Genomic DNA, 72,089 nt, shown 5'->3' with positions numbered 1-72,089 from the left:
AAATATTAGCTATGTATTATTTTGTTTACAAATTAAATGTCACTGGTCAAGGAGACGACTATATTGACTTTTGGCTAAGATCAAATACAAATCACAGATATACATACCATACCCATTGATACCATACAGTAAACAATTCAAATTCAATACAACTAACACCGGTTTAAGGTAGATATCAACCGGCTAACAGGTTTAACATGTATAGCTTTAATTTATTGGCCCAGGTCTTCCTATTGTGTAACTACTATAAATAACTACACACTATTTAAACCTGAGCATTTCATTATAAATCTCTTAAACAAATGACTGGTAGATTCCAGTGCCACGTGAACTAATGCTAACCAATTAAAGGCTAGTTCCAAAGCTTGATAAAATCGTAGAGGCTGATTTTCAGGTCGACTCTCATTACATTACTCAGTACCTCAAGACATTCAGCTACTGTATTGGCCATCGTCTTTACATATATTTTAGAAGATCTGTTGCATTAATAGCAATATAGTTTTGTATGCTTTAATGCTACAACTTAGATGATGTGTTTCATTCAATGTTTATTGTTCACACTCCTTGTTGTTGGCAGCCAGTCACAAATGACCCAAGCATCTGGTACAAGTGACTGTCCAAGATTCGATTACGAGTACAAATTGTTAGAGAGACTTCTAAGAGCTGAATTTTCTCAGAGAGAAACGGATTCTATCCTCATACAACTTCAAGAAAAGGTAAAAGCTCTTGAAACAGATGTAAAGGAGAAACATTTCGAAATTCAGCGACTTACAGAAAATAAATCAAATGGTAAGTGTCTTTTATTATTCTTCTTTGTGCTGATCCCTGTACAAATTTAAATTGCTTAATAATGTGTTCTTTATTACTTTGCTGTAAGTGATTGCAATATTCAATCAAGCTAACCGACTGTTACTTTCGACATCTGTAACTAAGATGTTAACTGGATTTTTTATTAAATAACCATATTTCCTTCCGTTCTGTAATTCATTTTATGAAATGAATAATTTAGCGTATTACATTGAAAATTTCTGGGAAATGGTCTTTTGCGGTACATCAACGTATCCTCTCAGCAAAGGCCAATAAATTGCAGCAGGTGAACTCATTTGTTTTGCAGTGATAATTGTGCTTATAGGCGACTAGATTTACTTCTTTAAAGGATATTTGTTACTACTCTTATCTCAAGGGCTTGGGTCGACATACGTGAGATGGGGAAGGAACACATGTCCAGAAAACGGAACAGACCTAGTATACAAAGGTACGACAAACTGTATCTTATTATGTCGATAACTGTTAAACAATTGTCTAACAAACTCTCTCTCTCTCTCTCTCTCTCTCTCTCTCTCTCTCTCAGATTCCTAACAGATAAGATGGCACATAAAAATAGCATGGTTATGACTGTTCTGTTTATCGTAAAGAAAACAAATGTTGCAAACAAAATGTAAATCGAAACTTTCACATGCTCAGGTTGTATATCGCTATGAAAATATTTTGCTTTTACTAGGGTAATATGTGCGTGGGTGAAGTTAGAGTGGAACATGATTTGCCTTATCGCAACATAACAAGGCGCTGTTTTATACCGAATATGAGTAGGGAAACACAGTCACGTGAGGTAGATAAGATCGTCTGAGGCACGATCATGTAAGACACACGGTGTGTTGTTCCATGACTAGTTTTACTTTGCTCCAATCATTGACATTTGCATGAATTCGTGAACACCGTTGAAATTTTAATCGTCCCAGGCTGTATGAACAAGTGCAGATTAGTGTCATTTTTCGCGTCAAGGCTTCGCAAGATAAATAAGTTATTTAGTCCATTTCATGTCAGTAAAATGTCTTTCACATCTACACAGCACAATAGTTGACCCTGGCAGGTCCGACGGTAGAATTCGAACACGTTAACCACTGAGCCACCGCGGCTGTACGTGCCACTTCTAATTGATTCATAGCGAAGGGTTATAATAAATCTCCAGCGAACCATCCTATTTATAGAACAGTCTGAATTTGCTTACATAAATATTTACATCTGAGAAGAACCCTATTTTGTATCAAATCTATATTTACCAACAGAAGATCTGACTGATCAGGTGGTAAATGTAGATGTAACAAATATTTTTGTTTGAGGGATGGAACGATGTAAATAGGTGCTACACATAGCTATGCTGGATAGTATACGGACTGGATAACCTGCTTCGCATATGTATGCAAATTAATCGCATTATTTTAGTGATGATCAACAAACATATTTAAATTAACAAGCAATGAATTTAGTTTTTTTGTCAAGTTAGGGTTTATTTTGAGAAAGAGAGCCATACCTTCAAAGACTATTTTTAAGACATCGATCAACAAACGTTAAAGTCATCGATAAAAAAACTTGATCAATCTGCATAATTGTCGGTGTCATTCGTTGTTCAATGTTTCAGTAAGTGAGGAAGATCCATGTAATTAAATAATGGCTTTTGTTCAAAACTCTACAAAAGCATTCTCATCAAACCACAGCCTTAGCATGTGATATTTCGAGGATTTTTCTACTTCAAAATATAAATCAAATGAGCTTAATAACATTATTAACGAAGTAAAATTGGACAAATGCCTGTTATGTGAGGTTTTTATATGGATGTCATAGTTTTCATTCTCATAGCTAACATAAATATAAAAATAATTATTCATGTACATGTTTATATATGTTTAAAAAGATATCCTTTAGAATATGCACTGTTAAATAGATGGAAGATCGGCTGCCTTTACTCTAAGTGAGGTTTTTGTTGTAATTCTAGGACATAATGATCAACGACATTACTGTCTCTTTGTGACAATATACTAAATATAAACCGATTATATCAGCATAAGCCCAACATAACTTTGAGGCATCAAGCGTCAAAGAAGTTGTTGTTACTAGCGAGACAATACTCGTAAAGTTTTTACCACAACCAATGAGAGATCGTTTCGCGTAATGTAATATTTGCATATCATTTACTAAATTTTACTTTCAATGGCTCCGTTGCGTTATCGTACAATATCTTACCATTTTCCAACGCAACTTTGTTTATACTGTATTTTTACCCTCTGTGACCGTTTCCAACAATCTCACTGCAACTGAAAGGATGTTGCAATGCTCCTTGTTGTTTTATTATTGTACGGTTATTTCTGTCTACCGTTTCTGAACTTTTACTCCAAGCACCCAACAAATACCATTTTATTGTATCGCTTTTCGTGTTTCAAAAACCGTTCAGATGCTCAAAAATTGAAGTTGCTTCGGTTGAAGAAGTATGAAACACATTCCTTAATGATTATTAGTTTTGAGTTATTTAATATGCACTGCCAATAATTTACTACTTTACCCCCTAGGATTTGCTGGTGGTTCATTCTGGACTCACACTGGAAGTGCTGCTGACTTTCTTTGCTTGCCAGAGAATCCTACATGGGGGGCGAATGTTGGAAATACCGATTTTAGTGGACTTATCTACGGTGCTAGAACGAATTGCTACCCAGGGTGGAACATGGAATACACAGGGTATCTGATGTCTGAGTATTATAATCACGCTGGAGCGACAAACTACGTTTGCGTGGATGCAAACCCAGAGTCAACACCTGGAAGCATTGTTAATAAAGAAGGGCATCTGATGTACATAGTTCAGGCCAAATGTGGATCTCTACCGTGTCCACCATACGTTGAAAATCGAGTTATAGCCTGCGTTCTTTGTTCAAAATGAAACCTGTTGTATCGTCGTTGTACTCGGTTTTATAAAGTGTTCATTAGACCAGTATCTTTATCTTGTACACGTAGATGCGATGTATCTCCTAATGGCCGCCATGACAAGTACGTTTAATAAAAGTTGTCACAATCATGACTCTTGTTACGTTTAATGACATAGGACTTTTACAATACCAAACATTTTCTATCCGTCATTGCAAAGCTATATGAAGGAATTATTATTCAAAACATAGCATTGCAGTAAGAACATGTTTTAAAAGCTAATTATGCGCTTTAAACTAGAACATATGTCAATGCGCGATTAAGTTTTTAAAAATAAGTCACAATCTTGACACTATGTGAAGGTACCGAAATCCTTTTCTTTATCGATGACTGAACCTAGCATGGACTACAGCTATGCTTTATCTTCAGAAGATAGATAGATAGATAGATAGAGAGAGAGAGAGAGATAGACAGACAGACAGATATATACTATTATTGTGCAAGTTAGACACCTTTCAAGTGTCCACCACTAGGAATCTAACTCGGGTTTATCAGTGATACTGCGCTAAAAACGTTTCCTGCACGCACTAATTCTCTAACCCTCTCTACGAAGTGCACAATCTAAAATAATAGGATGTTAACTTTGCCATATGCATAAACGTTCGAGAGTAGTAGACTTTCTCGGATGGCGACCCAGCTATTGATTGCCAATTATTATGTTTTCATTGTCAATCTGTACATGAAAAAGAATATTACAAGATACAATTTGTTTAGAACACATTTCCTGTAATGGAGATGCTCGTGGTGGAATTTGTTTTTTAATTTTCGTTTCAGTCACGTTTCTGATTAACATATTTCTTAACCTCCTTGTAGGTTTGAGTACAAAGACTAAATTGTTTTAACCATCAGATCATATAATGGGTCATTTACAAGTTATCGTAGCTATCAAAATTATGTTTCTTTAAAGCGATTAATCTTTTATTCTGTCATATGAGTCCAAATTCGACTTTAGGACGCCTTTATTGATCAGAATATCAATATTGACATGAATAAATGTTATTGTATAAAATATTCCAGCACAAAAATCAAATGGGCAAAATGTTTGGAAAGCAAATGATCGATTCAGTTTATGGTCACATCGGGTGTCATTGACACATATGATGAGAAATTAAAATAGAGATTATGAAACAAGCGCGCACTAGCTCAGGAATAATGATATGGCACTCAAAGGAAGGTTTTATACAATGTTTAATGAATTTGGCTATCACTGAGAATGCTTGTTTCTCACAATTAATACTCGAAGTTACTGTTCAATGTCATTATGTTTATATAATTCAACCAGAGAAAAAAACCAGCACTTTTATATGTATCAAACTAAAGATATCAAAGAATATGTTTAGTACTTTATATTATTTTTAATTTAACTTTTACTCAGCCTTAGATTTTGGGTGTGCATCATTGTTATTAATGTTCATCAGATAATGCTCTAAAATGCAAGCTGACAATTGGCAGAGCTAAAAGTCAAGTTTAAAGTTTAATATAATTTCTATCCCGGAACGGAATCTTTCTCTTTCCAACGACATCAGCCTCTTTAAAATAAATTCTTCAGCAAATACGGAATTTATTTAATCACCCATTCCTTTTTGAGACGATTAATCCTAAACGGATGCTGCGTCACAGGTGTTGAATCTATAATTTTAGCATTCTGGTAGATTTTATTTGTTGCTGTTAGAACATCTGGAAACGTGTCGTCATGTTCAAATAATAGCTGTTTTAGTTTATTCATTTCTTGCAGCTGCTGATGTAGCTGTTTCTGGTCATGATCCTGCAATATTTCTGAATTCCGAAGATCAGTTACTCCAGAGTAAAAAACAGTCCTATTTCGTTCCAACCTTTAAATCCTCACAGCTTGGGACAGGTATAATTACATTGACTGAATGATAAACAGTGCTAGCTTTGTCAACATACCCCTCTAACATATGTATATGCGAGAGATGTTTTTGCTTTCGCCTCCCAGGATTGTTAATGATATAAAGTAACTTACATTCTTTTAACTTCATGAGGACCATAATACTTAGCTCGAAGAGGAATTTCAGGTATGAACAAGAGAACCAGAACTTTATTAGCCGGCTTGGCACACCATTCCTTTGTATTTCTGTCATATCTTACTTTCATTTTTATTTAGTCTTGCGTAAAAAACCGACACAATCTAGCATTTTGTTGCTAAATGGTTTGTAAATCCAGATTTTGGTTGCAGATGTGCCTTATTTATCTTTTTTTAGTTTTCTAAACATTCGACAAAGTGTGACACAATCTACAGTAAATCAGAAGCATTACTTTAACTTTTTGGCCAATAAAATGATTCAAAATCATGTGATAAATAATAATGGCGCCTAAATAATCAAGTAAAGATTTTTCATGGGCTAGACTAAGAACTTGCTGTCAGTACGAACTAGAAACAACAATTTGATACATCAATAACCACTGATCACTAGCGAGTATCTCAGGTGGTCTCCATTTTCTCGTAAGGACCCCATTTTAACGAAATCACAAACGATCCGTGTGTGATTTCAATTTCGCTAATAGCCTTCTGAAACAAACGGTATCTCAGAAACATGTTCATGTTCGACGACGAGTAATTGTCGTTTGTCTCCTGATTAGGATAAAGAGAATGACTAGTTAAACGAAGTTCATTGTGATCAATCCCTTTTAATTGAACAATACCAGAAGCAAATATAACCTCATCAAAAATCCTGTCCAATCCATATGTCGCTAAAACGAATGATTTCCTGATCAACATTATTCTCAAGAACTTTCGTTGTCATGGCTCTAATCACTACACAAGCTGGGTATAAATCAGGCTTTGCATTTTCAATTAGTTTGACTTTATGATCCAAACAATGTTGTTAGTTACGAATGGATTAACTACAACCTTATTTCTAGCTGGGTTTTTTCCTAGTAATAAATGAAAGCACTTGATGAGTATAGAAGTCACAGTTCCGACCGTCACAAGGTCTAAGACTATGTCTGATCACCAATTTACACAATTGAGATTAACTTTAACAAAGCCGCACTCTACTTCTTGAATAAGAACAATTTCATTAAAAGACTTCTCAGAAAATGCAAAATACCTGATAATAAAAGAATCTGAGAAATTACTGTATCTCTTAGAATACTAATAGTGACTGACTGGCTATAATCACCAATATGTGATATAGAAGCATTCCACATAAATGGTTCATAAGTTTCTATACTACAATCAGACTGGGTCTTGTTTGATTCATCAAACATATTACTTCCAATACATCACCCTGACCTTGATCTGGAAGAACTAAGAGCGTTAATGATTATGTTGCTAACGTTTCAGTCTGCACCAAATAGAAAGAACATGCCATTTCTACTTGCAATAGCTTCACGTGGGAAAAGATAAGGGTTTCTGATCAGTCTTAACAGAACTTGATTCCTAAATGACGTGCTGGATTGAGATTCGAAACTGCTCTATACGGAGACATCTTGACAAAAGAAACTGTCAGTCAACTAATAATCGGCAACTGCATAAACAGCATTTTTTAAATGTTGACCTTTTCCGCATCAAGGTAGATTATAAGATCACTCTGGATGCAATCTTTGATCTTGACATTATCATAGTCTTAACATAGTTCCTGGCCGGGTACCAAGTATCAAATCAATTATTAACTGAACACAACAATAAGGCTGATTCTGCTTCTAATTGTAAAGCAGGAATGAGTAAATTTTCATGCAAACAATATTGATATAAAAAGTTTAAACACGATAATGCAGCCCGGATAAAAACCAGTATCCTCTCAAAAACATTCAAATATGTTTTCCTCCATAGATAATGATCTGATTATTTCATATATTGTCGTTCAGAAATATTAGCTATGTATTATTTTGTTTACAAATTAAATGTCACTGGTCAAGGAGACGACTATATTGACTTTTGGCTAAGATCAAATACAAATCACAGATATACATACCATACCCATTGATACCATACAGTAAACAATTCAAATTCAATACAACTAACACCGGTTTAAGGTAGATATCAACCGGCTAACAGGTTTAACATGTATAGCTTTAATTTATTGGCCCAGGTCTTCCTATTGTGTAACTACTATAAATAACTACACACTATTTAAACCTGAGCATTTCATTATAAATCTCTTAAACAAATGACTGGTAGATTCCAGTGCCACGTGAACTAATGCTAACCAATTAAAGGCTAGTTCCAAAGCTTGATAAAATCGTAGAGGCTGATTTTCAGGTCGACTCTCATTACATTACTCAGTACCTCAAGACATTCAGCTACTGTATTGGCCATCGTCTTTACATATATTTTAGAAGATCTGTTGCATTAATAGCAATATAGTTTTGTATGCTTTAATGCTACAACTTAGATGATGTGTTTCATTCAATGTTTATTGTTCACACTCCTTGTTGTTGGCAGCCAGTCACAAATGACCCAAGCATCTGGTACAAGTGACTGTCCAAGATTCGATTACGAGTACAAATTGTTAGAGAGACTTCTAAGAGCTGAATTTTCTCAGAGAGAAACGGATTCTATCCTCATACAACTTCAAGAAAAGGTAAAAGCTCTTGAAACAGATGTAAAGGAGAAACATTTCGAAATTCAGCGACTTACAGAAAATAAATCAAATGGTAAGTGTCTTTTATTATTCTTCTTTGTGCTGATCCCTGTACAAATTTAAATTGCTTAATAATGTGTTCTTTATTACTTTGCTGTAAGTGATTGCAATATTCAATCAAGCTAACCAACTGTTACTTTCGACATCTGTAACTAAGATGTTAACTGGATTTTTTATTAAATAACCATATTTCCTTCCGTTCTGTAATTCATTTTATGAAATGAATAATTTAGCGTATTACATTGAAAATTTCTGGGAAATGGTCTTTTGCGGTACATCAACGTATCCTCTCAGCAAAGGCCAATAAATTGCAGCAGGTGAACTCATTTGTTTTGCAATGATAATTGTGCTTATAGGCGACTAGATTTACTTCTTTAAAGGATATTTGTTACTACTCTTATCTCAAGGGCTTGGGTCGACATACGTGAGATGGGGAAGGAACACATGTCCAGAAAACGGAACAGACCTAGTATACAAAGGTACGACAAACTGTATCTTATTATGTCGATAACTGTTAAACAATTGTCTAACAAACTCTCTCTCTCTCTCTCTCTCTCTCTCTCTCTCTCTCTCTCTCTCTCTCTCTCTCTCTCTCTCTCTCAGATTCCTAACAGATAAGATGGCACATAAAAATAGCATGGTTATGACTGTTCTGTTTATCGTAAAGAAAACAAATGTTGCAAACAAAATGTAAATCGAAACTTTCACATGCTCAGGTTGTATATCGCTATGAAAATATTTTGCTTTTATTAGGGTAATATGTGCTTGGGTGAAGTTAGAGTGGAACATGATTTGCCTTATCGCAACATAACAAGGCGCTGTTTTATACCGAATATGAGTAGGGAAACACAGTCACGTGAGGTAGATAAGATCGTCTGAGGCACGATCATGTAAGACACACGGTGTGTTGTTCCATGACTAGTTTTACTTTGCTCCAATCATTGACATTTGCATGAATTCGTGAACACCGTTGAAATTTTAATCGTCCCAGGCTGTATGAACAAGTGCAGATTAGTGTCATTTTTCGCGTCAAGGCTTCGCAAGATAAATAAGTTATTTAGTCCATTTCATGTCAGTAAAATGTCTTTCACATCTACACAGCACAATAGTTGACCCTGGCAGGTCCGACGGTAGAATTCGAACACGTTAACCACTGAGCCACCGCGGCTGTACGTGCCACTTCTAATTGATTCATAGCGAAGGGTTATAATAAATCTCCAGCGAACCATCCTATTTATAGAACAGTCTGAATTTGCTTACATAAATATTTACATCTGAGAAGAACCCTATTTTGTATCAAATCTATATTTACCAACAGAAGATCTGACTGATCAGGTGGTAAATGTAGATGTAACAAATATTTTTGTTTGAGGGATGGAACGATGTAAATAGGTGCTACACATAGCTATGCTGGATAGTATACGGACTGGATAACCTGCTTCGCATATGTATGCAAATTAATCGCATTATTTTAGTGATGATCAACAAACATATTTAAATTAACAAGCAATGAAATTAGTTTTTTTGTCAAGTTAGGGTTTATTTTGAGAAAGAGAGCCATACCTTCAAAGACTGTTTTTAAGACATCGATCAACAAACGTTAAAGTCATCGATAAAAAAACTTGATCAATCTGCATAATTGTCGGTGTCATTCGTTGTTCAATGTTTCAGTAAGTGAGGAAGATCCATGTAATTAAATAATGGCTTTTGTTCAAAACTCTACAAAAGCATTCTCATCAAACCACAGCCTTAGCATGTGATATTTCGAGGATTTTTCTACTTCAAAATATAAATCAAATGAGCTTAATAACATTATTAACGAAGTAAAATTGGACAAATGCCTGTTATGTGAGGTTTTTATATGGATGTCATAGTTTTCATTCTCATAGCTAACATAAATATAAAAATAATTATTCATGTACATGTTTATATATGTTTAAAAAGATATCCTTTAGAATATGCACTGTTAAATAGATGGAAGATCGGCTGCCTTTACTCTAAGTGAGGTTTTTGTTGTAATTCTAGGACATAATGATCAACGACATTACTGTCTCTTTGTGACAATATACTAAATGTAAACCGATTATATCAACATAAGCCCAACATAACTTTGAGGCATCAAGCGTCAAAGAAGTTGTTGTTACTAGCGAGACAATACTCGTAAAGTTTTTACCACAACCAATGAGAGATCGTTTCGCGTAATGTAATATTTGCATATCATTTGCTAAATTTTACTTTCAATGGCTCCGTTGCGTTATCGTACAATATCTTACCATTTTCCAACGCAACTTTGTTTATACTGTATTTTTACCCTCTGTGACCGTTTCCAACAATCTCACTGCAACTGAAAGGATGTTGCAATGCTCCTTGTTGTTTTATTATTGTACGGTTATTTCTGTCTACCGTTTCTGAACTTTTACTCCAAGCACCCAACAAATACCATTTTATTGTATCGCTTTTCGTGTTTCAAAAACCGTTCAGATGCTCAAAAATTGAAGTTGCTTCGGTTGAAGAAGTATGAAACACATTCCTTAATGATTATTAGTTTTGAGTTATTTAATATGCACTGCCAATAATTTACTACTTTACCCCCTAGGATTTGCTGGTGGTTCATTCTGGACTCACACTGGAAGTGCTGCTGACTTTCTTTGCTTGCCAGAGAATCCTACATGGGGGGCGAATGTTGGAAATACCGATTTTAGTGGACTTATCTACGGTGCTAGAACGAATTGCTACCCAGGGTGGAACATGGAATACACAGGGTATCTGATGTCTGAGTATTATAATCACGCTGGAGCGACAAACTACGTTTGCGTGGATGCAAACCCAGAGTCAACACCTGGAAGCATTGTTAATAAAGAAGGGCATCTGATGTACATAGTTCAGGCCAAATGTGGATCTCTACCGTGTCCACCATACGTTGAAAATCGAGTTATAGCCTGCGTTCTTTGTTCAAAATGAAACCTGTTGTATCGTCGTTGTACTCGGTTTTATAAAGTGTTCATTAGACCAGTATCTTTATCTTGTACACGTAGATGCGATGTATCTCCTAATGGCCGCCATGACAAGTACGTTTAATAAAAGTTGTCACAATCATGACTCTTGTTACGTTTAATGACATAGGACTTTTACAATACCAAACATTTTCTATCCGTCATTGCAAAGCTATATGAAGGAATTATTATTCAAAACATAGCATTGCAGTAAGAACATGTTTTAAAAGCTAATTATGCGCTTTAAACTAGAACATATGTCAATGCGCGATTAAGTTTTTAAAAATAAGTCACAATCTTGACACTATGTGAAGGTACCGAAATCCTTTTCTTTATCGATGACTGAACCTAGCATGGACTACAGCTATGCTTTATCTTCAGAAGATAGATAGATAGATAGATAGAGAGAGAGAGAGAGATAGACAGACAGACAGATATATACTATTATTGTGCAAGTTAGACACCTTTCAAGTGTCCACCACTAGGAATCTAACTCGGGTTTATCAGTGATACTGCGCTAAAAACGTTTCCTGCACGCACTAATTCTCTAACCCTCTCTACGAAGTGCACAATCTAAAATAATAGGATGTTAACTTTGCCATATGCATAAACGTTCGAGATTAGTAGACTTTCTCGGATGGCGACCCAGCTATTGATTGCCAATTATTATGTTTTCATTGTCAATCTGTACATGAAAAAGAATATTACAAGATACAATTTGTTTAGAACACATTTCCTGTAATGGAGATGCTCGTGGTGGAATTTGTTTTTTAATTTTCGTTTCAGTCACGTTTCTGATTAACATATTTCTTAACCTCCTTGTAGGTTTGAGTACAAAGACTAAATTGTTTTAACCATCAGATCATATAATGGGTCATTTACAAGTTATCGTAGCTATCAAAATTATGTTTCTTTAAAGCGATTAATCTTTTATTCTGTCATATGAGTCCAAATTCGACTTTAGGACGCCTTTATTGATCAGAATATCAATATTGACATGAATAAATGTTATTGTATAAAATATTCCAGCACAAAAATCAAATGGGCAAAATGTTTGGAAAGCAAATGATCGATTCAGTTTATGGTCACATCGGGTGTCATTGACACATATGATGAGAAATTAAAATAGAGATTATGAAACAAGCGCGCACTAGCTCAGGAATAATGATATGGCACTCAAAGGAAGGTTTTATACAATGTTTAATGAATTTGGCTATCACTGAGCATGCTTGTTTCTCACAATTAATACTCGAAGTTACTGTTCAATGTCATTATGTTTATATAATTCAACCAGAGAAAAAAACCAGCACTTTTATATGTATCAAACTAAAGATATCAAAGAATATGTTTAGTACTTTATATTATTTTTAATTTAACTTTTACTCAGCCTTAGATTTTGGGTGTGCATCATTGTTATTAATGTTCATCAGATAATGCTCTAAAATGCAAGCTGACAATTGGCAGAGCTAAAAGTCAAGTTTAAAGTTTAATATAATTTCTATCCCGGAACGGAATCTTTCTCTTTCCAACGACATCAGCCTCTTTAAAATAAATTCTTCAGCAAATACGGAATTTATTTAATCACCCATTCCTTTTTGAGACGATTAATCCTAAACGGATGCTGCGTCACAGGTGTTGAATCTATAATTTTAGCATTCTGGTAGATTTTATTTGTTGCTGTTAGAACATCTGGAAACGTGTCGTCATGTTCAAATAATAGCTGTTTTAGTTCACTCATTTCTTGCAGCTGCTGATGTAGCTGTTTCTGGTCATGATCCTGCAATATTTCTGAATTCCGAAGATCAGTTACTCCAGAGTAAAAAACAGTCCTATTTCGTTCCAACCTTTAAATCCTCACAGCTTGGGACAGGTACAATTAAATTGACTGAATGATAAACAGTGCTAGCTTTGTCAACATACCCCTCTAACATATGTATATGCGAGAGATGTTTTTGCTTTCGCCTCCCAGGCTTGTTAATGATATAAAGTAACTTACATTCTTTTAACTTCATGAGGACCATAATACTTAGCTCGAAGAGGAATTTCAGGTATGAACAAGAGAACCAGAACTTTATTAGCAGGCTTGGCACACCATTCCTTTGTATTTCTGTCATATCTTACTTTCATTTTTATTTAGTCTTGCGTAAAAAACCGACACAATCTAGCATTTTGTTGCTAAATGGTTTGTAAATCCAGATTTTGGTTGCAGATATGCCTTATTTATCTTTTTTTAGTTTTCTAAACATTCGACAAAGTGTGACACAATCTACAGTAAATCAGAAGCATTACTTTAACTTTTTGGCCAATAAAATGATTCAAAATCATGTGATAAATAATAATGGCGCCTAAATAATCAAGTAAAGATTCTTCATGGGCTAGACTAAGAACTTGCTGTCAGTACGAACTAGAAACAACAATTTGATACATCAATAACCACTGATCACTAGCGAGTATCTCAGGTGGTCTCCATTTTCTCGTAAGGACCCCATTTTAACGAAATCACAAACGATCCGTGTGTGATTTCAATTTCGCTAATAGCCTTCTGAAACAAACGGTATCTCAGAAACATGTTCATGTTCGACGACGAGTAATTGTCGTTTGTCTCCTGATTAGGATAAAGAGAATGACTAGTTAAACGAAGTTCATTGTGATCAATCCCTTTTAATTGAACAATACCAGAAGCAAATATAACCTCATCAAAAATCCTGTCCAATCCATATGTCGCTAAAACGAATGATTTCCTGATCAACATTATTCTCAAGAACATTCGTTGTCATGGCTCTAATCACTACACAAGCTGGGTATAAATCAGGCTTTGCATTTTCAATTAGTTTGACTTTATGATCCAAACAATGTTGTTAGTTACGAATGGATTAACTACAACCTTATTTCTAGCTGGGTTTTTTCCTAGTAATAAATGAAAGCACTTGATGAGTATAGAAGTCACAGTTCCGACCGTCACAAAGTCTAAGACTATGTCTGATCACCAATTTACACAATTGAGATTAACTTTAACAAAGCCGCACTCTACTTCTTGAATAAGAACAATTTCATTAAAAGACTTCTCAGAAAATGCAAAATACCTGATAATAAAAGAATCTGAGAAATTACTGTATCTCTTAGAATACTAATAGTGACTGACTGGCTATAATCACCAATATGTGATATAGAAGCATTCCACATAAATGGTTCATAAGTTTCTATACTACAATCAGACTGGGTCTTGTTTGATTCATCAAACATATTACTTCCAATACATCACCCTGACCTTGATCTGGAAGAACTAAGAGCGTTAATGATTATGTTGCTAACGTTTCAGTCTGCACCAAATAGAAAGAACATGCCATTTCTACTTGCAATAGCTTCACGTGGGAAAAGATAAGGGTTTCTGATCAGTCTTAACAGAACTTGATTGCTAAATGACGTGCTGGATTGAGATTCGAAACTGCTCTATACGGAGACATCTTGACAAAAGAAACTGTCAGTCAACTAATAATCGGCAACTGCATAAACAGCATTTTTTAAATGTTGACCTTTTCCGCATCAAGGTAGATTATAAGATCACTCTGGATGCAATCTTTGATCTTGACATTATCATAGTCTTAACATAGTTCCTGGCCGGGTACCAAGTATCAAATCAATTATTAACTGAACACAACAATAAGGCTGATTCTGCTTCTAATTGTAAAGCAGGAATGAGTAAATTTTCATGCAAACAATATTGATATTGAAAACTTAAGCACAATACTCCAGCCCTGATAAAAGCCAGCTTCCTCTCCAAAACATTCAAAGTTGTCAATATGCATAGAAATTACCAAGTGAATAACTATTGTCATACATTCAGATAGACGCAAATATGTTTTCCTCCAAAGATAATAATCTGAATATTTAATATATCGTCGTTGAGAAATATTAGCTATGTATTATTTTGTATACAAATTAAATGTCACTGGTCAAGGAGACGACTATATTGACTTTTGGCTAAGATCAAATACAAATCACAGATATACATACCATAACCATTGATACCATACAGTAAACAATTCAAATTCAATACAACTAACACCGGTTTAAGGTAGATATCAACCGGCTAACAGGTTTAACATGTATAGCTTTAATTTATTGGCCCAGGTCTTCCTATTGTGTAACTACTATAAATAACTACACACTATTTAAACCTGAGCATTTCATTATAAATCTCTTAAACAAATGACTGGTAGATTCCAGTGCCACGTGAACTAATGCTAACCAATTAAAGGCTAGTTCCAAAGCTTGATAAAATCGTAGAGGCTGATTTTCAGGTCGACTCTCATTACATTACTCAGTACCTCAAGACATTCAGCTACTGTATTGGCCATCGTCTTATTATATATTTTAGAAGATCTGTTGCATTAATAGCAATATAGTTTTGTATGCTTTAATGCTACAACTTAGATGATGTGTTTCATTCAATGTTTATTGTTCACACTCCTTGTTGTTGGCAGCCAGTCACAAATGACCCAAGCGTCTGGTACAAGTGACTGTCCAAGATTCGATTACGAGTACAAATTGTTAGAGAGACTTCTAAGAGCTGAATTTTCTCAGAGAGAAACGGATTCTATCCTCATACAACTTCAAGAAAAGGTAAAAGCTCTTGAAACAGATGTAAAGAAGAAACATTTCGAAATTCAGCGACTTATAGAAAATAAATCAAATGGTAAGTGTCTTTTAGTATTCTTCTTTGTGCTGATCCCTGTACAAATCTAAATTGCTTAATAATGTGTTCTTTACTATTTTGTTCCAAGTGATTGCAATATTCAATCAAGCTAACCAACTGTTACTTTCGACATCTGTAACTAAGATGTTAACTGGATTTTTTCTTAAATAACCATATTTCCTTCCGTTCTTTAATTCATTTTATGAAATGAATAATTTAGCGTATTACATTGAAAATTTCTGGGAAATGGTCTTTTGCGGTACATCAACGTATCCTCTCAGCAAAGGCCAATAAATTGCAGCAGGTGAACTCATTTGTTTTGCAATGATAATTGTGCTTATAGGCAACTAGATTTACTTCTTTAAAGGATATTTGTTACTACTCTTATCTCAAGGGCTTGGGTCGACATACGTGAGATGGGGAAGGAACACATGTCCAGAAAACGGTACAGACCTAGTATACAAAGGTAAGACAAACTGTATCTTATTATGTCGATAACTGTTAAACAATTGTCTAACAAACTCTCTCTCTCTCTCTCTCTATCTCTCTCTCTCTCTCTCTCTCTCTCTCTCTCTCTCTCTCTCTCTCTCTCTCAAAGATTCCTAACAGATAAGATGGCATATAAAAACAGCATGGTTATGACTGTTCTGTTTATCGTACAGAAAATAAATGTTGCAAACAAAATGTAAACCGAAACTTTCACATGCTCAGGTTGTATATCGCTATGAAAATATTTTGCTTTTATTAGGGTAATATGTGAGTGGGTGAAGTTAGAGTGGAACATGATTTGCCTTATCGCAACATAACAAATCGCTATTTACACCGAATATGAGAAGGGAAACACAGTCACGTGAGACAGATAAGATCGCCTGAGGCACGATCATGTAAGACACACGATGTGTTGTTCCATGACTAGTTTTACTTTGCTCCAATCATTGACATTTGCATGAATTCGTGAACACCGTCGAAATTTTAATTGTCCCAGGCTGTATGTACGAGTGCAGATTAGTGTCATTTCTCGCGTCAAGGCTTCGCAACATAAATAAGTTATTTAGTCCATTTCATGTGAGTAAAATGCCTTTCACATGGACACAGCACAATAGTTGACCCTGGCAGGTCCGACGGTAGAATTCGAACACGTTAACCACTGAGCCACCGCGGCTGTACGTGCCACTTCTAATTGATTCATAGCGAATTGTTATAATATATCTCTAGCGAACCATCCTATTTATAGAACTGTCTGAATTTGCTTACATAAATACTTACATCTGAGCAGAACCCTATTTTGTATCAAATCTATGTTAACCTATAGAAGATCCGATTGATCAGGTGGTAAATGTAGACGTAGCAAATATTTTTGTTTGAGGGATGGAACGATGTAAATAGGTGCTACACATAGCTATGCTGGATAGTATACGGACTGGATAACCTGCTTCGCATATGTATGCAAATTAATAGCATTATTTTAGTGATGATCAACAAACATATTTAAATTAACAAGCAATGAAATTAGTTTTTTTGTCAAGTTAGGGTTTATTTTGAGAAAGAGAGCCATACCTTCAAAGACTATTTTTAAGACATCGATCAACAAACGTTAAAGTCATCGATAAAAAAACTTGATCAATCTGCATAATTGTCGGTGTCATTCGTTGTTCAATGTTTCAGTAAGTGAGGAAGATCCATGTAATTAAATAATGGCTTTTGTTCAAAACTCTACAAAAGCATTCTCATCAAACCACAGCCTTAGCATGTGATATTTCGAGGATTTTTCTACTTCAAAATATAAATCAAATGAGCTTAATAACATTATTAACGAAGTAAAATTGGACAAATGCCTCTTATGTAAGGTTTTTATATGGATGTCATAGTTTTCATTCTCATAGCTAACATAAATATAAAAATAATTATTTATTTACATGTTTATATATGTTTAAAAAGATATCCTTTAGAATATGCACTGTTAAATAGATGGAAGATAGGCTGCCTTTACTCTAAGTGAGGTTTTTGTTGTAATTCTAGGACATAATGATCAACGACATTACTGTCTCTTTGTGACAATATACTAAATATAAACCGATTATATCAGCATAAGCCCAACATAACTTTGAGTCATCAAGAATCAAAGAAGTTGTTGTTACTAGCGAGACAATATTCGTTACGTTTTTACCACAACCAATGAGAGATCGTTTTGCGTAATGTAATATTTGCATATCATTTGCTAAATTTTACTTTCAATGGCTCATTTGCGTTATCGTACAATATCTTACCATTTTCCAACGCAACTTTGTTTATACTGTATTTTTACCCTCTGTGACCGTTTCCAACAATCTCACTGCAACTGAAAGGATGTTGCAATGCTCCTTGTTGTTTTATTATTGTACGGTTATTTCTGTCTACCGTTTCTGAACTTTTACTCCAAGCACCCAACTAATACCATTTTATTGTATCGCTTTTCGTGTTTCAAAAACCGTTCAGATGCTAAAAAATTGAAGTTGCTTCGGTTGAAGAAGTATGAAACACATTCCTTAATGATTATTAGTTTTGAGTTATTTAATATGCACTGCCAATAATTTACTACTTTACCCCCTAGGATTTGCTGGTGGTTCATTCTGGACTCACACTGGAAGTGCTGCTGACTTTCTTTGCTTGCCAGAGAATCCTACATGGGGGGCGAATGTTGGAAATACCGATTTTAGTGGACTTATCTACGGTGCAGAGTATAAAGTATACAGTGGAACTAATCCTTTTTTGACTGTCTCAAGCGAGCTTGACGTGCCATGTTCTGTGTGTAGAACTACACGCGCAAACATACTCATGATCCCTGCTAGAACGAATTGCTACCCAGGGTGGAGCATGGAATACACAGGGTATCTGATGTCTGGGCATTATAATCACGCTGGAGCGACAAACTACGTTTGCGTGGATGCAAACCCAGAGTCAACACCTGGAAGCATTGTTAATAAAGAAGGGCATGTGATGTACATAGTTCAGGCCAAATGTGGATCACTACAGTGTCCACCATACGTTGAAAATCGAGTTATAGCCTGCGTTCTTTGTTCAAAATGAAACTTGTTGTATCGTCGTTGTACTCGGTTTTATAAAGTGTTCATTAGACCAGTATCTTTATCTTGTACACGTAGATGCGATGTATCTCTTAATGGCCACCATGACAAGTATGTTTAATAAAAGTCGTCACAATCATGACTCTTCTTACGTTTAATGACATAGGACTTTTACAATACAAGACATTTTCTATCCGTCATTGCAAAGCTATATGAAGGAATTATTATTCAAAACATAGCATTGCAGTAAAAACATGTTTTAAAAGCTAATTATGCGCTTTAAACTAGAGCATATGTCAATGCGCGATTAAGTTTTTAAAAATAAGTCACAATCTTGACACTATGTGAAGGTACCGAAATCCTTTTCTTTATCGATGACTGAACCAAGCATGGACTACAGCTATGCTTTATCTTCAAAAGATAGAGAGAGAGAGAGACAGACAGACAGACAGACAGACAGATATATACTATTATTGTGCAAGTTAGACACCTTTCAAGTGTCCACCACTAGGAATCTAACTCGGGTTTATCAGTGATACTGCGCCGAAAACATTTCCTGCACGCACTAATTCTCTAACCCTCTCTACGAAGTGCACAATCTAAAATAATAGGATGTTAACTTTGCCATATGCAAAAACGTTCGAGAGTAGTAGACTTTCTCGGATGGCAACCCAGCTATTGATTGCCAACTATTATGTTTTCATTGTCAATCTGTACATGAAAAAGAATATTACAAGATACAATTTGTTTAGAACACATTTCCTGTAATGGAGATGCTCGTGGTGGAATTTGTTTTTTAATTTTCGTTTCAGTCACGTTTCTGATTAACATATTTCTTAACCTCCTTGTAGGTTTGAGTACAAAGACTAAATTGTTTTAACCATCAGATCATATAATGGGTCATTTACAAGTTATCGTAGCTATCAAAATTATGTTTCTTTAAAGCGATTAATCTTTTATTCTGTCATATGAGTCCAAATTCGACTTTAGGACGCCTTTATTGATCAGAATATCAATATTGACATGAATAAATGTTATTGTATAAAATATTCCAGCATAAAAATCAAATGGGCAAAATGTTTGGAAAGCAAATGATCGATTCAGTTTATGGTCACATCGGGTGTCATTGACACATATGATGAGAAATTAAAATAGAGATTATGAAACAAGCACGCACTAGCTCAGGAATAATGATATGGCACACAAAGGAAGGTTTTATACAATGTTTAATGAATTTGGCTATCACCGAGCATGCTTGTTTCTCACAATTAGTACTCGAAGTTACTGTTCAATGTCATTATGTTTATATAATTCAACCAGAGAAAAAAACCAGCACTTTTATATGTATCAAACTAAAGATATCAAAGAATATGTTAAATACTTTATATTATTTTTAATTTAACTTTTACTCAGCCTTAGATTTTGGGTGTGCATCATTGTTATTAATGTTCATCAGATAATGCTATAAAATGCAAGCTGACAATTGGCAGAGCTAAAAGTCAAGTTTAAAGTTTAATATAATTTCTATCCCGGAACGGAATCTTTCTCTTTCCAACGACATCAGCCTCTTTAAAATAAATTCTTCAGCAGATACGGAATTTATTTAATAACCCATTCCTTTTTAAGACGATTAATCCTAAACGGATGCTGCGTCACAGGTGTGTAATCTATAATGTTAGCATTATGGTAGATTTTATTTGTTGCTTTTAGAACATCTGGAAACGTGTCGTCATGTTCAAATAATAGCTGTTTTAGTTCACTCATTTCTTGCAGCTGCTGATGTAGCTGTTTCTGGTCATGATCCTGCAATATTTCTGAATTCCGAAGATCAGTTACTCCAGAGTAAAAAACAGTCCTATTTCGTTCCAACCTTTAAATCCTCACAGCTTGGGACACGTACAATTAAATTGACTGAATGATAAACAGTGCTAGCTTTGTCAACATACCCCTCTAACATATGTATATGCGAGAGATGTTTTTGCTTTCGCCTCCAAGGTTTGTTAATGATATAATATAACTTACATTTTTTTAACTTCATGAGGACCATAATACTTAGCTCGAAGAGGACTTTGAGGTATGAACAAGAGAACCAGAACTTTATTAGCCGGCTTGGCACACCATTCCTTTGTATTTCTGTCATATCTTACTTTCATTTTTATTCAGTCTTGCGTAAAAAACCGACACAATCTAGCATTTTGTTGCTAAATGGTTTGTAAATCCAGATTTTGGTTGCAGATGTGCCTTATTTATCTTTTTTTAGTTTTCTAAACATTCGACAAAGTGTGACACAATCTACAATAAATCAGAAGCATTACTTTAACTTTTTGGCTAATAAAATGATTCAAAATCATGTAAGAAAAAATAATGGCGCCTAAATAATCAAGTAAAGATTTTTCATGGGCTAGACTAAGAACTTGCTGTCAGTACAAACTAGAAACAACAATTTGATACATCAATAATCACTGATCACTAGCGTGTATCTCAGGTGGTCTCCATTTTCTCATAAGGACCCTATTTTAACGAAATCACAAACAGATCCGTGAGTGATTTCAGTTTCGCTAATAGCCTTCTGAAACAAACGGTATCTCAGAAACATGTTCATGTTCGACGACGAGTAATTGTCGTTTGTCTCCTGATTAGGATAAAGAGAATGACTAGTTAAACGAAGTTCATTGTGATCAATCCCTTTTAACTGAACAATACCAAAATCAAATGTAACCTCATCAAAAATCCTGTCCAATCCATATGTCGCTAAAACGAAACATTTTTCTGATCAACATTATTCTCAACCACTTTCGTTGCCATGGCTCTAATCACTACACAAGCTGGGTATAAATCAGGCTTTGCATTTTCAATTAGTTTGACTTTATGATCCAAACAATGTTGTTAGTTATGAATGGATTAACCACAACCTTATTTCTAGCTGGGTTTTTTCCTAGTAATAAATGAAAGCACTTGATGAGTATAGAAGTCACAGTTCCGACCGTCACAAGTTCTGAGACTATGTCTGATCACTCAATTACACAATTGAGATTAACTTTAACAAAGCCGCACTCTACTTCTTGAATAAGAACAATTTCATTAAAAGACTTCTCAGAAAATGCAAAATACCTGATAATAAAAGAATCTGAGAAATTACTGTATCCCTTAGAATACTAATAGTCACTGACTGGCTATAATCACCAATATGTGATATAGAAGCATTCCACATAAATGGTTCATAAGTTTCCATACTACAATCAGACTGGGTTTTGTTTGATTCATCAAACATATTGTTTCCAATACATCACCCTGACCTTGATCTGGAAGAACTAAGAGCGTTAATGATTATGTTGCTAACGTTTCAATCTGCACCAAATAGAAAGAACATGCCATTTCTACTTGCAATAGCTTCACGTGGGAAAAGATAAGGGTTTCTGATCAGTCTTAACAGAACTTGATTGCTAAATGACGTGCTGGATTGAGATTCGAAACTCTTATAGAAGGAGACATCTTGACAAAAGAAACTGTAAGTCAGCTAATAATCGGCAACTGCATAAACAGCATTTTTTAAATGTTGACCTTTTCCGCATCAAGTTAGATTATAAGATCACTCTGGATGCAATCTTTGAACCTAATGTTATCATAGTCTTAACAAAGTTCCTGGCCGGGCACCAAGTATCAAATCAATTATTAACTGAACACAATAATAAGGCTGATTCTGCCTCTAATTGTAAGGCAGGAATGAGTAAATTTTCATGCAAACAATATTGATATTGAAAACTTAAGCACAATACTCCAGCCCTGATAAAAGCCAGTTTCCTCTCCAAAACATTCAAAGTTGTCAATATGCATAGAAATTACCAAGTGAATAACAATTGTCATACATTCAGATAGACGCAAATATGTTTTCATCCAAAGATAATAATCTGAATATTTAATATATCGTCGTTGAGAAATATTAGCTATGTATTATTTTGTTTACAAATTAAATGTCACTGGTCAAGGAGACGACTATATTGACTTTTGGCTAAGATCAAATACAAATCACAGGTATACATAGCATAACCATTCATACCGTACAGTAAACAATTCAAATTCAATACAACTAACACCGGTTTAAGGTAGATATGAACCGACTAACAGGTTTAACATGGATAGATTTAATTTATTGGCCCAGGTCTTCCTATTGTGTAACTACTATAAATAACTACACACTATTTAAACGTGTGCATTTCATCATAAATCTCTTAAACAAATAACTGGTAGATTCCAGTGCCACGTGAACTAATGTTAACCAATTAAAGGCTAGTTCCAAAGCTTGATAAAATCGTAGAGGCTGATTTATTGTCAGGTCGACTCTCATTACATTACTCAGTACCTCAAGACATTCAGCTACTGTATTGGCCATCGTCTTATTATATATTTTAGAAGATCTGTTGCATTAATAGCAATATAGTTTTGTATGCTTTAATGCTACAACTTAGATGATGTGTTTCATTCAATGTTTATTGTTCACACTCCTTGTTGTTGGCAGCCAGTCACAAATGACCCAAGCGTCTGGTACAAGTGACTGTCCAATTACTAGTACAAATTGTTAGAGAAACTTCTAATTACTAGTACAAATTGTTAGAGAGACTTCTAAGAGCTGAATTTTCTCAGAGAGAAACGGATTCTATCCTCATACAACTTCAAGAAAAGGTAAAAGCTCTTGAAACAGATGTAAAGGAGAAACATTTCGAAATTCAGCGACTTACAGAAAATAAATCAAATGGTAAGTGTCTTTTATTATTCTTCTTTGTGCTGATCCCTGTACAAATTTAAATTGCTTAATAATGTATTCTTTATTACTTTGCTGTAAGTGATTGCAATATTCAATCAAGCTAACCAACTGTTACTTTCGACATCTGTAACTAAGATGTTAACTGGATTTTTTATTAAATGACCATATTTCCTTCCGTTCTGTAATTCATTTTATGAAATGAATAAGTCAGCGTATTACATTGAAAATTTCTGGGAAATGGTCTTTTGCGGTACATCAACGTATCCTCTCAGCAAAGGCCAATAAATTGCAGCAGATGAACTCATTTGTTTTGCAATGATAATTGTGCTTATAGGCGACTAGATTTACTTCTTTAAAGGATATTTGTTACTACTCTTATCTCAAGGGCTTGGGTCGACATACGTGAGATGGGGAAGGAACACATGTCCAGAAAACGGAACAGACCTAGTATACAAAGGTAACACAAACTGTATCTTATTCTGTCGATAACTGTTAAACAATTGTCTAACAAACTCTCTCTCTCTCTCTCTCTCTCTCTCTCTCTCTCTCTCTCTCTCTCTCTCTCTCTCAGATTCCTAACAGATAAGATGGCACATAAAAATAACATGGTTATGACTGTTCTGTTTATCGTACAGAAAACAAATGTTGCAAACAAAATGTAAATCGAAACTTTCACATGCTCAGGTTGTATATCGCTATGAAAATATTTTTCTTTTATTAGGGTAATATGTGCGTGGGTGAAGTTAGAGTGGAACATGATTTGCCTTCTCGCAACATAACAAGGCGCTGTTTTATACCGAATATGAGTAGGGAAACACAGTCACGTAAGGGAGATAAGATCGTCTGAGGCACGATCATGTAAGACACACGGTGTGTTGTTCCATGACTAGTTTTACTTTGCTCCAATCATTGACATTTGCATGAATTCGTGAACACCGTTGAAATTTTAATCGTCCCAGGCTGTATGTACAAGTGCAGATTAGTGTCATTTTTCTCGTCAAGGCTTCGCAAGATAAATAAGTTATTTGGTCCATTTCATGTCAGTAAAATGCCTTTCACATCGACACAGCACAATAGTTGACCCTGGCAGGTCCGACGGTAGAATTCGAACACGTTAACCACTGAGCCACCGCGGCTGTACGTGCCACTTCTAATTGATTCATAGCGAAGGGTTATAATAAATCTCCAGCGAACCATCCTATTTATAGAACAGTCTGAATTTGCTTACATAAATATTTACATCTGAGAAGAACCCTATTTTGTATCAAATCTATGTTTACCTATAGAAGATCTGATTGATCAGGTGGTAAATGTAGATGTAACAAATATTTTTGTTTGAGGGATGGAACGATGTAAGTAGTGAAGGGGGTCACTTTAGCCTCAATGGGAATTAGCATTAAAAACACCCTTGGGTCAGATTAGCCTCAATGGAAATTTGACATGGGGAAAAATCGTGGGTCAGATTAGCCTCAATGGAAATTAACATGGAGAAAAAATCGTGGGTCAGATTAGCCTCAATGGAAATTTAACATATGGAAATTGAACATGGTGGGTCTGTATAGCGTCAAGGGGAATTGAACATGGTGGGATTGTCTGGGGACAATGATGGTAGAGGGTCAAACACAACAGAAGCAGAAACATACATACACTAGTACAAGCGTGAGATTTATATATAAAGCATTACCAAGACCTGAAATCTTGCTGGGGTGTTCAAAAATTTGCATAATTGTAATGATGCTATAAATAGCTATAATCAAGGAAATGCTCAACGACAAAATGGATGTGACTAAAAGTAACGCTAAAATGACGAAATTGTCCCAGAATTTAAAGGAAAATAAACATATCCCCGAAAATTAAGTTACAATGGTTTAGACTAAAATGGATAAAATTAGTAACTACTTACAATATCAACTTCTGTGACGATCGTGAATAAATACCTATGTATCTATAATCAGCTGAAATTCCTATGAAATCCCACTATCTATAGCTCCAACTTGTGGGTTTTTCCTTTGGAAAATCCCACTATCTTTTTATAGCCTCAGCTTGAGTGACGTTCCTGTTTATGAATTCTAGTATATATGTATAGCTACAAAATGTGGAAATCCCCAAGTCGATATTTATAGTCTCAAAATTTCCAGCGTCAGTGACGTCACTGTACTGAACACTAACGGATAAATGGCAACAGTGTTGCAAGTGGCTGACCTGAATACGCGCTACTGTAGGTAGGTAGGTAGAGTGTATCTGATAGGGATAAAGTGAGTTTTATAGGGACAAACAGAGACCAATACACACACACACACAACATACGCGCGCAGACACACTCACACTCACACACACACACACACACACACACACACACACACACACAGAGGGAAGAGGAAAAAACAAACCCCAAATATACTATCAACACAGAAGGGAGATAATGCAAACCCCAAATAAACTATCCACACAAACGTACGCGAACGCATACAAACCCCAAATATACTATCAACACAGAGTGAAGAAGAAAAAGTTTTTTGAAAGCACCTAAGCCCTCACCTGCAATGACCAACTCTGCCAAACACCTACACCCCACCCCTCCCCACCCCCACTCCCAACACTACAAAACCCATTTAATCCGTTATTTTATGGCATCAGTGTGTGATTTAGGAAACATCAAGACACAAAATGATGGATGAATAGACTGACTATTGTTTACCGACTTGCATGCCTAAAGAGCGTGCGTGAAGGAAAACATCCTTCCATTTCAATTCTAACTAAAACATGATCCAGAGGGATAGAGAGAGGTGAAAGAGCACAATTTCATAAAGTGTGAGTAAAAAACAAAACACGCCATCCTTATTATACAATGTCAAGACCAAGGGACACTTACGTTTTCTTTCTGGTCTATTCTCTTTTAGAAGGTAGTATGAAATTTCACATCAGGGCCAACGCATCGGCTCACATTGTCAATTTTTCCATTTCCATGTCTTTACTGGCACAAGTTCTTCATCATCTTCAATTTCTTCTTCTTCTGAATCCCTCTTCTCTGTTTCGTCTTGTTTTTGTTTCTTCTCTTTTCTCGTAGGGCACTCTGAATTCCAGTGTCCTTTCTCCTGACAACGATATTAGGTATCTTGACTTTTGTCTCTCTTTCTTAGACGAAGCAGGTATTCTGGAGACAAATACCCATTTACCTTTGCAGATATAGCAAACTTCATTAGCACTTACACACTTTCGTTTGACTCTCATCAAATCAACGACCAAAAGAGTAAGTTTTGTTGCCACTTTCGCATGTGAATTATGCTTTCGTATGACTTTTAGCAAATATTTGACCAGCAGGTCGATCTGTGCTGACTCTTCCATCTTCTTGATCGTTTGAGAGCGGAATGAATACTCTGACGCTAAGACACTCTCCTTATATACAGAGACCTGCCGCGTATGTAACCTAGTCAAATGTAATTTTGCAATAAGATGAAACGATTTCATTGAGGAAGTAAAAGGCAATGATGTACCGTATCGCCTCACACAAAACCTGAAGTGTTAGTTCAAATCCGTGTCAGCGATTTCGAAGACGACATAACTGGGCTTTAATCAATGCTCTCCATTTCTGCCACATAACCACGAGTCCTGATTCACGACAAAAGAAATTTCGTTCGGTCCATAAAAAATAGTATCACATCTGAGAAACGCAAAAACGAACTTCCAGAAAACTGAGAACGACGGCTTACACCTACAACGTAAATGTATGAGTTCAAGTAGTGCGTAAAACTTAGTCAAATTAAATTTTTATAGTCAAGACGAAACGATCTCTTTTCGAAGAAGAAAGCAGACACCAAACGACAATGGCGATCCGTGTCACACAACACTTTTCAAAATGTGTATGATCAGAGGTTTGTTCTAGCGATCTGCACGGTTAAATTAAATGTTGATGTATTTGGCAATAAGACGGACACAATTTCCATGGGATCGCCCATGGTACGATTGTTCGTGCATTAGTTTAATTTTTAAAAATATTTTTTATATAAATCGCCTATAGGATAGACCCAGTAAAGCATGGCCATTCTCGTCACTGTCTGAATAGCTACTCAAGTCAATTCGAAGCGAACGCGGTAAGAAAATAAGTATAGCCAATGAAATGGCTTACAACGGGTGATGCATTGTTTTGTTCTAGGACTGTGTGGCATAATAATTCCTATGTTCTTGCGTTGTTACCATTACAGTGCAGACACTGAATATGAACTTACAAGCCCTCTTTGTGTGTGTGTGTTGTACCATTTCCTCTTACCACATCAAAATACTGAGCGTCACAGTATTGGTTCGCGTTTTCAAGCTGGCCATTTTTTATATCTCACTTAAACATTTCGACATAAACACTCACACTCACATCGGTAGAGTCAGAACAGACGTGTTACAGTATTGAGGGGCATGTTATCTTTTTTTTTTCAAACTAATAAATTTGGGGTTTGTATGAAGTAAAGAACCGAAAGTACAGTGAAACTCAAGGATGATGACCCAATCTGTCTGTCTATTGATGCGTGTATTTACTTAAGAAGAAATATGACCTCTAAAACACAAAGAGATACGACAAGCATGATTAGATTAAACACAACGATGTTTTTTCCTTCACGCCCGTGTAATTTAGAGTTTCAATCGTCTTTGAAGACAAACTTGGTCTCCTTTTGTAGGGCTTGTGTAGGACTAACTAGTCCTTAACAACCTGACTGAAAGGCTTTACACATGAGTGGGAATTGTCTCACCACACACTCATTTTTCTGTCCGAGCGTGGTAAAGGAGGAAAAAAGGTGCTCAGCAAGACAGCCATGGATGTTAAGTACTCACCAAAACGCTAGCCCGTACTTATTTCAAATCAAGTCCCGTTTTTTGCTAATCGACAATGATAAGTACCAATAATGTGTTAACCACCTGTGCACTTAGTTCAAATCTAACGAGTCTGTTAAATTTCCTAACATATCTGTCTAATATTAGTACTTAGTGTACATAAAAATAGCCATACTGATCTTTTTCAAATTATTATGTCTAAGCGACATATACCAGTTTGGTCACTGTTAGGTTTAAAAAGTTAAGTTTGTTGCAGTGTTCCAATGGGTCAAGTTTGTTTCGAGAATAGTTTAGTCAAGGAGGGATACCAAGCCAAATATGGTTCCCTATTTAATAAAAAGCAATCTTTTGGAGCCCTAAAAAAGTCTGTTTTTTCTGTTAGAAGGTAACACGTCTCTCTTTTGCTTTCACGCTCTTTCCCGCACTCCTAGTCTCATGATTCTTGATATCAGGAAATGCGTAGCCATGATGGGCGGTAATGTAAGCAGCGGCTTCTACCAGTTGACTGAGGGGGTATCCAGTGTAGGTTTGTCTGTAGAATTGGGGAAGAACTCTGACCCCTAATCCCCATTGAGAAGTTCTTGGTGTAAAGGTGTCTAGAGATCTGTAGGCAACGTATTGTATGGCTCTAATAAACTGCCCTGCTATGTTCACGTCATACAATGCTTGATCTAGCCCCATTTCGGTGTACTTTTCAACGAGGGTCAGCGTCCCCCTCCTCCTCCTCAACCGCCTCAATTTCATTTTCTGGTTCTGATACTAATTCTTCAGTTGAGGTAGATAGTTTCAAATCCGCTGCTATGGTGTCTGTCGCTGTTATTGTTGTTGTGGTTGTTATTTCAGCTGAGATTGCCTGTAGTATCGGAGTGAGAAAAGAACGTAGTGCCTCCGATAATTACATTTGAGTTTGTCATACCGTTTGTCTAACATAATTGGCCCTTTGTTTTGCCACCACTCTTTCCGGGTCGGGTTGTTTGTTAGGTATAGTCAGCTGTTGACTAGATGTTATTTGTGTTCTCGAGGTGGGTGGAGTGCTAACTGGCAGAAACCGTAAAGTGGGCAAACGACGTGTCAAAGAAGTCAAAGTACGTTGGAAAGGATATCCGACCAGTTATCATTCTTGTATCGACGTTTCGCACGTCATCGACTATAAAAAGAAGTGACCATCATTCCCTTTCACACAGATTCAGCTACTGCGACCACTCCTTCACCCAATTCTTCTCTGCAAGATTTACAAAAACAACCCTTGTGGGTGAGGTCTCGAGAACGTGTGCCTAAAACACAAATCGTCTTTTTCTGCCAAATCTTCGTGGTGTATTGTGTCATCGGGGCAGCCATCGCCAATTTGAGTTTGCAACAAGGAGACAAACAATTGTGGACCATTGTATTGAGCAGTTACATCGGTTACCTGCTTCCTAATCCCTCCCTGAAATTCTCCTCGAACGAGAACCACGGGAAGCTTGTGTCCAGTGTCAGTGCCAGCCACCACTCCAACAACAAATCCATTTTGGGCGGAGACACTCCTCTGACTTCCAGTATCGCCTCGGAGAGCCACAAAACTCTGGAAGTATGAGCAATAACAACCAATTTTACTTAACCTTACCCAGTGACAGTTCCATGGAGGTGTTTCCCAACAACACGTTGTGCTGTTACACGGTCAAATTACCTCAGACCATCCAGTTAGATCACGAAGCCCATTGGGAAGTGGCTTTAGTGGAAATCATTCACCCAACACAAATCAAAAACATCACCGAAAAGCAAAACACTTTCGAGGTGGAAATCCTGAATGCCCAATTGGAGGAAGAAATCAACAAAATCGGGTTTTTAGGGGACACAATAGCAGCCAGCAATCCAGCCTTCATTATCTACACCTTGAAAATTCCTTCAGGTTATTATTTTAGTGGTGAACATTTGGTAGACACTATTGCGGACAGGTTCAACTTAGCCTTTGGCAAAGCACTGAACAGAGCCAAAAAAAGTGTGAAGATTGAGTACCATAAAGTGGCTCATCGTCTCGTGATCAAATTTCAAGATACGGACACAATGTCCCTCAGGTTCAGTGGTAGTTTGTTTGAAATTTTGGGTGGACATGAAGAAATGGTCGCAAACAATATGAGCCCCAAGATCAAAAGTAATATGGATTTTTACAGAGCTTTTGGAAACCCGGAAGAACTGAACCAAGGACTTAATTTAATCTTTGTGTATTCCGATGTGGTGGAGTACAACGTGGTGGGACACACCTCTGTGCCGTTACTGCGTGTCATTCCTTTCAAAGTGGATAGTACCACAAACAATGACCAGGAAGGTGCAAACACCTATCACGTACATCGTGAATTTGTATATCCTCACTATTTACCCGTCAGTAAGTCGTATTTAGACACTGTCAACATTGCTATAAAAGGAGATCTGGGACAAAATATTCCCTTCTCCAAAGGGAAAGTTACAGTGAAACTCCATTTTCGAAAACGGTTCTCTAACGAATTGTAAGTCAAGACAGCTACGAGTGACATTTTCACCCTATAAAATCCGGCCAGATGCGTGTGGAATTTCAGTTTGCAGAAAATCTAGGCGCAGATAATACGGTGAACGTCCTCCTGTATGCTGAATTGGACAATACGATATAAACCAACAGTTTGAGAGAAGTCATTCTACACTATTAGAAGTCATGGAAGACTTTTATCAATGTTTATATAGTAGGGATTCTTTGGACATGGAATGTGAAGATCCTGAGGAAGGAGAACCCCAAGACAAAGACGAAGAAGTCATCATGATGAAGTCTAGATGGCCAGAACAAGAATCACATATAGTTTCCTGTTATGCTATAGTCTTGACAGAAAAAAAATTAAGGAATTGATCAAGAAAGATTGCTATCGATGTCATAACGATCATCCCAGTCAAATTCAACACGATAAATGCCTAATGCTGAGTCAAGAAGAAAAATTGGACGAATATCTGGACGAAGCTTGGAGTCTCATCTCGGAAGAAGACGTGTTACAACAGCGGTATAAAGGCTTGCGTGAACATTATTGTCCTCCATTAACAACTCAAGTGATCCATCGCATCGAAGCTCTGTTGGATTAGAGTTGGGAGACAAGGCGAAGAAAACGGTTACTTGTCAGACATTTTCAAGCAGAAAGTCAGGATCGAATTGACGACTTATTATTACCTGTGAAGAAGAAAAAAGAACATGGATACCTGAGAACTTTATTACCTTTTGAACCACAGTTCGTACACTGCTTCTTGGAATCCTGTCGTCTGTGCTAAAGATGAACTCCCTCATCGCAAACCTCAAAACCATCAAGCTTACGTGATCAACACGGACGACAGGAACCCACTGGGTAGCCGTTTACTTTCCTCAAGAAGGATGTGTGAAATATTTCGATTCGTACGGATTGCCCCCTTTGGAAGACGATATCATCGACTTTATGAGAAGAAATGCTTAGACCACCCGATTCAATAATGTGAAATTACAAGGCACAGATTCCTTGGTGTGTGAACAGTACTGTGTGTATTTTCTGCATCATCGCAGCCTGGGCTATTCCTTAGAACATTTAGTGACTCATTTTGATCCTCGTTCTTCTTCAAGAAACGATGTGAAAGTAGATCGATGGTTTTGTGACCAGTATGCTTATCTTTTGTCTCTAACCAGGAAACGTAGTGTCCATCAATGGCCTAATGACTTCCAACAGTGGAAATCACAATTTCATTCACAACGTTGTCAGCCCTGTTTAAAGTAGAGTGTGAATTGAAAAAAAATGTTTGGTATTTGAAAAAAATGTTTGATGTTATAGTGTTGGATCATTGTTAAAAAAAATGTTAGAGTTGTTTGTTAGTATGAATAAAAAATGTTGTGTTTTGAAGAAAAAAATGCCTTTGTGGTTTGTTTGGCTATAGGAATCTTGATTCATGCTCTTTGACTTCCCTCTATCCCTCCCATAAGACTATTTGAACGTTCCGGCTCGAAAACCGTGTAGTAATGTTTTCCTTCACGTCCGCGCTTTGACCATAAAAACGGGGCAGTCTCCAGTCTGCCCATCCATTGTTAACTTATCTTCCTACGAAGATGTGCTCAATATTAGCCAAGTTGAACGAAGCCTATGTGAATTTGCATAGGATCATGACAAGTTTGATTCCGAGACCTGAAGAGATAGACAATATCATAATGTTGAAAGTCACTGAAGACCTGAAAGAAGATCTCTTCAAGGAGGAATTCAAGAAGGAGAAAGAAGAATGGATGGAGAAGTACAGACTTCATAAACGGCAGAGAGAGCAGCAACAGCAGCAGCATGAACCTGACAGAGGCTTTGTCGATTGTCGTATCGACACCAAAGAGTTCTTCTTCTCTTTTCCCAAGAAGCAAACCTTATCCTGTGAGAAAGCCTGTCATCAGAGGAGGCCGCCATCTTATAACCTAAGCGATCGCCATAGCGTCAAGTTCCCAAAAGAAATTCAGGGCTACCCCATACTCTCGAAAAGAAATAACATTCCATTGCCTATGATATGTTAGTCAGTTAGAAGAAAAAATACAGAAGTGAGTCTCTCAGCACATGATTTCTTTATCTTGGTTAGAAAGTGTGACTCTAAGTTGTTCGTTTCCGTCGCTTATCATAATTTTACAAATAGTAATGTTCTGTAAAAAAGTGAGTGAGTGTTTCTTTTAGGTCTGTGCGTTTTTGTTTTTTTTTTGTTGGTAATAATATGGATAATGTAAGTTCGGGTACAACGAAATTAAAAGAATTAAGCCCAGAACTCGGTGTGGAGGGAAGAAATATACGCAACAGCAGCGGGAGCAAGAAATGCAGACCTAGCCAGTTAGCATTGAGGCATTCTGCGTTTGACAATGCCTTTGATGTCGTACACGTCGTCTTTTTTTGGTGACACGACTTGATTTGAAATAAGTACGGGCTAGCGTTTTGGTGAGTACTTAACATCCATGGCTGTCTTGCTGAGCACCTTTTTTCCTCCTTTACCACGCTCGGACAGAAAAATGAGTGTGTGGTGAGACAATTCCCACTCATGTGTAAAGCCTTTCAGTCAGGTTGTTAAGGACTAGTTAGTCCTACACCTGAGTGGCTAAATTTAAAAACAGTCTGTGAGTACATAAAAGCCTGGGGGATGAGGCTCTCTTTCCTTCCCAGGAGTAATTAAAAATCACGCGGTGCGTTATTAAACCAGTGATACATGCTCCATTAGAGCGAAAATCACTTTAATTCAAGTAAGCAAGCAAGCAAGTTCGGGTACCGTCTCTAGCACTCTTGATGACACCAACTGTCTGGGTTATTTTCTTTCTTGCAAGCCCCTATGTTCCACTTCTGTTTGTGATAATAACTTGTGATACTTCACATTTCCTAAGTGGAAATCTTTACAAGCCGTACAAAATACAAAACTTATATGACTTTGGCTTTTGACACTTGCACAGACTCTTCACTTTATAAGTGTCACGAGAAAATTGTATATCCAAGTTTTACCATTTTCAAAAACACGCACACACTTGCAGCTTGACCAGAAATATGTACATCTTGTTTTGTGGATAAGTCACAGACAAGTCCAAGCATATATAGGTGGTTATGAACGTTAGGAATATCCCCTCATTTTTTCAGAAATATCAAAGCTTGTATGTGCATTTTCCCTTTTCCACTCTATATTAGTGCTTAGATTTGTTCCAAAAAAAAGAGAAAAAGAAACGAAATAATTTTGAAGAAAAAAAAACAACTGAATTTTGAATTCAGGTTTCTCTCTGTTTATAATTTTTTTCAAGTTGATGGTGCATGGCAGAGTACATTCGCCTACCTTTCCAAAGTGAGAGGCATTTCTTCACATGTCATTGCCTTTGTTAAATTCGGTTTCATTGGTTAGTTATCGTTAATCTTTAATTTTTTTCATGCATTTCTTTTTGATAGAAGATTTAAGGCTTTCTATTGTTGTAACGGTATTTATGTTGTTTAGTCTGTTGATGAAATTATCTATAGCAAAGTGCTTAAGATCTTTCAGCTTTTTTTATTATTTCAAGCCCTACAAAAGGAGACCAAGTTTGTCTTCAAAGACGATTGAAACTCTAAATTACACGGGCGTGAAGGAAAAAACATCGTTGTGTTTAATCTAATCATGCTTGTCGTATCTCTTTGTGTTTTAGAGGTCATATTTCTTCTTAAGTAAATACACGCATCAATAGACAGACAGATTGGGTCATCATCCTTGAGTTTCACTGTACTTTCGGTTCTTTACTTCATACAAACCCCAAATTTATTAGTTTGAAAAAAAAAAGATAACATGCCCCTCAATACTGTAACACGTCTGTTCTGACTCTACCGATGTGAGTGTGAGTGTTTATGTCGAAATGTTTAAGTGAGATATAAAAAATGGCCAGCTTGAAAACGCGAACCAATACTGTGACGCTCAGTATTTTGATGTGGTAAGAGGAAATGGTACAACACACACACACAAAGAGGGCTTGTAAGTTCATATTCAGTGTCTGCACTGTAATGGTAACAACGCAAGAACATAGGAATTATTATGCCACACAGTCCTAGAACAAAACAATGCATCACCCGTTGTAAGCCATTTCATTGGCTATACTTATTTTCTTACCGCGTTCGCTTCGAATTGACTTGAGTAGCTATTCAGACAGTGACGAGAATGGCCATGCTTTACTGGGTCTATCCTATAGGCGATTTATATAAAAAATATTTTTAAAAATTAAACTAATGCACGAACAATCGTACCATGGGCGATCCCATGGAAATTGTGTCCGTCTTATTGCCAAATACATCAACATTTAATTTAACCGTGCAGATCGCTAGAACAAACCTCTGATCATACACATTTTGAAAAGTGTTGTGTGACACGGATCGCCATTGTCGTTTGGTGTCTGCTTTCTTCTTCGAAAAGAGATCGTTTCGTCTTGACTATAAAAATTTAATTTGACTAAGTTTTACGCACTACTTGAACTCATACATTTACGTTGTAGGTGTAAGCCGTCGTTCTCAGTTTTCTGGAAGTTCGTTTTTGCGTTTCTCAGATGTGATACTATTTTTTATGGACCGAACGAAATTTCTTTTGTCGTGAATCAGGACTCGTGGTTATGTGGCAGAAATGGAGAGCATTGATTAAAGCCCAGTTATGTCGTCTTCGAAATCGCTGACACGGATTTGAACTAACACTTCAGGTTTTGTGTGAGGCGATACGGTACATCATTGCCTTTTACTTCCTCAATGAAATCGTTTCATCTTATTGCAAAATTACATTTGACTAGGTTACATACGCGGCAGGTCTCTGTATATAAGGAGAGTGTCTTAGCGTCAGAGTATTCATTCCGCTCTCAAACGATCAAGAAGATGGAAGAGTCAGCACAGATCGACCTGCTGGTCAAATATTTGCTAAAAGTCATACGAAAGCATAATTCACATGCGAAAGTGGCAACAAAACTTACTCTTTTGGTCGTTGATTTGATGAGAGTCAAACGAAAGTGTGTAAGTGCTAATGAAGTTTGCTATATCTGCAAAGGTAAATGGGTATTTGTCTCCAGAATACCTGCTTCGTCTAAGAAAGAGAGACAAAAGTCAAGATACCTAATATCGTTGTCAGGAGAAAGGACACTGGAATTCAGAGTGCCCTACGAGAAAAGAGAAGAAACAAAAACAAGACGAAACAGAGAAGAGGGATTCAGAAGAAGAAGAAATTGAAGATGATGAAGAACTTGTGCCAGTAAAGACATGGAAATGGAAAAATTGACAATGTGAGCCGATGCGTTGGCCCTGATGTGAAATTTCATACTACCTTCTAAAAGAGAATAGACCAGAAAGAAAACGTAAGTGTCTCTTGGTCTTGACATTGTATAATAAGGATGGCGTGTTTTGTTTTTTACTCACACTTTATGAAATTGTGCTCTTTCACCTCTCTCTATCCCTCTGGATCATGTTTTAGTTAGAATTGAAATGGAAGGATGTTTTCCTTCACGCACGCTCTTTAGGCATGCAAGTCGGTAAACAATAGTCAGTCTATTCATCCATCATTTTGTGTCTTGATGTTTCCTAAATCACACACTGATGCCATAAAATAACGGATTAAATGGGTTTTGTAGTGTTGGGAGTGGGGGTGGGGAGGGGTGGGGTGTAGGTGTTTGGCAGAGTTGGTCATTGCAGGTGAGGGCTTAGGTACTTTCAAAAAACTTTTTCTTCTTCACTCTGTGTTGATAGTATATTTGGGGTTTGTATGCGTTCGCGTACGTTTGTGTGGATAGTTTATTTGGGGTTTGCATTATCTCCCTTCTGTGTTGATAGTATATTTGGGGTTTGTTTTTTCCTCTTCCCTCTGTGTGTGTGTGTGTGTGTGTGTGTGTGTGTGAGTGTGAGTGTGTCTGCGCGCGTATGTTGTGTGTGTGTGTGTATTGGTCTGTTTGTCCCTATAAAACTCACTTTATCCCTATCAGATACACTCTACCTACCTACCTACAGTAGCGCGTATTCAGGTCAGCCACTTGCAACACTGTTGCCATTTATCCGTTAGTGTTCAGTACAGTGACGTCACTGACGCTGGAAATTTTGAGACTATAAATATCGACTTGGGGATTTCCACATTTTGTAGCTATACATATATACTAGAATTCATAAACAGGAACGTCACTCAAGCTGAGGCTATAAAAAGATAGTGGGATTTTCCAAAGGAAAAACCCACAAGTTGGAGCTATAAATAGATAGTGGGATTTCATAGGAATTTCAGCCGATTATAGATACATAGGTATTTATTCACGATCGTCACAGAAGTTGATATTGTAAGTAGTTACTAATTTTATCCATTTTATGGTGTGTGTGTGTGTGTGTGTGTGTGTGTGTGTGTGTGTGTGTGTGTGTGTGTTCGCGTACGTTGTGTAGATCGTATATTTGGTTGTTTTTTTTCTTCCTCCCGAGTGTGGATAGTATATTTGGGGTTTGTTTTTTCCTCTTCCCTCTGTGTGTGTGTGTGTGTGTGTGTGTGTGTGTGTGTGTGTGTGTGTTTGTGCGTGTGTGTGTGTGTGTGTGTGTGTGTGTGTGTGTGTGTGTGTGTGTGTGTGTGTGTGTGTGTGTGTGTGTGTGTGTGTGTGTGTGTGTGTTGGTCTCTGTTTGTCCCTATAAAACTCACTTTATCCCTATCAGATACACTCTACCTACCTACCTACAGTAGCGCGTATTCAGGTCAGCCACTTGCAACACTGTTGCCATTTATCCCCTAGTGTTCAGTACAGTGACGTCACTGACGCTGGAAATTTTGAGACTATAAATATCGACTTGGGGATTTCCACATTTTGTAGCTATACATATATACTAGAATTCATAAACAGGAACGTCACTCAAGCTGAGGCTATTAAAAGATAGTGGGATTTTCCAAAGGAAAAACCTACAAGTTGGAGCTATAAATAGATAGTGGGATTTCATAGGAATTTCAGCTGATTATAGATACATAGGTATTTATTCACCATCGTCACAGAAGTTGATATTGTAAGTAGTTACTAATTTTATCCATTTTATAGTGTGTGTGTGTGTGTGTGTGTGTGTTCGCGTACGTTGTGTAGATCGTATATTTGGTTGTTTTTTTTCTTCCTCCCGAGTGTGGATAGTATATTTGGGGTTTGTTTTTTCCTCTTCCCTCTGTCTGTGTGTGTGTGTGTGTGTGTGTGTGTGTGTGTGTGTGTGTGTGTGTTTGTGTGTGTGTGTGTGTGTGCGTGTGTGTGCGTGTCTGTGTGTGTGTGTGAGTGTGAGTGTGTCTGCGCGCGTATGTTGTGTGTGTGTGTGTATTGGTCTCTGTTTGTCCCTATAAAACTCACTTTATCCCTATCAGATACACTCTACCTACCTACCTACAGTAGCGCGTACTCAGGTCAGCCACTTGCAACACTGTTGCCATTTATCCCCTAGTGTTCAGTACAGTGACGTCACTCATGCTGGAAATTTTGAGACTATAAATATCGACTTGGGGATTTCCACATTTTGTAGCTATACATATATACTAGAATTCATAAACAGGAACGTCACTCAAGCTGAGGCTATAAAAAGATAGTGGGATTTTCCAAAGGAAAAACCCACAAGTTGGAGCTATAAATAGATAGTGGGATTTCATAGGAATTTCAGCTGATTATAGATACATAGGTATTTATTCACGATCGTCACAGAAGTTGATATTGTAAGTAGTTACTAATTTTATCCATTTTAGTCTAAACCATTGTAACTTAATTTTCGGGGATATGTTTATTTTCCTTTAAATTCTGGGACAATTTCGTCATTTTAGCGTTACTTTTAGTCACATCCATTTTGTCGTTGAGCATTTCCTTGATTATTGCTATTTATAGCATCATTACAATTATGCAAATTTTTGAACACCCCAGCAAGATTTCAGGTCTTGGTAATGCTTTATATATAAATCTCACGCTTGTACTAGTGTATGTATGTTTCTGTCTCTGTTGTGTTTGACCCTCTACCATCATTGTCCCCAGACAATCCCACCATGTTCAATTCCCCTTGACGCTATACAGACCCACCATGTTCAATTTCCATATGTTAAATTTCCATTGAGGCTAATCTGACCCACGATTTTTTCTCCATGTTAATTTCCATTGAGGCTAATCTGACCCACGATTTTTCTCCATGTTAAACTTCCGTTGAGGCTAATCTGACCCAAGGGTGTTTTTAATGCTAATTCCCATTGAGGCTAAAGTGACCCCCTTCACTACTGATGTAAATAGGTGCTACACATAGCTATGCTGGATAGTATACGGACTGGATAACCTGCTTCGCATATGTATGCAAATTAATCGCATTATTTTAGTGATGATCAACAAACATATTTAAATTAACAAGCAATGAAATTAGTTTTTTTGTCAAGTTAGGGTTTATTTTGAGAAAGAGAGCCATACCTTCAAAGACTATTTTTAAGACATCGATCAACAAACGTTAAAGTCATCGATAAAAAAACTTGATCAATCTGCATAATTGTCGGTGTCATTCGTTGTTCAATGTTTCAATAAGTGAGGAAGATCCATGTAATTAAATAATGGCTTTTGTTCAAAACTCTACAAAAGCATTCTCATCAAACCACAGCCTTAGCATGTGATATTTCGAGGATTTTTCTACTTCAAAATATAAATCAAATGAGCTTAATAACATTATTAACGAAGTAAAATTGGACAAATGCCTGTTATGTGAGGTTTTTATATGGATGTCATAGTTTTCATTCTCACAGCTAACATAAATATAAAAATAATTATTTATGTACATGTTTATATATGTTTAAAAAGATATCCTTTAGAATATGCACTGTTAAATAGATGGAAGATCGGCTGCCTTTACTCTAAGTGAGGTTTTTGTTGTAATTCTAGGACATAATGATCAACGACATTACTGTCTCTTTGTGACAATATACTAAATATAAACCGATTATATCAGCATAAGCCCAACATAACTTTGAGGCATCAAGAGTCAAAGAAGTTGTTGTTACTAGCGAGACAATACTCGTAAAGTGTTTACCACAACCAATCAGAGATCGTTTCGCGTAATGTAATAGTTGCATATCATTTGCTAAATTTTACTTTCAATGGCTCCGTTGCGTTATCGTACAATATCTTACCATTTTCCAACGCAACTTTGTTTATACTGTATTTTTACCCTCTGTGACCGTTTCCAACAATCTCACTGCAACTGAAAGGATGTTGCAATGCTCCTTGTTGTTTTATTATTGTACGGTTATTTCTGTCTACCGTTTCTGAACTTTTACTCCAAGCACCCAACTAATACCATTTTATTGTATCGCTTTTCGTGTTTCAAAAACCGTTCAGATGCTCAAAAATTGAAGTTGCTTCGGTTGAAGAAGTATGAAACACATTCCTTAATGATTATTAGTTTTGAGTTATTTAACATGCACTGCCAATAATTTACTACTTTACCCTAGGATTTGCTGGTGGTTCATTCTGGACTCACACTGGAAGTGCTGCTGACTTTCTTTGCTTGCCAGAGAATCCTACATGGGGGCGAATGTTGGAAATACCGATTTTAGTGGACTTATCTACGGTGCAGAGTATAAAGTATACAGTGGAACTAATCCTTTTATTACTGTCTCAAATGATCTCGACGTGCCATGTTCTGTGTGTAGAACTACACGAGCAAACATACTCATGATCCCTGCTAGAACGAATTGCTACCCGGGGTGGAGCATGGAATACACAGGGTATCTGGTGACTGGGCATTATAATCACGCTGGAGCGACAAACTACGTTTGCGTGGACGCAAACCCAGAGTCAACACCTGGAAGCATTGTTAATAAAGAAGGGCATCTGATGTACATAATTCAGGCCAAATGTGGATCACTACCGTGTCCACCATACGTTGAAAATCGAGTTATAGCCTGTGTTCTTTGTTCAAAATGAAACCTGTTGTATCGTCGTTGTACTCAGTTTTATAAAGTGTTCATTAGACCAGTATCTTTATCTTGTACACGTAGATGCGATGTATCTCCTAATGGCCGCCATGACAAGTATGTTTAATAAAAGTCGTCACAATCATGACTCTTCTTACGTTTAATGACATAGGACTTTTACAATACCAAACATTTTCTATCCGTCATTGCAAAGCTATATGAAGGAATTATTATTCAAAACATAGCAATGCAGTAAGAACATGTTTTAAAAGCTAATTATGCGCTTTAAACTAGAACATATGTCAATGCGCGATTAGGTTTTTAAAAATAAGTCACAATCTTGACACTATGTGAAGGTACCGAAATCCTTTTCTTTATCGATGACTGAACCTAGCATGGAATACAGCTATGCTTTATCTTCAGAACATAGATAGATAGATAGATAGAGAGAGAGGGAGAGACAGACAGACAGACAGACAGATATATACTATTATTGTGTAAGTTAGACACCTTTCAAGTGTCCACCACTAGGAATCTAACTCGGGTTTATCAGTGATACTGCGCTAAAAACGTTTCCTGCACGCACTAATTCTCTAACCCTCTCTACGAAGTGCACAATCTAAAATAATAGGATGTTAACTTTGCCATATGCATAAACGTTCGAGAGTAGTAGACTTTCTCGGACGGCGACCCAGCTATTGATTGCCAATTATTATGTTTTCATTGTCAATCTGTACATGAAAAAGAATATTACAAGATACAATTTGTTTAGAACACATTTCCTGTGATGGAGATGCTCGTGGTGGAATTTGTTTTTTAATTTTCGTTTCAGTCACCTTTCTGATTAACATATTTCTTAACCTCCTTGTATGTTTGAGTACAAAGACTAAATTGTTTTAACCATCAGATCATATAATGGGTCATTTACAAGTTATCGTAGCTATCAAAATTATGTTTCTTTAAAGCGATTAATCTTTTATTCTATCATATGAGTCCAAATTCGACTTTAGGACGCCTCTATTGATCAGAATATCAATATTGACATGAATAAATGTTATTGTATAAAATATTCCAGCATAAAAATAAAATGGGCAAAATGTTTGGAAAGCAAATGATCGATTCAGTTTATGATCACATCGGGTGTCATTGACACATATGAAGAGAAATTAAAATAGAGATTATGAAACAAGCGCGCACTAGCTCAGGAATAATGATATGGCACTCAAAGGAAGGTTTTATACAATGTTTAATGAATTTGGCTATCACTGAGCATGCTTGTTTCTCACAATTAATACTCGAAGTTACTGTTCAATGTCATTATGTTTATATAATTCAACCAGAGAAAAAAACCAGCACTTTTATATGTATCAAACTAAAGATATCAAAGAATATGTTTAGTACTTTATATTATTTTTAATTTAACTTTTACTCAGCCTTAGATTTTGGGTGTGCATCATTGTTATTAATGTTCATCAGATAATGCTATAAAATGCAAGCTGACAATTGGCAGAGCTAAAAGTCAAGTTTAAAGTTTAATATAATTTCTATCCCGGAACGGAATCTTTCTCTTTCCAACGACATCAGCCTCTTTAAAATAAATTCTTCAGCAAATACGGAATTTATTTAATCACCCATTCCTTTTTGAGACGATTAATCCTAAACGGATGCTGCGTCACAGGTGTTGAATCTATAATTTTAGCATTATGGTAGATTTTATTTGTTGCTGTTAGAACATCTGGAAACGTGTCGTCATGTTCAAATAATAGCTGTTTTAGTTCATTCATTTCTTGCAGCTGCTGATGTAGCTGTTTCTGGTCATGATCCTGCAATATTTCTGAATTCCGAAGATCAGTTACTCCAGAGTAAAAAACAGTCCTATTTCGTTCCAACCTTTAAATCCTCACAGCTTGGGACAGGTACAATTATATTGACTGAATGATAAACAGTGCTAGCTTTGTCAACATACCCCTCTAACATATGTATATGCGAGAGATGTTTTTGCTTTCGCCTCCCAGGCTTGTTAATGATACAAAGTAACTTACATTCTTTTTAACTTCATGAGGACCATAATACTTAGCTCGAAGAGGACTTTGAGGTATGAACAAGAGAACCAGAACTTTATTAGCAGGCTTGGCACACCATTCCTTTGTATTTCTGTCATATCTTACTTTCATTTTTATTCAGTCTTGCGTAAAAAACGGACACAATCTAGCATTTTGTTGCTAAATGGTTTGTAAATCCAGATTTTGGTTGCAGATGTGCCTTATTTATCTTTTTTTAGTTTTCTAAACATTCGACAAAGTGTGACACAATCTACAGTAAATCAGAAGCATTACTTTAACTTTTTGGCTAATAAAATGATTCAAAATCATGTGATAAATAATAATGGCGCCTAAATAATCAAGTAAAGATTTTTCATGGGCTAGACTAAGAACTTGCTGTCAGTACGAACTAGAAATAACAATTTGATACATCAATAACCAATGATCACTAGCGAGTATCTCAGGTGGTCTCCATTTTCTCGTAAGGACCCCATTTTAACGAAATCACAAACGATCCGTGTGTGATTTCAATTTCGCTAATAGCCTTCTGAAACAAACGGTATCTCAGAAACATGTTCATGTTCGACGACGAGTAATTGTCGTTTGTCTCCTGATTAGGATAAAGAGAATGACTAGTTAAACGAAGTTCATTGTGATCAATCCCTTTTAATTGAACAATACCAGAAGCAAATATAACCTCATCAAAAATCCTGTCCAATCCATATGTCGCTAAAACGAATGATTTCCTGATCAACATTATTCTCAAGAACTTTCGTTGTCATGGCTCTAATCACTACACAAGCTGGGTATAAATCAGGCTTTGCATTTTCAATTAGTTTGACTTTATGATCCAAACAATGTTGTTAGTTACGAATGCATTAACCACAACCTTATTTCTAGCTGGGTTTTTTCCTAGTAATAAATGAAAGCACTTGATGAGTATAGAAGTCACATTTCCGACCGTCACAATGTCTAAGACTATGTCTGATCACCAATTTACACAATTGAGATTAACTTTAACAAAGCCGCACTCTACTTCTTGAATAAGAACAATTTCATTAAAAGACTTCTCAGAAAATGCAAAATACCTGATAATAAAAGAATCTGAGAAATTACTGTATCTCTTAGAATACTAATAGTGACTGACTGGCTATAATCACCAATATGTGATATAGAAGCATTCCACATAAATGGTTCATAAGTTTCTATACTACAGTCAGACTGGGTCTTGTTTGATTCATCAAACATATTACTTCCAATACATCACCCTGACCTTGATCTGGAAGAACTAAGAGCGTTAATGATTATGTTGCTAACGTTTCAGTCTGCACCAAATAGAAAGAACATGCCATTTCTACTTGCAATAGCTTCACGTGGGAAAAGATAAGGGTTTCTGATCAGTCTTAACAGAACTTGATTCCTAAATGACGTGCTGGATTGAGATTCGAAACTGCTCTATACGGAGACATCTTGACAAAAGAAACTGTAAGTCAACTAATAATCGGCAACTGCATAAACAGCATTTTTTAAATGTTGACCTTTTCCGCATCAAGGTAGATTATAAGATCACTCTGGATGCAATCTTTGATCTTGACATTATCATAGTCTTAACATAGTTCCTGGCCGGGTACCAAGTATCAAATCAATTATTAACTGAACACAACAATAAGGCTGATTCTGCTTCTAATTGTAAAGCAGGAATGAGTAAATTTTCATGCAAACAATATTGATATAAAAAGTTTAAACACGATAATGCAGCCCGGATAAAAACCAGTATCCTCTCAAAAACATTCAAATATGTTTTCCTCCATAGATAATGATCTGATTATTTCATATATTGTCGTTCAGAAATATTAGCTATGTATTATTTTGTTTACAAATTAAATGTCACTGGTCAAGGAGACGACTATATTGACTTTTGGCTAAGATCAAATACAAATCACAGGTATACATACCATAACCATTGATACCATACAGTAAACAATTCAAATTCAATACAACTAACACCGGTTTAAGGTAGATATCAACCGGCTAACAGGTTTAACATGGATAGCTTTAATTTATTGGCCCAGGTCTTCCTATTGTGTAACTACTATAAATAACTACACACTATTTAAACGTGAGCATTTCATTATAAATCTCTTAAACAAATAACTGGTAGATTCCAGTGCCACGTGAACTAATGCTAACCAATTAAAGGCTAGTTCCAAAGCTTGATAAAATCGTAGAGGCTGATTTTCAGGTCGACTCTCATTACATTACTCAGTACCTCAAGACATTCAGCTACTGTATTGGCCATCGTCTTATCATATATTTTAGAAGATCTGTTGCATTAATAGCAATATAGTTTTGTATGCTTTAATGCTACAACTTAGATGATGTGTTTCATTCAATGTTTATTGTTCACACTCCTTGTTGTTGGCAGCCAGTCACAAATGACTCAAGTGTCTGGTACAAGTGACTGTCCAAGATTCGATTACGAGTACAAATTGTTAGAGAGACTTCTAAGAGCTGAATTTTCTCAGAGAGAAACGGATTCTATCCTCATACAACTTCAAGAAAAGGTAAAAGCTCTTGAAACAGATGTAAAGGAGAAACATTTCGAAATTCAGCGACTTATAGAAAATAAATCAAATGGTAAGTGTCTTTTATTATTCTTCTTTGTGCTGATCCCTGTACAAATCTAAATTGCTTAATAATGTGTTCTTTACTACTTTGTTCTAAGTGATTGCAATATTCAATCAAGCTAACCAACTGTTACTTTCGACATCTGTAACTAAGATGTTAACTGGATTTTTTCTTAAATATCCATATTTCCTTCCGTTCTTTAATTCATTTCATGAAATGAATAATTTAGCGTATTACATTGAAAATTTCTGGGAAATGGTCTTTTGCGGTACATCAACGTATCCTCTCAGCAAAGGCCAATAAATTGCAGCAGGTGAACTCATTTGTTTTGCAATGATAATTGTGCTTATAGGCGACTAGATTTACTTCTTTAAAGGATATTTGTTACTACTCTTATCTCAAGGGCTTGGGTCGACATACGTGAGATGGGGAAGGAACACATGTCCAGAAAACGGTACAGACCTAGTATACAAAGGTAAGACAAAATGTATCTTATTATGTCGATAACTGTTAAACAATTGTCTAACAAACTCTCTCTCTCTCTCTCTCTCTCTCTCTCTCTCAAAGATTCCTAACAGATAAGATGGCATATAAAAACAGCATGGTTATGACTGTTCTGTTTATCGTACAGAAAATAAATGTTGCAAACAAAATGTAAATCGAAACTTTCACATGCTCAGGTTGTATATCGCTATGAAAATATTTTGCTTTTATTAGGGTAATATGTGAGTGGGTGAAGTTAGAGTGGAACATGATTTGCCTTATCGCAACATAACAAATCGCTATTTACACCGAATATGAGAAGGAAAACACAGTCACGTGAGACAGATAAGATCGCCTGAGGCACGATCATGTAAGACACACGATGTGTTGTTCCATGACTAGTTTTACTTTGCTCCAATCATTGACATTTGCATGCATTCGTGAACACCGTCGAAATTTTAATCGTCCCAGGCTGTATGTACGAGTGCAGATTAGTGTCATTTCTCGCGTCAAGGCTTCGCAACATAAATAAGTTATTTAGTCCATTTCATGTGAGTAAAATGCCTTTCACATGGACACAGCACAATAGTTGACCCTGGCAGGTCCGACGGTAGAATTCGAACACGTTAACCACTGAGCCACCGCGGCTGTACGTGCCACTTCTAATTGATTCATAGCGAATTGTTATAATATATCTCTAGCGAACCATCCTATTTATAGAACTGTCTGAATTTGCTTACATAAACACTTACATCTGAGCAGAACCCTATTTTGTATCAAATCTATGTTAACCTATAGAAGATCTGATTGATCAGGTGGTAAATGTAGACGTAACAAATATTTTTGTTTGAGGGATGGAACGATGTAAATAGGTGCTACACATAGCTATGCTGGATAGTATACGGACTGGATAACCTGCTTCGCATATGTATGCAAATTAATCGCATTATTTTAGTGATGATCAACAAACATATTTAAATTAACCAGCAATGAAATTAGTTTTTTTGTCAAGTTAGGGTTTATTTTGAGAAAGAGAGCCATACCTTCAAAGACTATTTTAAAGACATCGATCAACAAACGTTAAAGTCATCGATAAAAAAACTTGATCAATCTGCATAATTGTCGGTGTCATTCGTTGTTCAATGTTTCAGTAAGTGAGGAAGATCCATGTAATTAAATAATGGCTTTTGTTCAAAACTCTACAAAAGCATTCTCATCAAACCACAGCCTTAGCATGTGATATTTCGAAGATTTTTCTACTTCAAAATATAAATCAAATGAGCTTAATAACATTATTAACGAAGTAAAATTGGACAAATACCTGTTATGTAAGGTTTTTATATGGATGTCATAGTTTTTCATTCTCATAGCTAACATAAATATAAAAATAATTATTTATGTACATGTTTATATATGTTTAAAAAGATATCCTTTAGAATATGCACTGTTAAATAGATGGAAGATAGGCTGCCTTTACTCTAAGTGAGGTTTTTGTTGTAATTCTAGGACATAATGATCAACGACATTACTGTCTCTTTGTGACAATATACTGAATATAAACCGATTATATCAGCATAAGCCCAACATAACTTTGAGTCATCAAGAATCAAAGAAGGTGTTGTTACTCGCAAGACGGTACTCGTAAAGTTTTTAGTACAACCAAATGAGAGATCCCTTCGAGTAATGTAATAGTTGCATAGCATTTGCTAAATTATATTTTCAATCGCTCCGTTGCGTTATCGTACAATATCTTACCATATTCCAATGCAACTTTGTTTATACTGTTTTCTGCCCTCTGTGACCGTTTCCAACAATCTCACTGCAACTGAAAGGCTGTTGCAATGATCCTTGTTGTTTTATTATTTTACGGTTATTTCTGTCTACCGTTTCTGAACTTTTACTCCAAGCACCCGACAAATACCATTTTATTGTATCGCTTTTCGTGTTTCAAAAACCGTTCAGATGCTCAAAAATTGAAGTTGCTTCGGTTGAAGAAGTATGAAACACATTCCTTAATGATTATTAGTTTTGAGTTATTTAATATGCACTGCCAATAATTTACTACTTTACCCTAGGATTTGCTGGTGGTTCATTCTGGACTCACCCTGGAAGTGCTGCTGACTTTCTTTGCTTGCCAGAGAATCCTACATGGGGAGTGAATGTTGGAAATACTGATGCGAGTGGATTGATCTACGGTGCAGAGTATAAAGTATACAGTGGAACTAATCCTTTTATTACTGTCTCAAATAATCTCGACGTGCCATGTTCTGTGTGTAGAACTACACGAGCAAACATACTCATGATCCCTGCTAGAACGAATTGCTACCCAGGGTGGAGCATGGAATACACAGGGTATCTGGTGACTGGGCATTATAATCACGCTGGAGCGACAAACTACGTTTGCGTGGACGCAAACCCAGAGTCAACACCTGGAAGCATTGTTAATAAAGAAGGGCATCTGATGTACATAATTCAGGCCAAATGTGGATCACTACCGTGTCCACCATACGTTGAAAATCGAGTTATAGCCTGCGTTCTTTGTTCAAAATGAAACCTGTTGTATCGTCGTTGTACTCAGTTTTATAAAGTGTTCATTAGACCAGTATCTTTATCTTGTACACGTAGATGCGATGTATCTCCTAATGGCCGCCATGACAAGTATGTTTAATAAAAGTCGTCACAATCATGACTCTTCTTACGTTTAATGACATAGGACTTTTACAATACCAAACATTTTCTATCCGTCATTGCAAAGCTATATGAAGGAATTATTATTCAAAACATAGCATTGCAGTAAGAACATGTTTTAAAAGCTAATTATGCGCTTTAAACTAGAACATATGTCAATGCGCGATTAAGTTTTTAAAAATAAGTCACAATCTTGACACTATGTGAAGGTACCGAAATCCTTTTCTTTATCGATGACTGAACCTAGCATGGACTGCAGCTATGCTTTATCTTCAGAACATAGATAGATAGATAGATGGAGAGAGAGAGAGAGATAGACAGACAGACAGATATATACTATTATTGTGCAAGTTAGACACCTTTCAAGTGTCCACCACTAGGAATCTAACTCGGGTTTATCAGTGATACTGCGCTAAAAACGTTTCCTGCACGCACTAATTCTCTAACCCTCTCTACGAAGTGCACAATCTAAAATAATAGGATGTTAACTTTGCCATATGCATAAACGTTCGAGAGTAGTAGACATTCTCGGATGGCGACCCAGCTATTGATTGCCAATTATTATGTTTTCATTGTCAATCTGTACATGAAAAAGAATATTACAAGACACAATTTGTTTAGAACACATTTCCTGTAATGGAGATGCTCGTGGTTGAATTTGTTTTTTAATTTTCGTTTCAGTCACGTTTCTGATTAACATATTTCTTAACCTCCTTGTAGGTTTGAGTACAAAGACTAAATTGTTTTAATCATCAGATCATCTAATGGGTCATTTACAAGTTATCGTAGCTATCAAAATTATTTTTCTTTAAAGCGATTAATCTTTTATTCTGTCATATGAGTCCAAATTCGACTTTAGGACGCCTCTATTGATCAGAATATCAATATTGACATGAATAAATGTTATTGTATAAAATATTCCAGCATAAAAATAAAATGGGCAAAATGTTTGGAAAGCAAATGATCGATTCAGTTTATGGTCACATCGGGTGTCATTGACACATATGATGAGAAATTAAAATAGAGATTATGAAACAAGCGCGCACTAGCTCAGGAATAATGATATGGCACTCAAAGGAAGGTTTTATACAATGTTTAATGAATTTGGCTATCACTGAGCATGCTTTTTCTCACAATTAATACTCGAAGTTACTGTTCAATGTCATTATGTTTATATAATTCAACCAGAGAAAAAAACCAGCACTTTTATATGTATCAAACTAAAGATATCAAAGAATATGTTTAGTACTTTATATTATTTTTAATTTAACTTTTACTCAGCCTTAGATTTTGGGTGTGTATCATTGTTATTAATGTTCATCAGATAATGCTATAAAATGCAAGCTGACAATTGGCAGAGCTAAAAGTCAAGTTTAAAGTTTAATATAATTTCTATCCCGGAACGGAATCTTTCTCTTTCCAACGACATCAGCCTCTTTAAAATAAATTCTTCAGCAAATACGGAATTTATTTAATCACCCATTCCTTTTTGAGACGATTAATCCTAAACGGATGCTGCGTCACAGGTGTTGAATCTATAATTTTAGCATTATGGTAGATTTTATTTGTTGCTGTTAGAACATCTGGAAACGTGTCGTCATGTTCAAACAATAGTTGTTTTAGTTCATTCATTTCTTGCAGCTGCTGATGTAGCTGTTTCTGGTCATGATCCTGCAATATTTCTGAATTCCGAAGATCAGTTACTCCAGAGTAAAAAACAGTCCTATTTCGTTCCAACCTTTAAATCCTCACAGCTTGGGACAGGTACAATTAAATTGACTGAATGATAAACAGTGCTAGCTTTGTCAACATACCTCTCTAACATATGTATATGCGAGAGATGTTTTTGCTTTCGCCTCCCAGGCTTGTTAATGATATAAAGTAACTTACATTCTTTTTAACTTCATGAGGACCATAATACTTAGCTCGAAGAGGACTTTGAGGTATGAACAAGAGAACCAGAACTTTATTAGCCGGCTTGGCACACCATTCCTTTGTATTTCTGTCATATCTTACTTTCATTTTTATTTAGTCTTGCGTAAAAAACCGACACAATCTAGCATTTTTTTGCTAAATGGTTTGTAAATCCAGATTTTGGTTGCAGATGTGCCTTATTTATCTTTTTTTAGTTTTCTAAACATTCGACAAAGTGTGACACAATCTACAGTAAATCAGAAGCATTACTTTAACTTTTTGGCTAATAAAATGATTCAAAATCATGTGATAAATAATAATGGCGCCTAAATAATCAAGTAAAGATTTTTCATGGGCTAGACTAAGAACTTGCTGTCAGTACGAACTAGAAATAACAATTTGATACATCAATAGCCACTGATCACTAGCGAGTATCTCAGGTAGTCTACATTTTCTCGTAAGGACCCCATTTTAACGAAATCACAAACGATCCGTGTGTGATTTCAATTTCGCTAATAGCCTTCTGAAACAAACGGTATCTCAGAAACATGTTCATGTTCGACGACGAGTAATTGTCGTTTGTCTCCTGATTAGGATAAAGAGAATGACTAGTTAAACGAAGTTCATTGTGATCAATCCCTTTTAATTGAACAATACCAGAAGCAAATATAACCTCATCAAAAATCCTGTCCAATCCATATGTCGCTAAAACGAATGATTTCCTGATCAACATTATTCTCAAGAACTTTCGTTGTCATGGCTCTAATCACTACACAAGCTGGGTATAAATCAGGCTTTGCATTTTCAATTAGTTTGACTTTATGATCCAAACAATGTTGTTAGTTACGAATGGATTAACCACAACCTTATTTCTAGCTGGGTTTTTTCCTAGTAATAAATGAAAGCACTTGATGAGTATAGAAGTCACAGTTCCGACCGTCACAAGGTCTAAGACTATGTCTGATCACCAATTTACACAATTGAGATTAACTTTAACAAAGCCGCACTCTACTTTTTGAATAAGAACAATTTCATTAAAAGACTTCTCAGAAAATGCAAAATACCTGATAATAAAAGAATCTGAGAAATTACTGTATCTCTTAGAATACTAATAGTGCCTGACTGGCTATAATCACCAATATGTGATATAGAAGCATTCCACATAAATGGTTCATAAGTTTCTATACTACAATCAGACTGGGTCTTGTTTGATTCATCAAACATATTACTTCCAATACATCACCCTGACCTTGATCTGGAAGAACTAAGAGCGTTAATGATTATGTTGCTAACGTTTCAGTCTGCACCAAATAGAAAGAACATGCCATTTCTACTTGCAATAGCTTCACGTGGGAAAAGATAAGGGTTTCTGATCAGTCTTAACAGAACTTGATTCCTAAATGACGTGCTGGATTGAGATTCGAAACTGCTCTATACGGAGACATCTTGACAAAAGAAACTGTAAGTCAACTAATAATCGGCAACTGCATAAACAGCATTTTTTAAATGTTGACCTTTTCCGCATCAAGGTAGATTATAAGATCACTCTGGATGCAATCTTTGATCTTGACATTATCATAGTCTTAACATAGTTCCTGGCCGGGTACCAAGTATCAAATCAATTATTAACTGAACACAACAATAAGGCTGATTCTGCTTCTAATTGTAAAGCAGGAATGAGTAAATTTTCATGCAAACAATATTGATATAAAAGTTTAAACACGATAATGCAGCCCGGATAAAAACCAGTATCCTCTCAAAAACATTCAAATATGTTTTCCTCCATAGATAATGATCTGATTATTTCATATATTGTCGTTCAGAAATATTAGCTATGTATTATTTTGTTTACAAATTAAATGTCACTGGTCAAGGAGACGACTATATTGACTTTTGGCTAAGATCAAATACAAATCACAGGTATACATACCATAACCATTGATACCATACAGTAAACAATTCAAATTCAATACAACTAACACCGGTTTAAGGTAGATATCAACCGGCTAACAGGTTTAACATGGATAGCTTTAATTTATTGGCCCAGGTCTTCCTATTGTGTAACTACTATAAATAACTACACACTATTTAAACGTGAGCATTTCATTATAAATCTCTTAAACAAATAACTGGTAGATTCCAGTGCCACGTGAACTAATGCTAACCAATTAAAGGCTAGTTCCAAAGCTTGATAAAATCGTAGAGGCTGATTTTCAGGTCGACTCTCATTACATTACTCAGTACCTCAAGACATTCAGCTACTGTATTGGCCATCGTCTTATCATATATTTTAGAAGATCTGTTGCATTAATAGCAATATAGTTTTGTATGCTTTAATGCTACAACTTAGATGATGTGTTTCATTCAATGTTTATTGTTCACACTCCTTGTTGTTGGCAGCCAGTCACAAATGACTCAAGCGTCTGGTACAAGTGAATGTCCAAGATTCGATTACGAGTACAAATTGTTAGAGAGACTTCTAAGAGCTGAATTTTCTCAGAGAGAAACGGATTCTATCCTCATACAACTTCAAGAAAAGGTAAAAGCTCTTGAAACAGATGTAAAGGAGAAACATTTCGAAATTCAGCGACTTATAGAAAATAAATCAAATGGTAAGTGTCTTTTATTATTCTTCTTTGTGCTGATCCCTGTACAAATCTAAATTGCTTAATAATGTGTTCTTTACTACTTTGTTCTAAGTGATTGCAATATTCAATCAAGCTAACCAACTGTTACTTTCGACATCTGTAACTAAGATGTTAACTGGATTTTTTCTTAAATAACCATATTTCCTTCCGTTCTTTAATTCATTTTATGAAATGAATAATTTAGCGTATTACATTGAAAATTTCTGGGAAATGGTCTTTTGCGGTACATCAACGTATCCTCTCAGCAAAGGCCAATAAATTGCAGCAGGTGAACTCATTTGTTTTGCAATGATAATTGTGCTTATAGGCGACTAGATTTACTTCTTTAAAGGATATTTGTTACTACTCTTATCTCAAGGGCTTGGGTCGACATACGTGAGATGGGGAAGGAACACATGTCCAGAAAACGGTACAGACCTAGTATACAAAGGTAAGACAAACTGTATCTTATTATGTCGATAACTGTTAAACAATTGTCTAACAAACTCTCTCTCTCTCTCTCTCTATCTCTCTCTCTCTCTCTCTCTCTCTCTCTCTCAAAGATTCCTAACAGATAAGATGGCATATAAAAACAGCATGGTTATGACTGTTCTGTTTATCGTACAGAAAATAAATGTTGCAAACAAAATGTAAATCGAAACTTTCACATGCTCAGGTTGTATATCGCTATGAAAATATTTTGCTTTTATTAGGGTAATATGTGAGTGGGTGAAGTTAGAGTGGAACATGATTTGCCTTATCGCAACATAACAAATCGCTATTTACACCGAATATGAGAAGGAAAACACAGTCACGTGAGACAGATAAGATCGCCTGAGGCACGATCATGTAAGACACACGATGTGTTGTTCCATGACTAGTTTTACTTTGCTCCAATCATTGACATTTGCATGCATTCGTGAACACCGTCGAAATTTTAATCGTCCCAGGCTGTATGTACGAGTGCAGATTAGTGTCATTTTTCGCGTCAAGGCTTCGCAACATAAATAAGTTATTTAGTCCATTTCATGTGAGTAAAATGCCTTTCACATCGACACAGCACAATAGTTGACCCTGGCAGGTCCGACGGTAGAATTCGAACACGTTAACCACTGAGCCACCGCGGCTGTACGTGCCACTTCTAATTGATTCATAGCGAATTGTTATAATATATCTCTAGCGAACCATCCTATTTATAGAATTGTCTGAATTTGCTTACATAAATACTTACATCTGAGCAGAACCCTATTTTGTATCAAATCTATGTTGACCTATAGAAGATCTGATTGATCAGGTGGTAAATGTAGACGTAACAAATATTTTTGTTTGAGGGATGGAACGATGTAAATAGGTGCTACACATAGCTATGCTGGATAGTATACGGACTGGATAACCTGCTTCGCATATGTATGCAAATTAATCGCATTATTTTAGTGATGATCAACAAACATATTTAAATTATCAAGCAATGAAATTAGGTTTTTTTTGTCAAGTTAGGGTTTATTTTGAGAAAGAGAGCCATACCTTCAAAACTATTTTTAAGACATCGATCAACAAACGTTAAAGTCATCGATAAAAAAAACTTGATCAATCTGCATAATTGTCGGTGTCATTCGTTGTTCAATGTTTCAATATGTGAGGAATATCCATGTAATTAAATAATGGCTTTTGTTCAAAACTCTGCAAAAGCATTCTCATCAAACCACAGCCTTAGCATGTGATATTTCGAAGATTTTTCTACTTCAAAATATAAATCAAATGAGCTTAATAACATTATTAACGAAGTAAAATTGGACAAATACCTGTTATGTAAGGTTTTTATATGGATGTCATAGTTTTTCATTCTCATAGCTAACATAAATATAAAAATAATTATTTATGTACATGTTTATATATGTTTAAAAAGATATCCTTTAGAATATGCACTGTTAAATAGATGGAAGATCGGCTGCCTTTACTCTAAGTGAGGTTTTTGTTGTAATTCTAGGACATAATGATCAACGACATTACTGTCTCTTTGTGATAATATACTGAATATAAACCGATTCTATCAGCATAAGCCCAACATAACTTTGAGTCATCAAGAATCAAAGAAGGTGTTGTTACTCGCAAGACGGTACTCGTAAAGTTTTTACCACAACCAATGAGAGATCCTTTCGAGTAATGTAATAGTTGCATAGCATTTGCTAAATTTTATTTTCAATCGCTCCGTTGCGTTATCGTACAATATCTTACCATATTCCAATGCAACTTTGTTTATACTGTTTTCTGCCCTCTGTGACCGTTTCCAACAATCTCACTGCAACTGAAAGGCTGTTGCAATGATCCTTGTTGTTTTATTATTTTACGGTTATTTCTGTCTACCGTTTCTGAACTTTTACTCCAAGCACCCGACAAATACCATTTTATTGTATCGCTTTTCGTGTTTCAAAAACCGTTCAGATGCTCAAAAATTGAAGTTGCTTCGGTTGAAGAAGTTTGAAACACATTCCTTGATGATTATTAGTTTTGAGTTATTTAATATGCACTGCCAATAATTTGCTACTTTACCCTAGGATTTGCTGGTGGTTCATTCTGGACTCACACTGGAAGTGCTGCTGACTTTCTTTGCTTGCCAGAGAATCCTACATGGGGAGTGAATGTTGGAAATACTGATGCGAGTGGATTTATCTACGGTGCAGAGTATAAAGTATACAGTGGAACTAATCCTTTTTTGACTGTCTCAAGCGAGCTTGACGTGCCATGTTCTGTGTGTAGAACTACACGAGCAAACATACTCATGATCCCTGCTAGAACGAATTGCTACCCAGGGTGGAGCATGGAATACACAGGGTATCTGATGTCTGGGCATTATAATCACGCTGGAGCGACAAACTACGTTTGCGTGGATGCAAACCCAGAGTCAACACCTGGAAGCATTGTTAATAAAGAAGGGCATCTGATGTACATAGTTCAGGCCAAATGTGGATCTCTACCGTGTCCACCATACGTTGAAAATCGAGTTATAGCCTGCGTTCTTTGTTCAAAATGAAACCTGTTGTATCGTCGTTGTACTCGGTTTTATAAAGTGTTCATTAGACCAGTATCTTTATCTTGTACACGTAGATGCGATGTATCTCCTAATGGCCGCCATGACAAGTATGTTTAATAAAAGTCGTCACAATCATGACTCTTGTTACATTTAATGACATAGGACTTTTACAATACCAAACATTTTCTATCCGTCATTGCAAAGCTATATGAAGGAATTATTATTCAAAACATAGCATTGCAGTAAAAACATGTTTGAAAAGCTAATTATGCGCTTTAAACTAGAACATATGTCAATGCGCGATTAAGTTTTTAAAAATAAGTCACAATCTTGACACTATGTGAAGGTACCGAAATCCTTTTCTTTATCGATGACTGAACCTAGCATGGACTACAGATATGCTTTATCTTCAGAAGAGAGAGAGAGAGAGAGAGAGAGAGAGAGAGAGAGACAGACAGACAGACAGACAGACACACAGACAGACAGACAGATATATACTATTATTGTGCAAGTTAGACACCTTTCAAGTGTCCACCACTAGGAATCTAACTCGGGTTTATCAGTGATACTGCGCTAAAAACGTTTCCTGCACGCACTAATTCTCTAACCCTCTCTACGAAGTGCACAATCTAAAATAATAGGATGTTAACTTTGCCATATGCATAAACGTTCGAGAGCAGTAGACATTCTCGGATGGCGACCCAGCTATTGATTGCCAATTATTATGTTTTCATTGTCAATCTGTACATGAAAAAGAATATTACAAGATACAATTTGTTTAGAACACATTTCCTGTAATGGAGATGCTCGTGGTGGAATTTGTTTTTTAATTTTCGTTTCAGTCACGTTTCTGATTAACATATTTCTTAACCTCCTTGTAGGTTTGAGTACAAAGACTAAATTGTTTTAACCATCAGGTCATATAATGGGTCATTTACAAGTTATCGTAGCTATCAAAATTATGTTTCTTTAAAGCGATTAATCTTTTATTCTGTCATATGAGTCCAAATTCGACTTTAGAACGTATTTATTGATCAGAATATCAATATTGACATGAATAAATGTTATTGTATAAAATATTCCAGCATAAAAATAAAATGGGCAAAATGTTTGGAAAGCAAATGATCGAATCAGTTTATGATCACATCGGGTGTCATTGACACATATGATGAGAAATTAAAATAGAGATTATGAAACAAGCGCGCACTAGCTCAGGAATAATGACACGGCATTCAAAGGAAGGTTTTATACAATGTTTAATGAATTTGGCTATCACTGAGCATGCTTGTTTCTCACAATTAATACTCGAAGTTACTGTTCAATGTCATTATGTTTATGTAATTCAACCAGAGAAAAAAACCAGCACTTTTATATGTATCAAACTAAAGATATCAAAGAATATGTTTAGTACTTTATATTATTTTTAATTTAACTTTTACTCAGCCTTAGATTTTGGGTGTGCATCATTGTTATTAATGTTCATCAGATAATGCTATAAAATGCAAGCTGACAATTGGCAGAGCTAAAAGTCAAGTTTAAAGTTTAATATAATTTCTATCCCGGAACGGAATCTCTCTCTTTCCAACGACATCAGCCTCTTTAAAATAAATTCTTCAGCAAATACGGAATTTATTTAATCACCCATTCCTTTTTGAGACGATTAATCCTAAACGGATGCTGCGTCACAGGTGTTGAATCTATAATGTTAACATTATGGTAGATTTTATTTGTTGCTGTTAGAACATCTGGAAACGTGTCGTCATGTTCAAATAATAGCTGTTTTAATTCATTCATTTCTTGCAGCTGCTGATGTAGCTGTTTCTGGTCATGATCCTGCAATATTTCTAAATTCCGAAGATCAGTTACTCCAGAGTAAAAAACAGTCCTATTTCGTTCCAACCTTTAAATCCTCACAGCTTGGGACAGGTACAATTAAACTGACTGAATGATAAACAGTGCTAGCTTTGTCAACATACCCCTCTAACATATGTATATGCGAGAGATGTTTTTGATTTCGCCTCCCAGGCTTGCTAATGATATAATGTAACTTACATTCTTTTTAACTTCATGAGGACCATAATACTTAGCTCGAAGAGGACTTTGAGGTATGAACAAGAGAACCAGAACTTTATTAGCCGGCTTGGCACACCATTCCTTTGTATTTCTGTCATATCTTACTTTCATTTTTATTCAGTCTTGCGTAAAAAACCGACACAATCTAGCATTTTGTTGCTAAATGGTTTGTAAATCCAGATTTTGGTTGCAGATGTGCCTTATTTATCTTTTTTTAGTTTTCTAAACATTCGACAAAGTGTGACACAATCTACAGTAAATCAGAAGCATTACTTTAACCTTTTGGCCAATAAAATGATTCAAAATCATGTGATAAATAATAATGGGGCCTAAATAATCAAGTAAAGATTTTTCATGGGCTAGACTAAGAACTTGCTGTCAGTGCGAACTAGAAACAACAATTTGATACATCAATAATCACTGATCACTAGCGAGTATCTCAGGTGGTCTACATTTTCTCGTAAGGACCCCATTTTAACGAAATCACAAACGATCCGTGTGTGATTTCAGTTTCGCTAATAGCCTTCTGAAACAAACGGTATCTCAGAAACATGTTCATGTTCGACGACGAGTAATTGTCGTTTGTCTCCTGATTAGGATAAAGAGAATGACTAGTTAAACGAAGTTCATTGTGATCAATCCCTTTTAATTGAACAATACCAGAAGCAAATATAACCTCATCAAAAATCCTGTCCAATCCATATGTCGCTAAAACGAATGATTTCCTGATCAACATTATTCTCAAGAACTTTCGTTGTCATGGCTCTAATCACTACACAAGCTGGGTATAAATCAGGCTTTGCATTTTCAATTAGTTTGACTTTATGATCCAAACAATGTTGTTAGTTACGAATGGATTAACCACAACCTTATTTCTAGCTGGGTTTTTTCCTAGTAATAAATGAAAGCACTTGATGAGTATAGAAGTCACAGTTCCGACCGTCACAAGGTCTAAGACTATGTCTGATCACCAATTTACACAATTGAGATTAACTTTAACAAAGCCGCACTCTACTTCTTGAATAAGAACAATTTCATTAAAAGACTTCTCAGAAAATGCAAAATACCTGATAATAAAAGAATCTGAGAAATTACTGTATCTCTTAGAATACTAATAGTGACTGACTGGCTATAATCACCAATATGTGATATAGAAGCATTCCACATAAATGGTTCATAAGTTTCTATACTACAATCAGACTGGGTCTTGTTTGATTCATCAAACATATTACTTCCAATACATCACCCTGACCTTGATCTGGAAGAACTAAGAGCGTTAATGATTATGTTGCTAACGTTTCAGTCTGCACCAAATAGAAAGAACATGCCATTTCTACTTGCAATAGCTTCACGTGGGAAAAGATAAGGGTTTCTGATCAGTCTTAACAGAACTTGATTCCTAAATGACGTGCTGGATTGAGATTCGAAACTGCTCTATACGGAGACATCTTGACAAAAGAAACTGTAAGTCAACTAATAATCGGCAACTGCATAAACAGCATTTTTTAAATGTTGACCTTTTCCGCATCAAGGTAGATTATAAGATCACTCTGGATGCAATCTTTGATCTTGACATTATCATAGTCTTAACATAGTTCCTGGCCGGGTACCAAGTATCAAATCAATTATTAACTGAACACAACAATAAGGCTGATTCTGCTTCTAATTGTAAAGCAGGAATGAGTAAATTTTCATGCAAACAATATTGATATAAAAAGTTTAAACACGATAATGCAGCCCGGATAAAAACCAGTATCCTCTCAAAAACATTCAAATATGTTTTCCTCCATAGATAATGATCTGATTATTTCATATATTGTCGTTCAGAAATATTAGCTATGTATTATTTTGTTTACAAATTAAATGTCACTGGTCAAGGAGACGACTATATTGACTTTTGGCTAAGATCAAATACAAATCACAGGTATACATACCATAACCATTGATACCATACAGTAAACAATTCAAATTCAATACAACTAACACCGGTTTAAGGTAGATATCAACCGGCTAACAGGTTTAACATGGATAGCTTTAATTTATTGGCCCAGGTCTTCCTATTGTGTAACTACTATAAATAACTACACACTATTTAAACGTGAGCATTTCATTATAAATCTCTTAAACAAATAACTGGTAGATTCCAGTGCCACGTGAACTAATGCTAACCAATTAAAGGCTAGTTCCAAAGCTTGATAAAATCGTAGAGGCTGATTTTCAGGTCGACTCTCATTACATTACTCAGTACCTCAAGACATTCAGCTACTGTATTGGCCATCGTCTTATCATATATTTTAGAAGATCTGTTGCATTAATAGCAATATAGTTTTGTATGCTTTAATGCTACAACTTAGATGATGTGTTTCATTCAATGTTTATTGTTCACACTCCTTGTTGTTGGCAGCCAGTCACAAATGACTCAAGCGTCTGGTACAAGTGAATGTCCAAGATTCGATTACGAGTACAAATTGTTAGAGAGACTTCTAAGAGCTGAATTTTCTCAGAGAGAAACGGATTCTATCCTCATACAACTTCAAGAAAAGGTAAAAGCTCTTGAAACAGATGTAAAGGAGAAACATTTCGAAATTCAGCGACTTATAGAAAATAAATCAAATGGTAAGTGTCTTTTATTATTCTTCTTTGTGCTGATCCCTGTACAAATCTAAATTGCTTAATAATGTGTTCTTTACTACTTTGTTCTAAGTGATTGCAATATTCAATCAAGCTAACCAACTGTTACTTTCGACATCTGTAACTAAGATGTTAACTGGATTTTTCTTAAATAACCATATTTCCTTCCGTTCTTTAATTCATTTTATGAAATGAATAATTTAGCGTATTACATTGAAAATTTCTGGGAAATGGTCTTTTGCGGTACATCAACGTATCCTCTCAGCAAAGGCCAATAAATTGCAGCAGGTGAACTCATTTGTTTTGCAATGATAATTGTGCTTATAGGCGACTAGATTTACTTCTTTAAAGGATATTTGTTACTACTCTTATCTCAAGGGCTTGGGTCGACATACGTGAGATGGGGAAGGAACACATGTCCAGAAAACGGTACAGACCTAGTATACAAAGGTAAGACAAACTGTATCTTATTATGTCGATAACTGTTAAACAATTGTCTAACAAACTCTCTCTCTCTCTCTCTCTCTCTCTCTCTCTCTCTCTCTCTCTCTCAAAGATTCCTAACAGATAAGATGGCATATAAAAACAGCATGGTTATGACTGTTCTGTTTATCGTACAGAAAATAAATGTTGCAAACAAAATGTAAATCGAAACTTTCACATGCTCAGGTTGTATATCGCTATGAAAATATTTTGCTTTTATTAGGGTAATATGTGAGTGGGTGAAGTTAGAGTGGAACATGATTTGCCTTATCGCAACATAACAAATCGCTATTTACACCGAATATGAGAAGGAAACCACAGTCACGTGAGACAGATAAGATCGCCTGAGGCACGATCATGTAAGACACACGATGTGTTGTTCCATGACTAGTTTTACTTTGCTCCAATCATTGACATTTGCATGCATTCGTGAACACCGTCGAAATTTTAATCGTCCCAGGCTGTATGTACGAGTGCAGATTAGTGTCATTTTTCGCGTCAAGGCTTCGCAACATAAATAAGTTTTTTAGTCCATTTCATGTGAGTAAAATGCCTTTCACATCGACACAGCACAATAGTTGACCCTGGCAGGTCCGACGGTAGAATTCGAACACGTTAACCACTGAGCCACCGCGGCTGTACGTGCCACTTCTAATTGATTCATAGCGAATTGTTATAATATATCTCTAGCGAACCATCCTATTTATAGAACTGTCTGAATTTGCTTACATAAATACTTACATCTGAGCAGAACCCTATTTTGTATCAAATCTATGTTAACCTATAGAAGATCTGATTGATCAGGTGGTAAATGTAGACGTAACAAATATTTTTGTTTGAGGGATGGAACGATGTAAATAGGTGCTACACATAGCTATGCTGGATAGTATACGGACTGGATAACCTGCTTCGCATATGTATGCAAATTAATCGCATTATTTTAGTGATGATCAACAAACATATTTAAATTATCAAGCAATGAAATTAGTTTTTTTGTCAAGTTAGGGTTTATTTTGAGAAAAAGAGCTATACCTTCAAAGACTATTTTTAAGACATCGATCAACAAACGTTAAAGTCATCGATAAAAAAACTTGATCAATCTGCATAATTGTCGGTGTCATTCGTTGTTCAATGTTTCAGTAAGTGAGGAAGATCCATGTAATTAAATAATGGCTTTTGTTCAAAACTCTACAAAAGCATTCTCATCAAACCACAGCCTTAGCATGTGATATTTCGAAGATTTTTCTACTTCAAAATATAAATCAAATGAGCTTAATAACATTATTAACGAAGTAAAATTGGACAAATACCTGTTATGTAAGGTTTTTATATGGATGTCATAGTTTTTCATTCTCATAGCTAACATAAATATAAAAATAATTATTTATGTACATGTTTATATATGTTTAAAAAGATATCCTTTAGAATATGCACTGTTAAATAGATGGAAGATAGGCTGCCTTTACTCTAAGTGAGGTTTTTGTTGTAATTCTAGGACATAATGATCAACGACATTACTGTCTCTTTGTGACAATATACTGAATATAAACCGATTATATCAGCATAAGCCCAACATAACTTTGAGTCATCAAGAATCAAAGAAGGTGTTGTTACTCGCAAGACGGTACTCGTAAAGTTTTTACCACAACCAATGAGAGATCCTTTCGAGTAATGTAATAGTTGCATAGCATTTGCTAAATTTTATTTTCAATCGCTCCGTTGCGTTATCGTACAATATCTTACCATATTCCAATGCAACTTTGTTTATACTGTTTTCTGCCCTCTGTGACCGTTTCCAACAATCTCACTGCAACTGAAAGGCTCTTGCAATGATCCTTGTTGTTTTATTATTTTACGGTTATTTCTGTCTACCGTTTCTGAACTTTTACTCCAAGCACCCGACAAATACCATTTTATTGTATCGCTTTTCGTGTTTCAAAAACCGTTCAGATGCTCAAAAATTGAAGTTGCTTCGGTTGAAGAAGTTTGAAACACATTCCTTGATGATTATTAGTTTTGAGTTATTTAATATGCACTGCCAATAATTTGCTACTTTACCCTAGGATTTGCTGGTGGTTCATTCTGGACTCACACTGGAAGTGCTGCTGACTTTCTTTGCTTGCCAGAGAATCCTACATGGGGAGTGAATGTTGGAAATACTGATGCGAGTGGATTTATCTACGGTGCAGAGTATAAAGTATACAGTGGAACTAATCCTTTTTTGACTGTCTCAAGCGAGCTTGACGTGCCATGTTCTGTGTGTAGAACTACACGAGCAAACATACTCATGATCCCTGCTAGAACGAATTGCTACCCAGGGTGGAGCATGGAATACACAGGGTATCTGATGTCTGGGCATTATAATCACGCTGGAGCGACAAACTACGTTTGCGTGGATGCAAACCCAGAGTCAACACCTGGAAGCATTGTTAATAAAGAAGGGCATCTGATGTACATAGTTCAGGCCAAATGTGGATCTCTACCGTGTCCACCATACGTTGAAAATCGAGTTATAGCCTGCGTTCTTTGTTCAAAATGAAACCTGTTGTATCGTCGTTGTACTCGGTTTTATAAAGTGTTCATTAGACCAGTATCTTTATCTTGTACACGTAGATGCGATGTATCTCCTAATGGCCGCCATGACAAGTATGTTTAATAAAAGTCGTCACAATCATGACTCTTGTTACATTTAATGACATAGGACTTTTACAATACCAAACATTTTCTATCCGTCATTGCAAAGCTATATGAAGGAATTATTATTCAAAACATAGCATTGCAGTAAAAACATGTTTGAAAAGCTAATTATGCGCTTTAAACTAGAACATATGTCAATGCGCGATTAAGTTTTTAAAAATAAGTCACAATCTTGACACTATGTGAAGGTACCGAAATCCTTTTCTTTATCGATGACTGAACCTAGCATGGACTACAGATATGCTTTATCTTCAGAAGAGAGAGAGAGAGAGAGAGACAGACAGACAGACAGACAGACACACAGACAGACAGACAGATATATACTATTATTGTGCAAGTTAGACACCTTTCAAGTGTCCACCACTAGGAATCTAACTCTGGTTTATCAGTGATACTGCGCTAAAAACGTTTCCTGCACGCACTAATTCTCTAACCCTCTCTACGAAGTGCACAATCTAAAATAATAGGATGTTAACTTTGCCATATGCATAAACGTTCGAGAGCAGTAGACATTCTCGGATGGCGACCCAGCTATTGATTGCCAATTATTATGTTTTCATTGTCAATCTGTACATGAAAAAGAATATTACAAGATACAATTTGTTTAGAACACATTTCCTGTAATGGAGATGCTCGTGGTGGAATTTGTTTTTTAATTTTCGTTTCAGTCACGTTTCTGATTAACATATTTCTTAACCTCCTTGTAGGTTTGAGTACAAAGACTAAATTGTTTTAACCATCAGGTCATATAATGGGTCATTTACAAGTTATCGTAGCTATCAAAATTATGTTTCTTTAAAGCGATTAATCTTTTATTCTGTCATATGAGTCCAAATTCGACTTTAGGACGTATTTATTGATCAGAATATCAATATTGACATGAATAAATGTTATTGTATAAAATATTCCAGCATAAAAATAAAATGGGCAAAATGTTTGGAAAGCAAATGATCGAATCAGTTTATGATCACATCGGGTGTCATTGACACATATGATGAGAAATTAAAATAGAGATTATGAAACAAGCGCGCACTAGCTCAGGAATAATGACACGGCATTCAAAGGAAGGTTTTATACAATGTTTAATGAATTTGGCTATCACTGAGCATGCTTGTTTCTCACAATTAATACTCGAAGTTACTGTTCAATGTCATTATGTTTATATAATTCAACCAGAGAAAAAAACCAGCACTTTTATATGTATCAAACTAAAGATATCAAAGAATATGTTTAGTACTTTATATTATTTTTAATTTAACTTTTACTCAGCCTTAGATTTTGGGTGTGCATCATTGTTATTAATGTTCATCAGATAATGCTATAAAATGCAAGCTGACAATTGGCAGAGCTAAAAGTCAAGTTTAAAGTTTAATATAATTTCTATCCCGGAACGGAATCTCTCTCTTTCCAACGACATCAGCCTCTTTAAAATAAATTCTTCAGCAAATACGGAATTTATTTAATCACCCATTCCTTTTTGAGACGATTAATCCTAAACGGATGCTGCGTCACAGGTGTTGAATCTATAATGTTAACATTATGGTAGATTTTATTTGTTGCTGTTAGAACATCTGGAAACGTGTCGTCATGTTCAAATAATAGCTGTTTTAATTCATTCATTTCTTGCAGCTGCTGATGTAGCTGTTTCTGGTCATGATCCTGCAATATTTCTAAATTCCGAAGATCAGTTACTCCAGAGTAAAAAACAGTCCTATTTCGTTCCAACCTTTAAATCCTCACAGCTTGGGACAGGTACAATTAAACTGACTGAATGATAAACAGTGCTAGCTTTGTCAACATACCCCTCTAACATATGTATATGCGAGAGATGTTTTTGATTTCGCCTCCCAGGCTTGCTAATGATATAAAGTAACTTACATTCTTTTTAACTTCATGAGGACCATAATACTTAGCTCGAAGAGGACTTTGAGGTATGAACAAGAGAACCAGAACTTTATTAGCCGGCTTGGCACACCATTCCTTTGTATTTCTGTCATATCTTACTTTCATTTTTATTCAGTCTTGCGTAAAAAACCGACACAATCTAGCATTTTGTTGCTAAATGGTTTGTAAATCCAGATTTTGGTTGCAGATGTGCCTTATTTATCTTTTTTTAGTTTTCTAAACATTCGACAAAGTGTGACACAATCTACAGTAAATCAGAAGCATTACTTTAACCTTTTGGCCAATAAAATGATTCAAAATCATGTGATAAATAATAATGGGGCCTAAATAATCAAGTAAAGATTTTTCATGGGCTAGACTAAGAACTTGCTGTCAGTGCGAACTAGAAACAACAATTTGATACATCAATAATCACTGATCACTAGCGAGTATCTCAGGTGGTCTACATTTTCTCGTAAGGACCCCATTTTAACGAAATCACAAACGATCCGTGTGTGATTTCAGTTTCGCTAATAGCCTTCTGAAACAAACGGTATCTCAGAAACATGTTCATGTTCGACGACGAGTAATTGTCGTTTGTCTCCTGATTAGGATAAAGAGAATGACTAGTTAAACGAAGTTCATTGTGATCAATCCCTTTTAATTGAACAATACCAGAAGCAAATATAACCTCATCAAAAATCCTGTCCAATCCATATGTCGCTAAAACGAATGATTTCCTGATCAACATTATTCTCAAGAACTTTCGTTGTCATGGCTCTAATCACTACACAAGCTGGGTATAAATCAGGCTTTGCATTTTCAATTAGTTTGACTTTATGATCCAAACAATGTTGTTAGTTACGAATGGATTAACCACAACCTTATTTCTAGCTGGGTTTTTTCCTGGTAATAAATGAAAGCACTTGATGAGTATAGAAGTCACAGTTCCGACCGTCACAAGGTCTAAGACTATGTCTGATCACCAATTTACACAATTGAGATTAACTTTAACAAAGCCGCACTCTACTTCTTGAATAAGAACAATTTCATTAAAAGACTTCTCAGAAAATGCAAAATACCTGATAATAAAAGAATCTGAGAAATTACTGTATCTCTTAGAATACTAATAGTGACTGACTGGCTATAATCACCAATATGTGATATAGAAGCATTCCACATAAATGGTTCATAAGTTTCTATACTACAATCAGACTGGGTCTTGTTTGATTCATCAAACATATTACTTCCAATACATCACCCTGACCTTGATCTGGAAGAACTAAGAGCGTTAATGATTATGTTGCTAACGTTTCAGTCTGCACCAAATAGAAAGAACATGCCATTTCTACTTGCAATAGCTTCACGTGGGAAAAGATAAGGGTTTCTGATCAGTCTTAACAGAACTTGATTCCTAAATGACGTGCTGGATTGAGATTCGAAACTGCTCTATACGGAGACATCTTGACAAAAGAAACTGTAAGTCAACTAATAATCGGCAACTGCATAAACAGCATTTTTTAAATGTTGACCTTTTCCGCATCAAGGTAGATTATAAGATCACTCTGGATGCAATCTTTGATCTTGACATTATCATAGTCTTAACATAGTTCCTGGCCGGGTACCAAGTATCAAATCAATTATTAACTGAACACAACAATAAGGCTGATTCTGCTTCTAATTGTAAAGCAGGAATGAGTAAATTTTCATGCAAACAATATTGATATAAAAAGTTTAAACACGATAATGCAGCCCGGATAAAAACCAGTATCCTCTCAAAAACATTCAAATATGTTTTCCTCCATAGATAATGATCTGATTATTTCATATATTGTCGTTCAGAAATATTAGCTATGTATTATTTTGTTTACAAATTAAATGTCACTGGTCAAGGAGACGACTATATTGACTTTTGGCTAAGATCAAATACAAATCACAGGTATACATACCATAACCATTGATACCATACAGTAAACAATTCAAATTCAATACAACTAACACCGGTTTAAGGTAGATATCAACCGGCTAACAGGTTTAACATGGATAGCTTTAATTTATTGGCCCAGGTCTTCCTATTGTGTAACTACTATAAATAACTACACACTATTTAAACGTGAGCATTTCATTATAAATCTCTTAAACAAATAACTGGTAGATTCCAGTGCCACGTGAACTAATGCTAACCAATTAAAGGCTAGTTCCAAAGCTTGATAAAATCGTAGAGGCTGATTTTCAGGTCGACTCTCATTACATTACTCAGTACCTCAAGACATTCAGCTACTGTATTGGCCATCGTCTTATCATATATTTTAGAAGATCTGTTGCATTAATAGCAATATAGTTTTGTATGCTTTAATGCTACAACTTAGATGATGTGTTTCATTCAATGTTTATTGTTCACACTCCTTGTTGTTGGCAGCCAGTCACAAATGACTCAAGCGTCTGGTACAAGTGAATGTCCAAGATTCGATTACGAGTACAAATTGTTAGAGAGACTTCTAAGAGCTGAATTTTCTCAGAGAGAAACGGATTCTATCCTCATACAACTTCAAGAAAAGGTAAAAGCTCTTGAAACAGATGTAAAGGAGAAACATTTCGAAATTCAGCGACTTATAGAAAATAAATCAAATGGTAAGTGTCTTTTATTGTTCTTCTTTGTGCTGATCCCTGTACAAATCTAAATTGCTTAATAATGTGTTCTTTACTACTTTGTTCTAAGTGATTGCAATATTCAATCAAGCTAACCAACTGTTACTTTCGACATCTGTAACTAAGATGTTAACTGGATTTTTCTTAAATAACCATATTTCCTTCCGTTCTTTAATTCATTTTATGAAATGAATAATTTAGCGTATTACATTGAAAATTTCTGGGAAATGGTCTTTTGCGGTACATCAACGTATCCTCTCAGCAAAGGCCAATAAATTGCAGCAGGTGAACTCATTTGTTTTGCAATGATAATTGTGCTTATAGGCGACTAGATTTACTTCTTTAAAGGATATTTGTTACTACTCTTATCTCAAGGGCTTGGGTCGACATACGTGAGATGGGGAAGGAACACATGTCCAGAAAACGGTACAGACCTAGTATACAAAGGTAAGACAAACTGTATCTTATTATGTCGATAACTGTTAAACAATTGTCTAACAAACTCTCTCTCTCTCTCTCTCTCTCTCTCTCTCTCTCTCTCTCTCTCTCTCAAAGATTCCTAACAGATAAGATGGCATATAAAAACAGCATGGTTATGACTGTTCTGTTTATCGTACAGAAAATAAATGTTGCAAACAAAATGTAAATCGAAACTTTCACATGCTCAGGTTGTATATCGCTATGAAAATATTTTGCTTTTATTAGGGTAATATGTGAGTGGGTGAAGTTAGAGTGGAACATGATTTGCCTTATCGCAACATAACAAATCGCTATTTACACCGAATATGAGAAGGAAACCACAGTCACGTGAGACAGATAAGATCGCCTGAGGCACGATCATGTAAGACACACGATGTGTTGTTCCATGACTAGTTTTACTTTGCTCCAATCATTGACATTTGCATGCATTCGTGAACACCGTCGAAATTTTAATCGTCCCAGGCTGTATGTACGAGTGCAGATTAGTGTCATTTTTCGCGTCAAGGCTTCGCAACATAAATAAGTTTTTTAGTCCATTTCATGTGAGTAAAATGCCTTTCACATCGACACAGCACAATAGTTGACCCTGGCAGGTCCGACGGTAGAATTCGAACACGTTAACCACTGAGCCACCGCGGCTGTACGTGCCACTTCTAATTGATTCATAGCGAATTGTTATAATATATCTCTAGCGAACCATCCTATTTATAGAACTGTCTGAATTTGCTTACATAAATACTTACATCTGAGCAGAACCCTATTTTGTATCAAATCTATGTTAACCTATAGAAGATCTGATTGATCAGGTGGTAAATGTAGACGTAACAAATATTTTTGTTTGAGGGATGGAACGATGTAAATAGGTGCTACACATAGCTATGCTGGATAGTATACGGACTGGATAACCTGCTTCGCATATGTATGCAAATTAATCGCATTATTTTAGTGATGATCAACAAACATATTTAAATTATCAAGCAATGAAATTAGTTTTTTTGTCAAGTTAGGGTTTATTTTGAGAAAAAGAGCTATACCTTCAAAGACTATTTTTAAGACATCGATCAACAAACGTTAAAGTCATCGATAAAAAAACTTGATCAATCTGCATAATTGTCGGTGTCATTCGTTGTTCAATGTTTCAGTAAGTGAGGAAGATCCATGTAATTAAATAATGGCTTTTGTTCAAAACTCTACAAAAGCATTCTCATCAAACCACAGCCTTAGCATGTGATATTTCGAAGATTTTTCTACTTCAAAATATAAATCAAATGAGCTTAATAACATTATTAACGAAGTAAAATTGGACAAATACCTGTTATGTAAGGTTTTTATATGGATGTCATAGTTTTTCATTCTCATAGCTAACATAAATATAAAAATAATTATTTATGTACATGTTTATATATGTTTAAAAAGATATCCTTTAGAATATGCACTGTTAAATAGATGGAAGATAGGCTGCCTTTACTCTAAGTGAGGTTTTTGTTGTAATTCTAGGACATAATGATCAACGACATTACTGTCTCTTTGTGACAATATACTGAATATAAACCGATTATATCAGCATAAGCCCAACATAACTTTGAGTCATCAAGAATCAAAGAAGGTGTTGTTACTCGCAAGACGGTACTCGTAAAGTTTTTACCACAACCAATGAGAGATCCTTTCGAGTAATGTAATAGTTGCATAGCATTTGCTAAATTTTATTTTCAATCGCTCCGTTGCGTTATCGTACAATATCTTACCATATTCCAATGCAACTTTGTTTATACTGTTTTCTGCCCTCTGTGACCGTTTCCAACAATCTCACTGCAACTGAAAGGCTGTTGCAATGATCCTTGTTGTTTTATTATTTTACGGTTATTTCTGTCTACCGTTTCTGAACTTTTACTCCAAGCACCCGACAAATACCATTTTATTGTATCGCTTTTCGTGTTTCAAAAACCGTTCAGATGCTCAAAAATTGAAGTTGCTTCGGTTGAAGAAGTTTGAAACACATTCCTTGATGATTATTAGTTTTGAGTTATTTAATATGCACTGCCAATAATTTGCTACTTTACCCTAGGATTTGCTGGTGGTTCATTCTGGACTCACACTGGAAGTGCTGCTGACTTTCTTTGCTTGCCAGAGAATCCTACATGGGGAGTGAATGTTGGAAATACTGATGCGAGTGGATTTATCTACGGTGCAGAGTATAAAGTATACAGTGGAACTAATCCTTTTTTGACTGTCTCAAGCGAGCTTGACGTGCCATGTTCTGTGTGTAGAACTACACGAGCAAACATACTCATGATCCCTGCTAGAACGAATTGCTACCCAGGGTGGAGCATGGAATACACAGGGTATCTGATGTCTGGGCATTATAATCACGCTGGAGCGACAAACTACGTTTGCGTGGATGCAAACCCAGAGTCAACACCTGGAAGCATTGTTAATAAAGAAGGGCATCTGATGTACATAGTTCAGGCCAAATGTGGATCTCTACCGTGTCCACCATACGTTGAAAATCGAGTTATAGCCTGCGTTCTTTGTTCAAAATGAAACCTGTTGTATCGTCGTTGTACTCGGTTTTATAAAGTGTTCATTAGACCAGTATCTTTATCTTGTACACGTAGATGCGATGTATCTCCTAATGGCCGCCATGACAAGTATGTTTAATAAAAGTCGTCACAATCATGACTCTTGTTACATTTAATGACATAGG

The 72,089-nt window shown here is 35.9% G+C and overlaps 1 protein-coding gene and 1 pseudogene across 1 annotated transcript; both read left to right on the top strand.

Moving 5' to 3' along the window:
• The first annotated feature begins 19,206 nt into the window (after positions 1–19,206).
• Positions 19,207–41,085, top strand: LOC149776155 (uncharacterized; annotated as a pseudogene).
• Positions 41,086–41,176: 91 nt separating this feature from the next.
• Positions 41,177–48,779, top strand: LOC149776154 (uncharacterized). Its single transcript, XM_089942597.1, has 4 exons — positions 41,177–41,192; positions 42,869–42,991; positions 46,149–46,220; positions 48,304–48,779. Exons 1-4 carry the CDS (start codon positions 41,177–41,179, stop codon positions 48,777–48,779), a joined length of 687 nt encoding a protein of 228 aa, XP_089798723.1.
• Positions 48,780–72,089: the final 23,310 nt, after the last annotated feature.

Source organism: Sinohyriopsis cumingii, chromosome 18 (assembly GCF_028554795.1).
Source record: "Sinohyriopsis cumingii isolate HCF-2022 chromosome 18, ASM2855479v2, whole genome shotgun sequence".
Lineage (NCBI taxonomy): Eukaryota > Metazoa > Mollusca > Bivalvia > Unionida > Unionidae > Sinohyriopsis > Sinohyriopsis cumingii.
The sequence above is the reverse complement of the archived record's forward strand: the minus strand, read 5'-3'. Positions and strand labels throughout refer to the sequence as shown.

Bases quoted from the DNA above. Each gene is read 5' to 3' on its own strand.
- LOC149776154 (XM_089942597.1), top strand. The intron at 42,992-46,148 runs GTACAATTATAT...TCTTATCTCAAG, and splicing joins ATCCTCACAGCTTGGGACAG to GGCTTGGGTCGACATACGTG. The intron at 46,221-48,303 runs GTAAGACAAAAT...ACTTTACCCTAG, and splicing joins TACAGACCTAGTATACAAAG to GATTTGCTGGTGGTTCATTC.